The sequence below is a fragment of the Lactuca saligna genome, chromosome 6, assembly GCF_052625555.1.
Source record: "Lactuca saligna cultivar CGN05327 chromosome 6, ASM5262555v1, whole genome shotgun sequence".
Taxonomy (NCBI): Eukaryota; Viridiplantae; Streptophyta; class Magnoliopsida; order Asterales; family Asteraceae; genus Lactuca; species Lactuca saligna.
Window position 1 is genome coordinate 127,969,303 of NC_136422.1, and position 72,089 is coordinate 128,041,391.

Here is a 72,089-nt window from a genome sequence, read left to right on the forward strand (position 1 = left end):
TGAGGGCGAACACCACTGCCCCCAATTCCAAATCATGAGTGGGGTACCTAGTCTCGTGAGGCTTCAACTGCCTTGATGCATAAGCTATCACATGACCCTTCTGCATCAATACCGCTCCCAATCCTAGGATCGACGCATCACAGAATACCACAAAACCTTCCATGCCTTCCGGAAGGGCTAATACTGGAGCTTCACACAACCTTTGGCGAAGCGTCTCAAAGGAGGTCTGCTGCTCGGGACCCCATGCAAATGCCACGCCCTTCCGGGTCAATCTGGTGAGTGGAACCGCAATCTTGGAGAAATCCTTAATAAATCTCCGATAATACCCTGCCAACCCGAGAAAACTCCGTATCTCAGAAGGTGACCTCGGCACCTCCCACCTCATCACTGCGTCAACCTTGGCCGGATCGACCAATATCCTCTTCTGGTTAACGAGATGTCCGAGAAACTGGACCTCCCGTAACCAGAAATCGCACTTGGAGAACTTTGCGTAAAGCTTCTCCGCTCTCAAAACCCCAAGCACCTCCCTCAGATGCTCCTCGTGCTGCTCACTAGATCTCGAATATACCAGAATATCATCAATGAAAACAATCACCGACCGATCCAACATCGGCCGACATACCCTGTTCATGAGGTCCATGAACACAGCCGGGGCATTAGTGAGCCTGAAAGGCATCACCACAAACTCATAATGCCCATAACGTGTCCTGAATGCTGTCTTCTGGACGTCCTCGTCCCGCACTCTCACCTGATGATAGCCCGACCTCAAATCAATCTTGGAGAACCAAGATGCTCCCTGTAGCTGATCGAATAAATCGTCGATCCTCGGCAGCGGGTAACGGTTCTTGACCGTCAGCTTATTCAATTCCCGGTAATCAATACACATGCGATGCGAGCCATCCTTCTTCTTCACAAACAAGATGGGTGCTCCCCATGGCGAGCTACTCGGCCGAATAAACCCCTTCCCCAGCAACTCCTGAAGTTGCGAGGATAACTCCTGCATCTCTGGAGGCGCAAGGCGATACGGCACCTTAGCAATAGGTGCGGCCCCCGGAACCAAATCGATGCCAAACTCCACTTGCCTCGCGGGAGGCACTCCTGGTAACTCTTCGGGAAATACATCAGGAAACTCCCGCACCACCGGAACTTCCTCTACAGAGCTTGGTCTCTCGGAGATCACTCGCGTATCCATCACATACGCTACATAACCCTTACAGCCCCGCTGTAAACACTGCCTCGCCCTAGCAGCCGAACAAAAGGCTGATCCAGAACGTGTACCCTCGCCGTACACTGAAAGAACTCCCCCACTAGGATCTCGTATAGTTACCAGCTGTCGCTCGCAATCGATAACCGCACCGAATCGGCTCAACCAATCCATGCCCACTATAACACAAACATCACCCATCGCAATCGGAATCAGGTCGATCGGAAACTCGACCCCGAATATCTCCAATACACATCCCCGGAAGACCTCCGTAGCACAAATCACCCTATCGGCGGCTATGGAAACCCGCAGAGGCCGACTCAATACTCCACGACTAACACTGATATGCTGACTAAATGCCAGGGATACAAAAGATCGACTCGCACCCGAGTCAAATAACACTAAAGCAGGTACAGAATTCATAAGGAAGGTACCTAAGCATAGCATGATATAAGCATAATATCTCAACACCATAAACAATAATGAGAAGGAAACATACCAGCCACAACGTCGGGCGCGGCGCAGACCTCTTCCGCAGTCAGCTGGAAGGCTCTCCCCCGAGCCCTCGGTGCCTCGGCCTTCACGGGCCGACTCTCTGCAGCAGTAGCTCTGATGGCGGCGGGAGCAGACCCTTGAGATGCTCCGCGCAGCAGCGGACACTCCGCCTTCCGGTGTCCAGTCTGGTTGCAGTGGAAGCACACTGCAAATCCCTTGGGGCAGTCCTTAGCCATGTGCCCCTCCTTGCCACATTTGTAGCAAGACCCTGCCCGACAGGCGCCATCGTGACCCTTGCCGCACTTCCCACAAGTGCGGCCCTTCTGACTCCCGGGTCTGGGATCAGCGGGCTTGGCCCGCTTGGCTGCCGGCTGGGACTGTGCCGGTCGCCGATCCCTCCCCATAGACTCCGCCTCCTCCCTGGCCTGAGTCTCAAGCTCAATCTCCCTCTTCCGAGCATTTGCCTGAAGCTCGGCAAATGTCCGGTACGAGGAGTTCGCAGCGAACTCCCGAATATCCCGCCTCAAAATGTTCAGATAACGGCTCATACGTGCCTGCTCGGTGGACACGTGCTCTGGGCAAAACATCGCCCTCTCCTGGAACATCCTCGTAATCGCTGTAACCGACTCGGTACCCTGCTTGAGGGTCAGAAACTCCTGCGCCAGACGTTCCCTCTCCACCTGAGGAACATACTCATCCCGGAACATGGAAGTGAACCTCTCCCAGGTCACTGCCGAAAGCTCAGTCGGTGTGAAATGCGCAGACACAAACTTCCACCAGTCCTTCGCTCCCAAGCGAAGCTGGTTCAATGCGAACCGAACCTTCAAATGCTCAGGGGACGAGCAAGTGAAGAAGCATCCCTCCATATCAGATATCCACCTCATAGCTGCCACCGGGTCCTGCGTACCATCAAACTCTAGCGGCTTGGTGTTGCTGAACTCCCTGAACAACGTCGCATCACCTCCCTGGGGTCTCGCCGCAGCAATCGCTGCGGTAGCTGCTGCGACTGCAGCCTCGGAAAGAGCGGCATAGCGCTCGTCAAATGTCTCAATCAAAGCGGTCTTAATAGACCCGAGCATCTCCGGTATCTCGGCTCTGATGACCGCAGCCACCTCCTCATGAATGATCTGCCGAATGTCCTCATCACTAGACCCGGTATCCTCCGGCATGTGTCGTGTCCTCACCATGATCAACCTCTGAAACACAACATGCGATAATTAGAGTTTACTCGAATACTCTTACATTCAACAATCCACCCCTCCTTGATTCTTGGCATCCCCAGATTCTTAATTGAACTGCGTACCGCTCCGGTGCTTTTAGTAGTACGGGCCCAATACTACTGTCCACACCGTCTCAGTACACACTCCAAATCGTCCTCTTCGGATCCCAGTCCCCAAGTACTCGATTATACTTAAATCTCTCTGAACAGATCTCACACAAACCTTAGCTGCTACCTAACTACTCTCAGCGTCTCATAGCAGCTCACCATTCCCTAAGCTAAGGCATCACAAAACAGGCCGCTCTAGCCCTATCAGCAATACCTAGCCTATTCTAGCATGCATACACATCACCATAATAGTTATTACACAACAAAAGATATTTTGGGAATTCACCGTTCGGGCGCTGACTGATCGTACACACGTCTCTTCCTGGAAACCCTTTACTCTTAGAAAATTTTGGTTTTTTTTTTTTGAAAATATCTCTTCATTTCCTCAGTTTGAGTTCAAATACCCCTCGAAGGTGTACCCGAATCCCTCAAACCAAGGCTCTGATACCAATTTGTAACACTCAATTTTTCAAACAAAATTTTCGATTTTATAAAAACATAGTTCCATCAATATTCATAAAAACAACCCCTTTTAAATTGTTCAACAATACATTGCAAAATCCCAAGATCAAAATGTCAAGCTCCAAACGTGTGTGTACGGATCAAGCCGGCGCCTTCCCACGGTCGTCACTAGTACCTGAAACAATAACATCAACACTGTAAGCACAAGGCTTAGTGAGTTTCCCAAAATACTACATGTAACACATATTAGCCACTCGAGGCTATAACTCTGTGGGTCCGTGCACCCAACTCTGTGAACCCTCAGGTTCTAACTCTGTGAACCTTCCGGTTCTAGCTCTGTAAACATGCACAGCATCAAACACATAAAAGTAATGCAGTACAACACATAACATACATCGCATACAAATATTCTATCACATAACTCTGGTTACCTACTCAAGGTAAAGTATAGTGAGAAGACTCACCTCGTGTGTCTCGGTAAACCGTAACCCTGAAATTGCTAAACACTCGATCTGCCGAGCTGAAGTCCCCCCTATAGCACAATATATCTCTAATTAACACTTTCCCAACTAGGGTTAACCATACCATAACAGGACAATCTAGGTCAACGCTGGTCAACGGTCAACTTGACCGGACTCGGCGAGTGCACTATAGCGACTCGGCGAGTCTGAGCGAAATCACCAATTTCCCTGAAACTCTCTCTTGACACGTCGAGCATCCCTTCCCAACTCGACAAGCTCCACCTGGCACGAGTTGTGGGGCCACCACGACTCAACTCGCCGAGTCTCCAGAACGACTCGGCGAGTCCGGTTTGACTCGGTCCACCTGTCCATCCTGACTCCCCCTTGACCCACTGGGTTCACTCATCCCAACTCGGCGAGGCCACTCGCTGAGTGGTCGTGTAACATTCAAGCTACTCGCCGAGTCTGTTCTTCGGACTCGGCGAGTCCATGCCATGCACTAACTCAATCTTGCTCTAAAGGCCAGATCCAGTCCACTAATCCATAGATCCAGTCCCCCCATGCTTAATTAGCACGTAAAGTCCCAGTCTTGATGCATGAATAACCTCTACATGATCACAAATGATGATTTTGACTCTATTACTTCAACACAAGGCCAAGGACTCCATTTTTACCCATAAAGCTTGATGAGTGAGGCCCCCTGGACCTCTATGGATCCAGATCCATGGTCTCAACTCAAAGAGGGAACAAAAAGGGCACCAAATCACCCCATAAATGATCATATTTAACCCTAACTTGCATCAAGTTCACCAAACAGGAAATGGTCCGAAATATTACCTCTAAAGTGATGATCCAAGCTCCAAATCCACGAAATGGCAACCTCCTTTGCCTCCTTTTGCCTAGAGCCTCCTTCTTCTTGCTAAACAACACTCACAAGATCAAGATTTGCTCTCAATCCTTCACCAAACGCTCAAGAACTCTAGGGACACACTCTGGGGGGTTGGATGAGCGCAAATGACGGCCATAAGGCCCCTTAAATAGGCCACAAACCCGGGGATTTAGGGTTTCTTAACACAGCGCAGACTCGCCGAGTCCATGCCCTGGACTCGCCGAGTCCAAGCGCGCACCTTCGCTCAAACCCGCGTCCCTACTCGGCGAGTCTGAGCCCTGACTCGCCGAGTCCCTCTTACAAAACAACACAATTAAACTTACATTATACCTGGTAAAAATCCGGATGTTACAATTCTCCCCCACTAGAACTGGACTTCGCCCTCGAAGTCTCGCTCTAAAACAGCTCCGGATGCTGCTCCCGCATCATATCCTCCGGCTCCCAGGTCATCTCTGATCCCTTCCGATGTTGCCACTGAACCAGTACCAGAGGTACCTCCTTGTTCCTCAAAACCTTGATCTTCCGATCCCTAATAGCCACTGGTCTCTCCGCATAATTCAGGCTCGCATCAACCTGAATATCCTCAAGTGGAACCACTGCCGACTCATCGGCTATACATTTCCTCAACTGCGATACATGAAAAGTGTTGTGAATCTGCCCCAACTCTGCTGGCAACTCCAGTCGATAGGCTACCCGGCCTACCCTGGCAATCACACGAAACGGGCCTATAAACCGGGGCCCCAATTTGCCCCTCTTCCTGAACCGGATCACTCCTTTCCAAGGAGAGACCTTCAGGAGAACAAAGTCGCCGACCTGAAATTCCAGCTTGGACCGGCGTCTATCCGCGTAACTCTTCTGTCGGCTCTGAGCGGTCAATAACCTCTGCCTGACCAGCTGTATCTGCTCTGACGTCTGATTCACGATCTCTGTACTGCCCATTACCCTTTGCCCAACCTCTCCCCAACATATGGGAGTCCGACACCTCCTACCATATAACAGCTCAAAAGGTGGCATACCAATGCTCGAATGATAGCTGTTATTGTAGGAAAACTCCGCCAAAGGCAAATACGTGTCCCAACTACCCCCAAAGTCCAGAACACAAGCTCGAAGCATGTCCTCGAGCGTCTGTATCGTCCGCTCACTCTGACCGTCGGTCTGGGGGTGGTATGCGGTACTAAAATGCAGCTTAGTACCCAACTCCTCATGAAATTTCTTCCAAAAACGGGAAGTGAACCGCACATCGCGGTCTGAAACAATCGAGATCGGCACCCCATGCCGAGATACAACCTCCCTCACGTAAACCTCCGCCAACTTCTCCGCTGAAGAACTCTCACTGATGGCAAGAAAGTGAGCGCTCTTTGTCAACCTATCCACGATCACCCAAATTGCATCAACCCCTCTGGCAGTCCTCGGCAATTTGGTGATAAAGTCCATAGTGATCTGTTCCCACTTCCACTCGGGAACCTCCAATGGCTGCAACTTGCCATGCGGTCTCTGGTGTTCGGCCTTTACCCTTCGACAGGTCAAACACCTCTCGACAAACCATGCTACATCCCTCTTCATACAGGGCCACCAATACTCCTTCCTTAGGTCCAAATACATCTTCGTGGCCCCGGGGTGGATCGAAAATTTCGATCTATGAGCCTCCTCCATCAATGTAGCACGTGTACCGCCCACAAACGGTACCCAGATCCTACCCTGATAAGTCATAAGGCCTCGACCATCCGATACAAACTCAGAAACCAACCCAGCAACCCGCTCTCTCTTCTGCATCTCCGGACGCACGGCCTCGGCCTGAGCCCCACGAATGGCATCCAGAACTGGAGCTATCACGGTCAATCTCAAACATACATCTCGCAGGGGAGTGCTCTCCGCCCTGCGGCTCAACGCGTCGGCTACCACATTAGCCTTGCCCGGGTGGTACAAGATCTCACAATCATAGTCCTTGACCACATCTAACCATCTCCTCTGCCGCATATTTAGGTTAGGCTGATCCATCAAGTACTTCAAACTCTTATGGTCCGTGTAAATCGTACATCGAACCCCATACAAGTAGTGCCGCCAAATCTTGAGGGCGAACACCACTGCCCCCAATTCCAAATCATGAGTGGGGTACCTCGTCTCGTGAGGCTTCAACTGCCTTGATGCATAAGCTATCACATGACCCTTCTGCATCAATACAACTCCCAATCCTAGGATCGACGCATCACAGAATACCACAAAACCTTCCATGCCTTCCGGAAGGGCTAATACTGGAGCTTCACACAACCTTTGGCGAAGCGTCTCAAAGGAGGTCTGCTGCTCGGGACCCCATGCAAATGCCACGCCCTTCCGGGTCAATCTGGTGAGTGGAACCGCAATCTTGGAGAAATCCTTAATAAATCTCCGATAATACCCTGCCAACCCGAGAAAACTCCGTATCTCAGAAGGTGACCTCGGCACCTCCCACCTCATCACTGCGTCAACCTTGGCCGGATCGACCAATATCCCCTTCTGGTTAACGAGATGTCCGAGAAACTGGACCTCCCGTAACCAGAAATCGCACTTGGAGAACTTTGCGTAAAGCTTCTCCGCTCTCAAAACCCCAAGCACCTCCCTCAGATGCTCCTCGTGCTGCTCACTAGATCTCGAATATACCAGAATATCATCAATGAAAACAATCACCGACCGATCCAACATCGGCCGACATACCCTGTTCATGAGGTCCATGAACACAGCCGGGGCATTAGTGAGCCCGAAAGGCATCACCACAAACTCATAATGCCCATAACGTGTCCTGAATGCTGTCTTCTGGACGTCCTCGTCCCGCACTCTCACCTGATGATAGCCCGACCTCAAATCAATCTTGGAGAGCCAAGATGCTCCCTGTAGCTGATCGAATAAATCGTCGATCCTCGGCAGCGGGTAACGGTTCTTGACCGTCAGCTTATTCAATTCCCGGTAATCAATACACATGCGATGCGAGCCATCCTTCTTCTTCACAAACAAGATGGGTGCTCCCCATGGCGAGCTACTCGGCCGAATAAACCCCTTCCCCAGCAACTCCTGAAGTTGCGAGGATAACTCCTGCATCTCTGGAGGCGCAAGGCGATACGGCACCTTAGCAATAGGTGCGGCCCCCGGAACCAAATCGATGCCAAACTCCACTTGCCTCGCGGGAGGCACTCCTGGTAACTCTTCGGGAAATACATCAGGAAACTCCCGCACCACCGGAACTTCCTCTACAGAGCTTGGTCTCTCGGAGATCACTCGCGTATCCATCACATACGCTACATAACCCTTACAGCCCCGCTGTAAACACTGCCTCGCCCTAGGAGCCGAACAAAAGGCTGATCCAGAACGTGTACCCTCGCCGTACACTGAAAGAACTCCCCCACTAGGATCTCGTATAGTTACCAGCTGTCGCTCGCAATCGATAACCGCACCGAATCGGCTCAACCAATCCATGCCCACTATAACACAAACATCACCCATCGCAATCGGAATCAGGTCGATCGGAAACTCGACCCCGAATATCTCCAATACACATCCCCGGAAGACCTCCGTAGCACAAATCACCCTGTCGGCGGCTATGGAAACCCGCAGAGGCCGACTCAATACTCCACGACTAACACTGATATGCTGACTAAATGCCAGGGATACAAAAGATCGACTCGCACCCGAGTCAAATAACACTAAAGCAGGTACAGAATTCATAAGGAAGGTACCTAAGCATAGCATGATATAAGCATAATATCTCAACACCATAAACAATAATGAGAAGGAAACATACCAGCCACAACGTCGGGCGCGGCGCGGACCTCTTCCGCAGTCAGCTGGAAGGCTCTCCCCCGAGCCCTCGGTGCCTCGGCCTTCACGGGCCGACTCTCTGCAGCAGTAGCTTTGATGGCGGCGGGAGCAGACCCCTGAGATGCTCCGCGCAGCAGCGGACACTCCGCCTTCCGGTGTCCAATCTGGTTGTAGTGGAAGCACACTGCAAATCCCTTGGGGCAGTCCTTAGCCATGTGCCCCTCCTTGCCACATTTGTAGCAAGACCCTGCCCGACAGGCGCCATCGTGACCCTTGCCGCACTTCCCACAAGTGCGGCCCTTCTGACTCCCGGGTCTGGGATCAGCGGGCTTGGCCCGCTTGGCTGCCGGCTGGGACTGTGCCGGTCGCCGATCCCTCCCCATAGACTCCGCCTCCTCCCTGGCCTGAGTCTCAAGCTCAATCTCCCTCTTCCGAGCATTTGCCTGAAGCTCGGCAAATGTCCGGTACGAGGAGTTCGCAGCGAACTCCCGAATATCCCGCCTCAAAATGTTCAGATAACGGCTCATACGTGCCTGCTCGGTGGACACGTGCTCTGGGCAAAACATCGCCCTCTCCTGGAACATCCTCGTAATCGCTGTAACCGACTCGGTACCCTGCTTGAGGGTCAGAAACTCCTGCGCCAGACGTTCCCTCTCCACCTGAGGAACATACTCATCCTGGAACATGGAAGTGAACCTCTCCCAGGTCACTGCCGAAAGCTCAGTCGGTGTGAAATGCGCAGATACAAACTTCCACCAGTCCTTCGCTCCCAAGCGAAGCTGGTTCAATGCGAACCGAACCTTCAAATGCTCAGGGGACGAGCAAGTGAAGAAGCATCCCTCCATATCAGATATCCACCTCATAGCTGCCACCGGGTCCTGCGTACCATCAAACTCTGGCGGCTTGGTGTTGCTGAACTCCCTGAACAACGTCGCATCACCTCCCTGGGGTCTCGCCGCAGCAATCGCTGCGGTAGCTGCTGCGACCGCAGCCTCGGAAAGAGCGGCATAGCGCTCGTCAAATGTCTCAATCAAAGCGGTCTTAATAGACCCGAACATCTCCGGTATCTCGGCTCTGATGACCGCAGCCACCTCCTCATGAATGATCTGCCGAATGTCCTCATCACTAGACCCGGCATCCTCCGGCATGTGTCGTGTCCTCACCATGATCAACCTCTGAAACACAACATGCGATAATTAGAGTTTACTCGAATACTCTTACATTCAACAATCCACCCCTCCTTGATTCTTGGCATCCCCAGATTCTTAATTGAACTGCGTACCGCTCCGGTGCTTTTAGTAGTACGGGACCAATACTACTGTCCACACCGTCTCAGTACACACTCCAAATCGTCCTCTTCGGATCCCAGTCCCCAAGTACTCTATTATACTTAAATCTCTCTGAACAGATCTCACACAAACCCTAGCTGCTACCTAACTACTCTCAGCGTCTCATAGCAGCTCACCATTCCCTAAGCTAAGGCATCACAAAACAGGCCGCTCTAGCCCTATCAGCAATACCTAGCCTATTCTAGCATGCATACACATCACCATAATAGTTATTACACAACAAAAGATATTTTGGGAATTCACCGTTCGGGCGCTGACTGATCGTACACACGTCTCCTCTTGGAAACCCTTTACTCTTAGAAAATTTTGGTTTTTTTTTTGAAAATATCTCTTCATTTCCTCAGTTTGAGTTCAAATACCCCCCGAAGGTGTACCCGAATCCCTCAAACCAAGGCTCTGATACCAATTTGTAACACTCAATTTTTCAAACAAAATTTTCGATTTTATAAAAACATAGTTCCATCAATATTCATAAAAACAACCCCTTTTAAATTGTTCAACAATACATTGCAAAATCCCAAGATCAAAATGTCAAGCTCCAAACGTGTGTGTACGGATCAAGCCGGCGCCTTCCCACGGTCGTCACTAGTACCTGAAACAATAACATCAACACTGTAAGCACAAGGCTTAGTGAGTTTCTCAAAATACTACATGTAACACATATTAGCCACTCGAGGCTATAACTCTGTGGGTCCGTGCACCCAACTCTGTGAACCCTCAGGTTCTAACTCTGTGAACCTTCCGGTTCTAGCTCTGTAAACATGCACAGCATCAAACACATAAAAGTAATGCAGTACAACACATAACATACATCACATACAAATATTCTATCACATAACTCTGGTTACCTACTCAAGGTAAAGTATAGTAAGAAGACTCACCTCGTGTGTCTCGGTAAACCGTAACCCTGAAATTGCTAAACACTCGATCTGCCGAGCTGAAGTCCCCCCTATAGCACAATATATCTCTAATTAACACTTTCCCAACTAGGGTTAACCATACCATAACAGGACAATCTAGGTCAACGCTGGTCAACGGTCAACTTGACCGGACTCGGCGAGTGCACTATAGCGACTCGGCGAGTCTGAGCGAAATCACCAATTTCCCTGAAACTCTCTCTTGACACGTCGAGCATCCCTTCCCAACTCGACAAGCTCCACCTGGCACGAGTTGTGGGGCCACCACGACTCAACTCGCCGAGTCTCCAGAACGACTCGGCGAGTCCGGTTTGACTCGGTCCACCTGTCCATCCTGACTCCCCCTTGACCCACTGGGTTCACTCATCCCAACTCGGCGAGGCCACTCGCTGAGTGGTCGTGTAACATTCAAGCTACTCGCCGAGTCTGTTCTTCGGACTCGGCGAGTCCATGCCATGCACTAACTCAATCTTGCTCTAAAGGCCAGATCCAGTCCACTAATCCATAGATCCAGTCCCCCCATGCTTAATTAGCACGTAAAGTCCCAGTCTTGATGCATGAATAACCTCTACATGATCACAAATGATGATTTTGACTCTATTACTTCAACACAAGGCCAAGGACTCCATTTTTACCCATAAAGCTTGATGAGTGAGGCCCCCTGGACCTCTATGGATCCAGATCCATGGTCTCAACTCAAAGAGGGAACAAAAAGGGCACCAAATCACCCCATAAATGATCATATTTAACCCTAACTTGCATCAAGTTCACCAAACAGGAAATGGTCCGAAATATTACCTCTAAAGTGATGATCCAAGCTCCAAATCCACGAAATGGCAACCTCCTTTGCCTCCTTTTGCCTAGAGCCTCCTTCTTCTTGCTAAACAACACTCACAAGATCAAGATTTGCTCTCAATCCTTCACCAAACGCTCAAGAACTCTAGGGACACACTCTGGGGGGTTGGATGAGCGCAAATGACAGCCATAAGGCCCCTTAAATAGGCCACAAACCCGGGGATTTAGGGTTTCTTAACACAGCGCAGACTCGCCGAGTCCATGCCCTGGACTCGCCGAGTCCAAGCGCGCACCTTCGCTCAAACCCGCGTCCCTACTCGGCGAGTCTGAGCCCTGACTCGCCGAGTCCCTCTTACAAAACAACACAATTAAACTTACATTATACCTGGTAAAAATCCGGATGTTACAGGAAGACCATCAACAAAAAGGAAAAGGGATCAGATTGAGAGGGAAAACCAAGGAAAAAAGCATTCAATTACAAAAAGAGGTAGTGTGATGAAATGCAGCATATGTAGGGAAAGTGGGCATAATATAACAACCTGTCCTCAAAAACCAATTGGGGAATCATCAAATGCAAGTTCAAAGAAAAAGAAATCCAAGAAAGTTGGTATGTTTGATATATTTATTTGTATATAACTTGTATAACTTAACATATTGGGCATAACTTAACTTTTCAAGTAATACAAAACAGATAAAGTGAAGGTTGTATTGGCACATGAAGTTGATATTGACAGTGACAGTGAAGTTGAAATAGAACCTGAACGTGATGTTGACTCTTTTGATCTTGAATTTGAAGATGATGTGCAACCTGGAGTTGAAGATGGAGTAGAACCTGAAGTCCAAGATGGAGTGCAACATGAAGTTCAAGAGGAAGTGCAAGCTGAAGTTGAACCTGAAAATCATCCTGAAGTTCATGATGCTAACCAAGTTGAAGTTCACCTTGCAGTTCAAGCTGAAGTTGAACCTGAAGTGCAAGTTCAAGTTGAAGATGCTAACCAAATTGTAGTTCAAGATCAAGTGGAAATACCAGCTTTTCAAGTTGTAGTGGGAAAGAGGGCAAGGAAACCTTCAGAAAGAATTACAAAACTGAAGATAAGAAAGATGTGGGAGGGAAAACAGGGCAGTAGTGATGACAATCCGTATGAGTTGGATTAACTTTTGGCTTATTGTACTGTGGTTAATGTTTTTGGGATCTTTGACTGACATCTTTTAACTTTGGAATCTTTTGGCACATCTTTTGAAAACTAGTTGGAATAGCTTAACTTTTTGCACATCTTTTGGGTGTAATGAATGTTTAACTATGTTATGTAAAACTTTTGACACATCTTTTGAAGTCAATGTTCCCTGGAATGTCTATAATATATTACCATCTTTTGCACATCTTTCTAATACCATTAGTATTATTTATAATTTATTGCCAACTTTTAGAATATCAACTGTAATCATAATTCCTTTACAGTGTAATCATAATTCCATTACATTGTTTGAACAATTCAATTCCAATGATTCACAATAACATTACAAGTTTTGTACACTACCATTCCAATGTTTCAATTACCATCTTTTGCACATCTTTCTAATACCATTTGTATTATTTATAATTTATTACCATCTTTTAGAATATCAACTGTAATCACAGTTCCTTTACAATGTAATCACAATTCCATTACATTGTTTGAACAATTCAATTCCAGTGATTAACAATAACATTACAACTTTTGTACACTACCATTCCAATGATTCAATTCCAATGATTCAATTACAATGATTCAATTCCATAACAATGTTTATTACTATCTTTTATACTACCAAGTTTAATACCCATTCCATTACAATGTACTATTCCATTCCAATGATAGAATATAACCTTTTTCATTGAAAACATCACAAAAGCATACATAATTTAGTCATACTACATCATAATACATAATTTAAAAAAACATTTTGACATACAAGAGAAATAAGAAAATTAATGCAAGTCTATGGGTAAACAATTTCCAGTTGACTTTGTCAAGTTCTTGTTTATTCCTGTTCTTCTCTTCTTCAATCTTCATCCTACATATGTTGATTTCATTCTCCAAGGTACAAATTTTCAAGGTAAGATTGCAGCTTTCTTCTGCTTTCATCCTGTAATGCCCTCTTCCATCTTTCCTCCCTTCATCCTCAGCCAACCATTGCCAAAATTTACAGCTTGGACTTTTTCCATTCTTCAAGAAATTTATAAGAACATGTTAAATTGAAGGATGAAGAAGAAGTAAAAAATATGAATTACCAGTGAGTTTTGACAAACTCTGAATTTCCTTCCAGGATTGTCTGGGGTTCTTGATATCTTCACACGAGATGGCAAATCGCAATCACATGGATGATCCGGTTGTAATTCGTCTTGTCGTTTGGAAGAAAAGGATGAGGAAGAAGATGCCGTCGATCGATCTAGGGTTTTAATTAATAAGCTGTCGTATCTCACCCTCTTATAATGTAAGCACTTCTCAATGCCACATAGGTGATGAGTATTGTAGCGTACAAGCCACATCACCCAAAACTTACAATAGCCGGTAATGTTGGTTATTATTGAACGGCTGAAACAAGTTTGTTGGGTAAATGAGTACAAAAAAAACAATATTACCCATATGTGAACATTTGAAATACTTAATTACCTTACTAAGTCAAATCCCCTATTATATACATTATTAACATTACAGTTTAATTATATGATATGTTAGTTTTTTATTACAATTTCCGTGTACAATATAGAACAAAAAAAAAACGACATTTTAACATAAAATTTTGAAAAACATATTATGTTTCTAGGAAATCAACTGGAAATACGTAAGAAATACCGAAGGATTTCCTATACAATACAAAAGTTGTCACCAATCCCTTAGAAATACGTAGATATTTCCAAAGGATTTCTTAAGAGAAAATCACGCTTTTTTTGTCTTTTTGAAGTTTAGATGTTATTTTTTTCGTTTAATATTTTATACAACTTTATTACACGTTATATACTTTTATCATACAAAGTTACACAAATTATACACATACACAACCATGAAATAGTAAACAAATGTCTCGAGTAATAGGTTATGACGGTGTACACGCATGTATGTATGTATATATCGCGCATAACTTGGTGAAATAAAAGTAATTCATGCATAATGAGGTCGAAAAAAATATAGAATGAAAAAATATCGTTTGAACATCAAAAAATGAAAAACAAATTATGTTCCTTGGAAATATGTAGGAAATACCGTGGGATTTTTTCCTACACAATGCAAAATTTGTCACTAATCTATTGAAAATGCGTAGATACTTCCGAGGGATTTCTAAGGACCATAACACGTTTTTTTTCCAAGTTTCAAATGTTATTTTTTTCGTTTCATATTTTGTACAACTTTTCTATACATTAAAGACATTTATCTTACCAAGTTATACATATTATACACATACATACATAGAGATTTAGAATGGTAAACGAACGTTTTAAGTAATAGGTTCTGATGTCATATATATATATATATATATATATATATATATATATATATATATATATATATATATATATATATATATATATATTCTGTATAACTTGGTGAAATAACACTAATTCAAATGTTGTTTTTTTCGTTTCATATTTTGTATAACTTTGTTATACATTAAATACCTTTATCTTACCAAGTTATAAATATTATACACATATACATACATATAGATTTATAATGGTAAATGAATGTTTTGAGTAATAGGTTCTAATGATATGCATGCATGTGTGTATGTATATATCGTGTATAACTTGGTGAAATAAAACTAATTCATGTATAATGAAGTCAAACAAAATATAAAACAAAAAAACATCGTTTGAACATAAAAAAACAGATTATGTTCCCAGGAAATCTCTTAGAAATGTGTTGGAAATACCAAGAGATTTGCTACACAAAACAAAATTTGTAACTAATCCAGTGGAAACGTGTAAGTTATTTCCATGAGATTTCCTAGGACCAAAAGCCCTTATTTATTTTTTCGAGATTCAAACATTGTTTTTTCGTTTGATATTTTGTACAACTATGTTATACATTAAATACTTTTGTCTTAACAAGTTATACGTATTATACACATATACATACATACATACATACATACATATATACATATATATATATATATATATATATATATATATAATAGTAAACAAATATTTTGAGTAATGAGTTCTAATGGTACGCATGCATGTATGTATGTATGTATATCGTGTAAAACTTAGTGAAATAAAAGTAATTCATGTATAAGGAAGTTAAATAAAATATAGAAATAGCTTGAAAATGAATAGGAAATATTGAGATTACTCAAAAAAAAATTATTTTTTATTCTATATTTATATTTTTGTATATGAAAATATCGAGATTACTCAAAACATTCATTTTTTTGGGTTGGTCATCTGTAATGCATGGTACTTCTGAGGAAGTTCCGAGGAAGTCAATTCAAGATAGTGTTTTCGTATGCCCAAATTTAAATCTTTAGCCCACACTATGTTGGTTTATTGCCTTCTTTAATCACTTTTTTAAGCAGAAAAATGAAAAGATAAGAAACTTCCCTGGTTTCGTGTGTCACTACAAGAAAAAGACCCTTTTACGACGCGCAAACCACGACACTCATTGATTTATGTTACGTAATGGAGAGTGACATTAAAAGAGTGTCATCTCTTAAAAAAATTTATTGATTTAGGCCACGCATTATTGTGTGCCTTTAAATTAATGTCTTATGTAAAAAAAGAAAAAAAAAACAGAGGGCACTTGTGCGTCCTCTGTGAATGTCGTTTTATATTTTTTTAAGAAACGTGCGCCTCTCTTCCTAGAGGGAAAATGAAATCCCTAAAAATTTTAAACCCCACTTTCTTCTCCTACATTTCTTTTTGATCTATTCTCTGATATCTCCTCTCCTTCGTCTCCACCCCTCACCCCACCTCCACTACCTCCCACCCACACTGACTCTTCAGGCCTGCACGACGACGATGTACTGGCCTTCTCGACCAACACTTCATCCACCATCACCATTGGTAGCTCTCTCACCCCATCCTCACTGTTAAACCTTGCAAAATCCTTATATAATATTTCGACGACAATCACATTCCGATGAACCCTTAATAGGCGGCGTCTCCGGTGGAAATAAAAGGTGAAATTGAAAACTCCCTATAATTAAGAGAGAGAGAGAGAGAGAGAGAGAGAGAATAAATAAAAATGGGAATCGAAGTCGGGGAGTCCTCTGGTGCTGGACGTCTCGAGACGAGCAGTCGTAGAGAAGATGTCGGTCTAGCTACCACCCCAACCAGTACCTCCAACTATCTACGCCAGCGGTACCTGTTCAAGGTCGTATCAGAATACAACTTTCGCCCTAAATTCAAATGAGAGCAGCACAGAAGGATGACCAGTATACTTCTTTCGCCCTAAATTCAAAGTTAGGGCTATATTTATTATGTTGTATAGTAGTTGCACTTCGATTGGATCACATATAAACAAGTGGATCAGAATACAACTGCTAAATTGAATACGTTGATGTTCAATTCACTGAAGGCGATACCTGTTCAAGGTCGTATCTATCAAGAGAAAGAATCACCACAATTTATCGCTATTTTCCAACCGATGGTTCTTTTCAAGGTACGATCGTAAAACATTCATTTGATTTGTGAATCAAATCTCTTTTCTTCTGTTATGGAATTTGACGATGAGTCCACAGTAGCTGAAAATATGGATGTTAAAAGAAAATCAAACTAAGATTTAAGTCTTTGAGGTTTTTTATGAATCATAATGTGTTCATAGATATTCCAACAAGGCAGATGAGTCCACAATAGCTGAAAAGCAACCATATAAGGAAACCCCATTTCTGACCTTCTTCAGGGAACTGTAATAATGATGATTTAAACAGAATCTTTTCATCAAAACTTTTCACTTAAACTAATAGTTGAAGGAAGTAAAAAGATTATACGTACACAGTCTCTTGCACTACTGAACCATAGAGATTCTTCAATTGCAGATGTAAAAGATAGTAAGGTAAGTGTTGATGGTTTGTGTATGAAGAATCAAGCATCTACCAAAAGTATCTTGAAAAAATTCAATGATTTGGATCCCAATAATGAGATACTCATGAGTTTAATGAAAGAAATTAGAGCTGAAATGATGGCTTCAAAGTTGAGTGCTTCTGAGTCTGTGACTTCAATTAGAGCTGAAAGTATGATTTTATTTCTTACTGATACTTGGTTTCTTAATTAACTTGATGCAACTCTTATTAGCAGAGTAACATTAGGCTTTATAAACCCTAGTCTGGGATGCCTTGCTCACAAATATCATGTAGCAAAATTTAGCACTTGTGGGATATTTCTCATATCAGGTTATTACATGAAAGAAAGTCATGCTTTAAGTTATTCATCAATATGGAAAATATTTTATGTCTTTCTGGTTATTAAACCATTTAAACATTTTAATCTACTTATAATTTGTTATTTCCATATACAAGACTCACACTGCACAGTGAAGAAGTAGGTGCAGCTGTTGCAGCATGGCCAGTTGGACTTTATGGGCTTGTATGAACTAAAATTTATAAAATTTCCATCAAAGTTATAGGTTCATTCTATTCACTCTCCCTTTTTAAATAACTATAGGAAATTAGACTAATTTAAAATTTTTGAAATCATCAAAGGCTTATATTTTGTTGCTGACTACCCTTTTTTAAAATCATCCTGCATTTTAACCTTCAACCTCAATAGTTTGTAATAGGTCTGGTTTTATAAAAGGACCATGCAACATGTTTCATTCATTGATGTGCTATTATCTTATCTTTGCACATGTATCCAGCCAAGCTTTGTTATTTTCTCTATGTTCATTTCAACCTGTCACCAAGTTGAACTTCAACATCATATAAGAATAACTACCTTTTTCCATTTTTTATCTTTCTCCAAATCAGAAAACTGATTAAGAAACTAAGCTCACTAAAACAAGGATTGGAAATGAAGGTAAACTTTTTAACTCTATTGACATTTGGAATCCAACATTACCTCTTCAATGCTATAACAAAATGTTTGCCTCTTTTTCTTTTTAGCTACTAGATTAGATTCAGCACAAGTTTCACCAGAATAACAATGAGCACCTAATAAAGGAATTTGCTCCAAGTAAGTCTTGCATCTTCAACTCTCACATGTTTATGTTTTATAACCATATCATTATACTCATTCTTTATTAATGAACAGGGAACTCATGTGCGTTTCTTACGGATTTACAATACTATCCTAAATCACCGTACTGTTACTCCAAGGCTCAAAGCAATAATAAACAAAGAGAAGCATTTTCATAAATCATTTGCATGCATAGAGACTGCTACATCAGACTAAGAGTAACCATCTGGTGAAGTACTCTTCCATGGATTCTTGGCAATTGGTAATCTTGCTATTACTGAACCAGAAACACCAACATTTGCCACCTCTGTTGAGAATATTACATGGAAAGAAACTGAAGCAACTGAGAATGAACTGAACCTTATCAATGGTGAGTTAGAAAAGGTGCTAAGAACCGAAGGAAAGGAAGAAGAAGAAAAAGAAGAAGAAGAAGAAAATGAAGATGGAGCAGTTGTTTGTCCACTACAGACATATCTGTTAAGTTCGGTAATTGGATTGCCTGAAACAACAACGGGAAAGAAAGAACATCGAGCATCACTTGGAGAGCTCTTTTAGAGAACTAAAATGGAAGAAAAAGAAACTGCTGGACCTAAAAACAATGATGGAGAAAAGAGAAAGGAGAAATTTGTTGTCCATTTGATGAAAAAGATACTAAAAGGAAGAACCCTTTATCCTGGTTCGGCTGATAAAAAACCAAAACCAGGCAAGGTATGTACATTAATCTATTGTTTTAGTAAAAAGTGTTAAATGATTAGTTGAGTATATATCCTTGCATGTTTTTTTTTAATGTGGGTGGGGCTTTTTACGGCTCCAACGAATGTTCCATAGGAAAGTTCACCCTGAAACTGTTGCACCTAATTCTGACCATCTCACATTATTTCCTCTGGTGGATACTTCTGTTTATGGTAGTGGGTTTCAATAGGTGAGTCAAAAACTCAAAATGTGGTGCTTTTAGAATCTCTAGCTATTGTGGTTTCTTGATGGATTTATGGACCTTTGTAGGTTGAAAGTCAAGCACATAGGCGTGGTCAAACTAAAGTAGTCAATGTTTATATATTTTGTGCCAAGGTGAGATACATTACTTACTCGTCTATCCATATAGTTTTTGGTCCACTTATGATTAAGTGTTTTGAACTATCAATGACTGTTTTTTATTTTTATTTCAGAACACTCCAGATTAGTCTCACTGGAGAAAATTGAATAGAAGTCTGCATCGTACTTCATCTAGTATAGATGGGAAGTATGATTCATTGAAGGAGATCATGGTATGGTATATTTTCTTTATTATATCTTTTCTTTATCATCTAGTATACATTTTCTTTTATATAGAATAAATTTTTTGAGTTAATACACACTGTATATTCTCATAATTGCACTTTCTTGAGAAAAAGGGGGGAAAGTTGGATGAGTTGGATGACTTTGGGAGTTAATACACACTTTATATTGATGGTTGGCTAAATACATGTGAAGAAAAAATTGACACCTTATCTTCCTCTGTTTCAGAACAGAACTGATACTAGATGCAATCCGTGAAATTGAGGAAGAAGATAGAGAAGCTGTGATATTAGTTCTAGACTTTGACATCCAGGTAATCTATTTTCTATGAAAAAGACATGAATGCCCTTCTCATGTTCATGTTTGTCTGTTTTGTTTTGATAACATGTGATTGGGTTGCAGATGCTACCATGGGAAAATCTACCAATACTAAGAAACCAGGAGGTGTATCGCATGCCTTTTGTTTCAAGTATTTCTTAGACATTTGATAGATGTTGTGAATATCAAGAAAAGTCTGCATTCTTTCCTATGATTGATCCATTGGATGCATACTATTTGCTCAATCCAGGTGGCGACCTTCCTAGCACACAAGCTGCATTCTTTCCAACATTCTTTATATATGAACCAAAGGTTGCATCTAGGGTCATCGCCATGTGGAACATATGTGGATGATGTTGTATGTTTATGCTGACGGTTGATAAACACATTTTCGATCCCCATCTTATTTGTAACATCGGATATATAAGCAACAATAATTTACTGCAAAGCATGGGCCCCTTATCTAATTATTATTATTATTATTATTATTATTATTATTATTATACTATCAACAATTACTATTTTCTTAAGCATGTTCTTATTTTCTTTCTAAATGACAGGTCACCATGCTCCCGAAGAAACCTATAGATGGAGCTCATGAGATACAAAGTTACTGCCTTGGCCATACAGAGTGAGTGAGTTACTAGAAACGCCATAGTTGATTGCTCAATAAGTTTGACATGGTTTATAAACTTTGACATGATGTGTCTATTATTGTTAAAATTATACTCTTGTCGTTTAATTACTAGTGATGGTGGGCCACCTAGGTGGTTTTGCCCTGTTGTAAAAGATTCTCATGTTCATATGTATTTTCCTGGTAATTTGTGTTTGGTTATAAAATTACACAAATTACCATTTTACCCCTGCAAGATATGTTTATATTTACTTACTAATTGGATGTGATACTTTGTGTTGGGTTTTGACATTCTTTCTTATAAAATTTTGTTTTATAGAATCTTTAATAGGAGTATGTAAATGTTTGCTTAAAATTTTGGTGTCTTGGGACTTCCTGCGGATTATATTCAACATTTCAGCTTGTTACCAGGTAATTAATTAACTGTCTCTATCTACATGCTCTTTCACTTCACCATTGTATCTATTTTTCTTTAGTAAAAAAATATTAGGTAAAATCATGGTGTGTTGTTATGAAACAAATAGGCAGTACAGACATACGGATGAAAGTGGAAATCGCACAAGATACAGAGCTTGTGGAGCCGCTAGATGAAGCTTGTATATGGCGCCAAACAAGAGGCACCGCCACTGAAACTTTAGGAGCAGAGAAGGTTCAATTACAATTTACAAATCTACCCTTCTGTTTTCTTAAATATTTTATTAATCCAAAATTATCATATCTGTGAAACTTAACAGCAGTTGTTGGTCTTCCTCTTGGTGATCCATCAATGAAGTGGCCAACTTGCATCATGTAATAACATTCTAGGCGAAGATGTAGGTATATGTTTTTTTTAATGAATAATGTAATCATATGTATGAATATGAAATAAAGTTTGTTATTTAGTATGTGATAATCATGTATAGGGAGAAAACAATTTTTATTGATTTGTTTTATCTTTCCATGGATCGACTATTTGTATGACATTACATTTTATGCAATGGATTGTAGTTTTTGTATATTGTAATTTAGTTTTTTTCTTATGAGACATTAAATGCAAATTTAATTTTAAAATTAGTAAATCTATAAATAATATTTTTTTTAACATTTAAAATTACAATACGCAAAAATGTGTGTCATCTTCATTATGACACGGCCTTTCTTGACAGGGGCTTCCTTGATACGCATTGCATGTCATAAACATGCACGTCGTAAGGTTACGACACGCAAATGCGTTTCGTCTTCCTTTATGACAGGGCCTTCCTTGATACGCATTGCATGTCATAACCGAGCGTCATAAATGTGCGTCGTCTCTCTTTATGATAGGGCCTTCCTTGACGCGCATTTGCGCGTCGTCTGAGCGTTTTACGACGCGCAATGAGCGTCGTAAAAGGCTGTTTTTCTAGTAGTGTGTATGTGCAGGAAGTGAAGAGAGAACAAAAATAATGCCAACAACCACAACCAACGAGACTTCTCTTCTTTGTCTCCTTTTTCTTTTAAACTTACTTAACACAAAAGGAACATATATTAAAGCTAGACAACTACTTCTGACTTTTTCAACTACAACTTTAAACAAAACATTAAGATGGCAACAACCTTCATTAAAAGAAAAGAGTCAAACACTCAAACTAGAGTAGGAATGATGCAAAATTTCGACAGCCCAAGGGAGCACACGTGCTTGCAACTTGCTTCAATTCTTCTTTTCTTATATAATAAATATTATGGATTATTATAATATTCTCCCCCTTAATCCATAATTTTTATCTGCTTCACTCCCAGTAAGTTGCACATTTCTTCAAACTTCTTGCTTGCCATGGATTTTCTGAGAATATCTGCCTTCTGTTCCTTGCTACTCACATGCATGACTTTTATGTCCCCATTCTCAAGACATCCACGTATGAAATGAAACCTAGTGTCTATGTGTTTGCTTCTCCCATGAAACACTGGGTTCTTTATCAAATTTATGGCTGATTTGTTGTCAACATGCAGCACCGCAGGACTAATTTTCTTTCCTGTTAACTTGCTAAGCAACCGATGCATCCATATCCCTTGGCACGTTGCACTTGTCGCCGCCATGAATTCTACTTCGCAAGGAAAGAGCTACAGTCCTCTGTTTCTGCGACGCCATAGTAACCAGATTTTCATTAAGATAAAATGCCATTCCTGATGTGTTGCGTCTGTCATTTACGTCCCTTGCAAGATCACTATCAATATACCCGGTTACAATGTTTTCTCCATTCCCCCTGGTGTACTTTAAGCCATAATCAATGGTTCCTTTGATATACCTCAGAATATGTTTCACTGCTTGTAGATGCTTGACTGTGGGTCTCTCCATGAACCGACTTACAATCCCGACAACATAAGAAATGTCAGGTCGAGTGTGTGTGAGATATCTCAGACCTCTAATGATGCTTCTGTACTCCGTGGGATTTACCAAGTCTCCCTCTTCATCTTTTGTTAGCTATAACTTGGGTTCCATTGGGTATTTACATGATGTGCACTCAGCCATGCCTGCCTTCTTCGGGATATTTTTCGCATAAGCTATTTGCTTTAGAGTAATACCATCTTTTTTTTGACCCACTTCAATACCCAGGTAGTATGATAATGAGCCAAGGTCACTCATTTCAAACTCCTGTTGCATTTGTTCTTTGAAGAGCTTCACCTCATTACTACAATTTCCTGTAACAATCAGATCATCAACATACACCCCAACCATTAAGAGCTTACCATTCCTCTTCCTTGTGTAAACTACATACTCTCGTACGCATCTTGTAAATCCCAATTTTTCTAGATATCTGTCCAGACGAGAGTTCCAAGCTCTAGGAGCTTGACGAAGCCCATATAAAGCTTTCAACAGTTTTGTCACACCCCCGAACCAGACGGCGGAAACGTCCGGGGACTTGTGTGTGACTTCATCTTGAAATATCATTACAGTGAATATAATTGAAACATAATATCATCATCATCACACATGTAATATTACAACATTCATAGTTTACATCGAGTATTGTATTTGAATATTAAATACCAAAATAGTAAGAGTATGATGAAACAAAATATCACACAATATCCATTAGTTTGTTTCGTTCATCCTGCTTCAACGGTATCCTGAGAATATAAGTTATTTTGAAAACGGTCAACATAAAAATTTTGGTGAGTTCATAAGCATGTTTGTGAAAATGATTTGTATAACTTTGAAAACCACCAGAAAATCTGATATTTTCTGAAAACCGTTTAGTGTGTTTGTGTTAGATCTTGTATTAATGCATGTATGCTATTGTTTATTTGACTAAAAAGGTAAAGAGAATGTAAGTGCATGTAAAGAGAATGTTCCCAGACAACCCGACGTTGCCTAAAAAAAAGAAGATGTCTTCCGTAAACTTCATAACGTTAATTCCTCTAAGCGAGCCGTCATAACCATACTAAATAATGACAATTTCACCTGTCTTGGCGTCGTTGGACGCCGACGGAAAATAGAATAAGGTTTTCGTCACCCTATACTGAGTAAGTCTAATTGTAGCGAACAGCTGAGATGTGGGGTGTCAACCTCGTATAGATCTATACACAAATCCCCGTTCTCCGTCCAGGAGACTCTGGTTATAACTACAGGCTACGATCGTACACTTAATAGGTGCCAACTGATAAAAACTCGCTAGATCCTTAATCGAATTTACGCGAAGAAAAATGTATAAACTCATTCTAGGACCAATGATCCATGTAAGTGAATCACTAAGGCGTCGCTAAACATGTAAATCATTTCAAGACCCAAATGGAATGAGATTATATAACATGGGCCCGAAATATATATGAAAGGACAACTAAGGCCCATTTCACATATAAAGTATTTACAGGCCCAAATAGCACACAAATAGTATCCAAGATCCGTCGCACATGTTAATGGGTCAATGAGGCCCAATAAACATGTAAATAGTATACAGGACCTATCACACATAAAAATGGGTCACTAAGGCCCAATAACCTAGAACATGATCAAATTAAATCCATTTGTTGGTTTATCATTGGTTTTAGTTCAAATATTCACTAAAATAGCATAAAAAGAAGAACTCATATAAAACTCATTCTCAGGCCCAATAAACATGTAAGTGGACCCCTAAGGCTCACTATACGTGTCTATTATTTCCGGGCACAAAAGGAATGTGAATGTCTATCCTAGACCCAATATACATGTAAAAGGACACTAAGGCCCGCTAAACATGTACATTATTTCCAGGCCCAATAAGGATATGAATATCGTTTTTAACCCGTTTGTTATTATTTTGTTTATTTTAGCTTGATTATTTATTAAGTTGATATAAAAAGCCCACCTTTTTGTAAAAACGACGTTCGTGGCCCAATAAGCCAAAAAATTACAATTAAGACCTAATTTTTGTAAGAATAACACTTTAATCTCCAATTTTGTTAAAAACTTGTGTTGATGACTACTTTGTGATAAAAATAACATTTTAAACCCATTTTTGTCAAAAATATCATTTTTGGCTTGATTTTTGTGAAAATACACATTTTTCTGGTTTTTGGCTTTTTCGGCCTAGTTTTTAGAAAATTTGTAGAAAATTCATCGTAAGTCGAAATGTGGATCCGTAAATTCTGGAAGTTTTTAAATTTTGTATAGTTTGTTTACAATTTTTCTTATAATTTTTTATTGCCTCAAACTAGTGTGAAATTACTCATATTCATAGGTTGGTCCGAAATTATTTCAAATATGATAGGCAGTTTTGTAAAATTTGCCAAAAATTGTAGAAAAATCGTATAAAAACGTGCGAGTAGTCATTTTAAAGGTATAAACCTGAAATTTATCCATATAAAACAGTTTTGAAAAATACTTCCATTTGGAGGGTCAAAACAATCTGAGAATGGACCAAAACTTTTCTGTCAAGGGCTGTTTTGTGAGTTTAGTTTATAAATCTTTGAACACAACACTCATTTTGCTATATAAAGTATACAAATCCCAGATCTACATGTTTACATGTAATAATTGAGATAAAACATACTTTTCTCATGTTTCATATGAAGATCCTAGTGATACACTTCAAGTTTCTTTACATATGTGTAGATTAGTGAAGAAATCATACATAATCACCAAATGTTTCAAGGAAATCACACATAATCATGCATATACACATACATCTACACAAATCAACTTGTATTCTCCCCCAAAACAAGTAAAAACCAAAAACAAGGGGTATGAACTCACCTTTGCTTGGATGTTTCGGTTAAGAAGAAGAATGGAAGAAGATGATGTGATTTTTGGTCCTAGCAAGCTCCTTGGGAGATTTTTTTTGGCTTGAATGGGTTCTCAGATGCAAGATCACGAAATTCCATGAGTTAAGAGGAGATTTTTGAAGTAATAAGGAAACTAGACCATGGATCTAAGAAAAAACTTACCAAGGATGATGATTTTGGTGAAGAATCCTCTTGAAGCTACACTCAAAAACTCGAAATTTTGGAGGAAGAAGGAGGTGATCTAGAGAGGTTTTTGGAGGTGTTTGAAATGAGAATGGAGGTGGGTGGTGGGGGTTTTGGCCGAGATTAATAAGAGAAGAGAGAGAGAGAGACATGGTGAGGTGATGTTTGCATGGAAGACCACCATGCAAACATGAGGTGTCCAATGTACAAATTTCCTCATTTTCCCTTTATTCTTGTCTAATAAGCTTAATGGATAATGGGTAATGGGTCAAAAATTTGGGCTTAAGAGAGATGAGGATGAATTGATATGGCCCATTATTAGTCTTGTTCGAATTTACGAAGTTTAATAATATTTTTCGGCCCATTGGGCCCTTATTAAGGGTCTCGGCCCAATAAGGTCCATGAGAAAGGTGTGGGTCATTCTAGGCCCATTAAAGCCCAAAATACTATATCTTAATGAATGCGAGTTCAAATAGGGCCCAACTTAAGACTCTTAGCTTAAAAGAATTAAGTTAAGGGTTTATTGGCCCATTAGGTCCAATAAAGAATTCATAGTCCATAACAAACTTGAATTGGAATTTTTAGAGTTTCAAACTCTTTGTTGAACATGAGAGATGTATTTGAATGAGTATAAAGTATGATATTTGCTTAGAGTACCAATCGTTATACTGGTTGAATGATTTTATGAGAGTAGAATTTCCTAGCCAAAATGTTAGTTGTGACAAGCTTGTATACTTTTCTTGGTTCATTATTATTTACAAACCCTTCTAGTTGAGTTACATAAACTTCTTCTTCCAAATCACCATTTAGAAATGCAGATTTTACATCAAGGTGGTGCATAATCCAACCATTTTTACCTACAAGAGCAAGCAAAATACGTACTGTTTCAAGTCGTGCAACAGGCGCGAAGACTTCATCAAAATCTATCCCGGGTTTCTGAACATATCCCTTTGCTACCAGCCTCGCCTTGTGCTTCAAAACTTTTCCTTTTGGATCCTTTTTTAGTTTGTAAACCCACTTGAGACCAATGGGTTTCGACCTGGTGGGAGTTCGACAAGATTCCATGTTTTATTTCTTTCAATGGCTTCCAGGTCACTTCTCATTGCATTTACCCAATCAACATTTTCACTAGCCATGGAGTATGACAAAGGCTCCTCACTATCATGCATCAATAGAAGTTCGTCACACTCATCATAAATATCATCCAATAACCGATACCGCTTCAAGGCTCCTCCACCTATCAAGTCTGATTCAGTACTTGCAGAAGTACATGAAGTGGTTGAACTTGAGGGTGTAAGTGTAGAGGTTTGTGCACTTGTCTGTTGGGCTTGTTCTGGTGTAGGACTTTGCATCTAGATTTCATGTTCCTGGTTGCTCACATCTTCATAGCTATCTTCTGGAAAGTAGCCTTCAATTGTAAAAGTTTCTCTTGGTGTACCTTTTAATAAAGTTGACTTTTCCCATGACCAAGCTTTATCTTTTTCAAAACATACATCCCTACTGATGCATATTTTCCCTGTGTCTGGATCAAACAATCTATACGCTTTTGTTCTTGTCTTGCATCCTAGGTGTACCAAACGTTTGCTTCGATCATCAAGTTTCTTAAGATGACTTACTGTTGCTCTTGCATGAGAAATGCATCCAAACACTCTTAAGTGATCAACTTGTGGCTTTCTTCCAGTCCACATTTCATAAGGTTTTGTATCTTTTAAGGCTTTTGTGGTCACCCGATTAAGAACATAAATAGCATGATGTACAGCTTCTCCCCATAACGTTTCTGGTACATGCATGCTCTTGAGTATACTTCTTTCCATCTCTACAACAGTACGATTTCGTCTCTCCACCACTCCTTTTTGCTATGGAGAATATGGTGTCATGTAGTGTCAGTTTAGACCGGTTTCTTCACAATATGTGGTGAATTGTTTTAAGAGAAATTCACCACCACGATCTGTTCGGAAAGTCTTCAACTTCTCACCTGTTTCTATTTCAATAGATATCTGAAACTTCTTGAAAACACTGAAGGCTTCATCTTTAGTCTTCATCATATATACATACATTACTCGAGTAAAATCATCAACTAACAACATAAAATATCGGTTACCAGCAGGTGTGGGTGGTGAAATAGGACCACAAAGGTCTCCGTGTACTAGCTCAAACCTCTATTTTTCCTTAAAGCTTGCTTGTGACGGGTATGATTTTCGTGTCTGCTTTCCCACTAGACATCCCTTACACAAGCGTGTAGGGTAATCAATCTTTTGTAGTCCACAAACTAAGTTCTTGTCTGACATTTTGTTTAGGGCAGTAAAGTTAACATGACCCATTCGTGCATGCCAAAGCCAAGTTTGTTCACAAGTCTCTCCAAGCAGACATCTAGACCCAACTTCATTCAAAATGATTTTATAAAGATGATTTGGAGATTGTTTTACCTTCATGAGTAGTCTCCCTTTTACATCATGAACCCATAGAAACGATCCATGTATCAAGATCCGGTCACCATTCTCTGCTAGTTGACCCACACTTATGATATTATTACACAAGCTTGGGATATAGCACACGTCTTGCAGCTTTCGTTGCTCTCCATTCTTGCATTGGAAAATAATAGAACCATTCCCTTCTATACGCACCTTGGACCCATCTCCAAATTTTACATAACCTTGAGTTGTTTGGTTAAGATCATAAAACTTATCTTTCTGACCGGTCATGTGGTTACTGTTGGATTAGTGTCTAAGTCCATAACTATTTTGGTATGTACTTGACCCGATGGTGCATGGTCCTTTTGGGTTGCCTTCACCAAAGCAACTTGATAGGATGAATTATGGAGAGAAAGGATTAAATATGATTTATTAATATATTATGGGAATAATATATTAAAGGAGAAATCATATTGTTTAATTAATATTAGTCAATAATTAATTGGTAATTAGTTTTGTGACTAAAAGAGATTAATTAAACTTAAGGGACTGGAATTGTAATTATAAGATAATTGCAATTTGGGCCATGGATTGCCTTGTATTAAGGAGTGGACGAATTCTATGGGGAAGCCCATATGAAATCGTCCAAGGCCTTGAGGAAAGGGCTCCATGGGTTGCTTAGGGCTTAAGCATCCAATTTAGGGTTTCCTTGTTAGATAACCCTAAGACCCTTATGACCCAAAAACGTGGCTAATGATCTTTCTAGGGTTTCACACGTTTTTGGGCAGCCTCCAACCTCTCTCCTCTTCATCCTCTTGCTTATGGTGTTTGTGAACCATTAGAGGAGTGACACTTGTGACTCTAAGCCTTCCAAAGTCAATACAAGGAGATTTGGGATTGTTATTGCTACATAACAATCAAGGTAACATTATAAATCTATTCTCATGTTAATATGACTATTTGAATGCAAGAATTAGTGTTTATAGTCTTGGATAACTTGCATGTACAATAGAGAAACCTAGATCCAAGCATTAGGGTTTGTATGAGCACATAGGATGTTCTTAGGACCAAAACCCATGACTCGGCGAGTCACTCTTGGACTCGGCGAGTTCCAGAGGGTGACTCGGCAAGTCGGTGCGTCAGACAGAGGTAATTTTGGGATTTTTTGCTGTTTATCTTTGAGATACTTGCCTTTATCATATTAGATCAATATAAATCCGATTTTATGATGCTTGATGTAACTAAAAAACGTGTTTTGGCCTCACTGTTCGACGTGACTCGGCGAGTTCCAGAGGGTAACTCGGCGAGTCGGTGCGTCAGACAGAGGTAATTTCGGGATTTTTTGCTGTTTATCTTTGAGATACTTGCCTTTATCATATTAGATCAATATAAATCCGATTTTATGATATATATGACTATATTCTTGATCTAATTAAAGATAATTATCAATTAATAAAATATTTGTTTCCTTATGTGATAATTGATTGATTATTTTGATTAAATTGATAAATTGTTTTGCAAGAAATCATTAAATAAATCAGATATAGATAATTATGTGATTAAATGTTAATTTAGATTATTTGTTATTTGATCCTTGTTGTTATGAAAAGTTTCATATTTTCCCCTTTAGGTTTTATAGTTTAAATTTGAACCCAAAAATTTTGTTGTTTTGAAATTTAAATAGTTGAAAGCCTAATGTTTTGAAAAAAGTTTCAAAACTTGCCCTCAAGTTTTGGAATTTAAATTTTGATTAATAGTTTAATTGTGATGTATATTTAAATTCTAAACCCTAATGTTTTGAAATGTTTCAAAACTTTCCCTCAAGTTGTGGAATTTAAAAGTTGATTAAAAGTTTAATTAGGAATGTTAAATTCTAAAACCCTAGTAATGTTTTGAAAAAGTTCAAATCACACCCTTGTGGTTTATTAATTAATTAAGGTGTATAATTAAAAGAGGTTTAATAAATCCATAAAAGTTTTGGTTTACAATTTAATTGAATTAAAAGTATAATTGTTAAATTTGACCACCTAGTATTCTAAAAGTGTAAAATACACCCTATAGTATATATAACATTAAAAGTTTAACATTATATATATAATATATGTATGAGTAAAAGTCAGTCTTACCGTTAGTAGGCCTCATTCATGAAGCTGGTCTATAAGGGGTGTTTAAGGAAATTGCCTATAATATGGCGATTGAATGGGTATCCACTCTTACCCACCGCACTCTTGACTAGTGGAGGGTCGTTAGCTGAATGGGTAGGATAGGACAAAACCTTCCATTATAAGTATGATGAAGTACAAAAGTAACTAAATGTTTTTCAAATTCCCAATCTTAGTTACTTAGGCAAAAGTGAATTGATGCAATTCCATGAAATTACACTTTGTGCCCTTGCGAAGACGTTAGTGGAGTGTGTATGGTTTACCGTCACACTAAATGGTTCTAAGCAAAGGTAGCAAAGAATGACTCAATGTTTTTCATATTTCGGTGGAGCGTGTGTGGTTTACCGGCACATCGAATAGGTGACTGTAACATGTGAGGGCACCATGTAAGTTTGCATGGTTATTCACACCCGCTTTGTGATCCTCGGCATCCCAGTCACAAACAAGAGGGGCATATCGAGATTTAAACATGCCATTGAAATGTTCAATGAATCTCAAAGGATCTAGGAGTTTTCATAGATTTAAAAATTAAATTTATTTTTCGTTTTTCATGGTGGAAATTAGTGAATCGTCATTCACTTACCTTCAAATATTTTGCAACTAGATTACGGCATCCCTTTTCTAGGTTGTAGCGTATTGTGTTGGGTCCTAGCCTTAGTATCTCATTTGGGTGATTTACTAAGGACTCAATCAATCAACTAACTTGAATTCGTTTTCTCCCGTTTTGTAGATGTCAAAGTTCGACAACTATGGTCTTCCCAAATCCCGTGGAGCAAGCATTCCACATGAAGATGGTATTCCACGATTCGATTGAGGAACAAGAAATCATGCGTCACTTCCTCCACCTCCTCCAATTGTTCTCCCTAACCCACAAGATCGAAGAATTGAAAGGTTCAATATCACTAAGGCCCTATTGGAAATGCAACATGAAGATGGTAAATCCGTGTGTGCCCACGTTCTAGGAATGAAATCACACATTGATAGGTTGATAATGTTGGGTGTGTCATTCCCGAATGAGTTGGCTGTAAATTGGGTTTTGCAGTCATTTTCTGAATCATATAATGAGTTCAAAAGAAGGTATTATATGATGGATCATGACGATAACCTCATTGACCTAACTTACATGGTCATTGCTGCTGAATCAGAAATGATTTGGCGAAGCAATGGAGCGTATTTGTTGGGAGAGTTAACCGACCATGCTTCCGAGGACGTTCTAAGAGAAGCGACCTGTGTTTGCTGCCAAGAGAAAGGGCGTTGGATAGAAGTCTTCCCCAAGATCCTGAAAATTCCAAAGATGGGAGAGTCAAAGAGTATGACTGCGCTTCAGGTAAAATCCACTATCTAACTTCGTTAAGTTCCTATTCATTGATTCAAAATACATGATGTGATAAGATTGCATTTAAATGTTTTTGCAGGATCATTGAAAAGAAAGGAAGCTTGGTGAAAGAGCAAGATGAATCTAATCACAAGAAATGGATCTTGATCGCATGGACTTGAAGATTAGATTTTGAGCTTAGATAGTTATGATAGAGTTGTTAGAAATTTTCTTTTACATAGTTTTCAATGGATTTTGCATTGTAAGGACAAATGTTTTCCGCTGCTTTTATAAATAAAATAAATTTTCGTTTGACTTATTTATTTATTTGTTTATTTCCTTGCAATGAAATCGTTATGAAAATTGGTGTTTGCATATTTCTACAACAAATGGATATGATTTTTATTTATGGTGTTTATGGAAAAGTCGAGAATTTACCAAATAGGGAGAGTTTCTCATCGCCCAAATTTCAATTGGACAGAAATTTGGAATCACGCAACTTGGTTGCATGATGAATGAGAAATTTCATATTTGGAAATTAGACTAATTCGTTGACAAAGTGTCAAGTGAAGGACTAGGAGATCGAGTACACAAAGTTGTGTGATGGTCAAAGTCCACCATAATAGTAACAAGACATTCATCATGATTTACTAAAAGTTTAGTAAATATGATTATACTTATAAGATTAAGTGTAATTCGGAATTGATTAAAAAGGTTTAAATCAATAGCAAAACAAATAAGAAGAATCAAGTAGGCAGAAAGATAAAAGTTTCTCCATTCTAAGAAGAAGGGAGTGTAGCTTTTATGCTTTATGATAGGTCTTAATGATTAAGAACCATATCTTAATTGATCCTCTAAGTGAGTCTTAGCACAATTGTATGTCTAAGAAGAGGAATCAAGAATTGAAGAAATGGTTAAATCAAAAGGTCAATCGTACTTCGTTCCTATAACAAGTCTTAAAGTTAAGATTGTGACGTCGAGTGAAAAAGTATTAATAAGGTTTATAACATTCATCAAATGTGGAAAGTTGTGATGTCTTGGATAAGACAAAGACCAACTAGGACCAATTTATGAAGTTTTTTTTATAAAAGCTACACTAACTCTTGAATATTTGTTCTGTCAAGAAATGGTTCTTGACAAAGAGAATCTTATATGTCAAGGAGTCAGTGGGAGTCTTATTGGTCTTGAAAGGTTTCAAGAATAAATCAAATATACCTTATCGATTGTCACAACCCAAAACCACGAACGGCGGAAACGTTCAGGGGTGGAGGACATCATGTACAGTATCACAACAGTGTAATATAATAAACAAGCAACAACATCATCCATTGCATTATAAGTAAAGTTTTAATACATGTGTGTTCTTTCATTGTATTAAGACACCAAAATATACAATCAAAATGAAATATGAGACTTGTCTGCTCCGTCTTCTCAAAACCTGGCCTCCGTACCTGTCTACTGATGACTTGAGAATACAAGTTATTTTGAAAGCGACTATCAGCTTTAAAGCTGGTGAATTCATAAGTATATAAGTGTCATTGCCTTATTTGTGAAAATCTGTTATGAAGGCCATGTAAATCGTTAAATGAAAATGTTGATGTAAGTATGAAAAACCCTAGAAAATCCCTTATTTCCTATCAGTTTGAGATGTAGTCTTCAACCAAGACCCAAATGTTTTGTTTGTAAAATGATAGTTTTTCCTTTCTATTGACTAGTACTAAAAGTGCTTAGTCTAACTCATCATTTATGTGAATATATCACAAAATAAAGTAAACAGGAAAAAGCATAATCATGTAAGTGTTATCCCTGGGTGACCAGGATTAACACGACATCGCCGAAGCGAAAGGTATACCCGATGAACATCCGAAGATTGTCCACTCACCCTCTGTAGCGGCAGCAGGGTGGAGGGCGGGTTAATCCCATAACAGCGTTAACCTAATGATCATCCGAAGAGTTTCATCTCATCCTCTGTTGCAACAGGAGATGGAGGCATGGTTAGTTCCGTAACTAACTCCTAATATCATAAACAACCTTAGACATCTGTAGATGTTCATCACCCATTGTTGCTAACAGCTGAGTTCCGGAATGGTTAGTCCCGTATAGACATCCCATTGAACTGGGATAGGCAGGAAAATTTACACAGAAGGTACGAATAAATCTTCCTAATAACTCTAGGTACAAGTATCCACGTAAGTGAATACAGGATAATGTATCTAAGTAACAGTATTCATGTATGGTATTCATGTAAGCGTATTCATGTATCATGTAATCCTAGGTAATTGTACTCATGTATCATGTAAGGTACCGGTATAGACTCATGAATGAACTGACTCTTGTGTGATTCCTTGTAATAGGAATAATGTTTTGTTTCTTCTAACTATCCCTATGATAATTAACTAGAAAGTAATTGGTTGTTCAAGTAGATTTATACACGCTCGATACACCAGGGTGTGGGAAACTGAACGAAGGATGGAAACTATAACATCAATACATATATATAAGAACATATGTGTATAAGTGTAGTTTTGCTCAAGAAGGTAAAAATAATGGTTTTGCAAGATATCTAGGAGTTTTGAACAATAATTAAGGGTGACTTGATGTCATTTTAATAAACATTTCAAAACTAATACTTTTGTTATCAAGGTATTTTTGAGATAGAAAGCCATTTCATGTGTCACCTTTTGAAGTATGTGAAATCTACTGAGTGAAAACATAGTTATAAAATACATAAGATTGATTTAATAACATAATGTTTTCTACTTGTATTCCCCCCCCCCCCCCCATAAAACATTTAAAATCATTTAAAACATTGATTAGGGGTATGAACTCACCTGAAGTTGGTAATTGGGATGAAGTGATGGTATAGGATGGCTAGGTGTCAAGCGAGGACTCGTTCACACACTACGATCCTAATGAACATATAATCACACATATATGCATTCAATTAGTCTTAAATCACTAATTGATAAAGTTAAGACATCCTAGGCATAATAAACACATTATATAAGTGTTATAGGCCCTAAGGATTGCATCTAAGCTAATGTGGGACAAGGCACTTGTGTTTAGGGTTCCAAAGGACCCTATAATTGAGTTTACTCCTCATATACTAACACACATGGAGTTTACGGTTGTAAACTCTTGAGTTTACGACCGTAAACTCCCAAACATGTGTGTTTGGTGTGTTTTGAAGTCTCAAATGCTTTCTAGAATTATTCTAACTTGGTGGATAAGTCCTTAGAAGGGTTTAAGGTCTAGAAATACTCCAATTAGGAGTTTACGGCCCTAAGGCCAATCCCCTTAGAGTTTACGGCCGTAAACTCTAAGTATGGTGTGTTTTTGATGCTTTCAAGTCCCTTGCACTTGTGGTATAGGTTCTAGACTTTCATTCTAAGCATATGAAGGCATTAGGCACACCTTGGTGCCCCTTTTAGGAGTTTACGGCCCAGGAACCATGTCTTGGCCGTAAACTCACTTTGTTAAGTGATTTTGATGTGGTTTTGGTCCCTCAATTAAGTGGGTAACAACTTCTTGTAAAGGTCTAGGGCTTTAGGTGTCATAAAAACACCCTTTCGTCCATTTCATTGGAGTTTACGGCCTAAGATACACTTGGGCCATAAACTCTCCTTTGTTTGTGTTCTTTGATGTGTTCAATGCCCTAGATCTAATGGGAACAAGTCTAGGTAATTGTCTAAGGCTTTAGGAGCCTTAAAAGTACCATTTAGTGTTTGAATTTGGAGTTTACGGCCTATGATAATCTAGGGCCGTAAACTCCCAAACTTGGGTGGGTTTTGGTTGTTTTCTTGTTCCTAACTTGCATACATATGAGTCTAAGGCTTTAGCATAACACAAGGGTCGGTTTTGGCTTCGTTTCGGGAGTTTACCGCCCAAGAACACCTTGGGGAGTAAACTCCTAGATCTAATGATTTAGCCATCTAAATCATGTTACAAGCATCTAATAAGCATTCTAACACTACTAGAAAGAGGTACTCACGATTTGGGATAAAAACCCGAAGATCCGTGAGAGAGAAAATGGCTTTTCTCTAGTTGGAAATGTGAATAATGAATGAATTTAGTTCAGAATTCTATTTATAGTCCTGAGATATTTTGCCAAAAAATATTTTTATTCCTGAAATGAACTCTAATGTAATAGAGTGTTGGAATAACAGTGTTGCACAAAACCCTAGTGCACCCACTCTCCCGATATTTCCTGAAGTGAAAACCCTGATTTACTCAAACTTACGCGAAAAGTCCGAAAATCAACTGTGACTGCTATAACTTCTATTGAAGTGATATAGTTTGTACAAAATGGAAATTTCGGGTTGTCACATCGATCATCACAAGCACACGAGTTGAGGTTTACTACCTATCGTGTTGACATTATTTTGTTTCTGTGCTGTTTCCAATTGAGTTAATTATGCATGTGAGTTCTATGAGTTCTCATTTTGAATGCATAAAAGGCAAGGCACCTTGATCAATGAAAGGTACATTGATAGGAAAAAGGTGAGCCGCTTAACTACTTGGAAGACGTGGGGGGCAGCTGTGCTACCATAAGGCAAGAAATCAAGATTAAAAGAGTTCGGTCCATATAAGTTTGAATTTGTCGTAAACTTTGGTTTTGACAAATTCACATGGATAGGAACATATACACCATTAAAATCTAAGTGTCATAAGATTTCCTCCTTCATGAAAATGATTGTGAGGAAATGCTTTCACTAAGAAAGATTTTAAGAAGATACTGATTGTAAAGTTGCATTCTCGAATTCAATTATGGTTACGGTATCCCTTTCCATGATTTGAATTGTGAGGTTTAGCAATTAGTCTTAATTGTTTAGACACACATATGAACTATCTAAAGCAAAGGTGTATAAGCTTAAGAGGCCTTGATAAAAGATTATCAAAGCATTAAGTATTAGAAACATGGACTTAAGAAATTCAATAGGTATTGTTTTTCTGGAAGTTAAGATGTTTTGAATACATGTCGAAGCTAGTGGGAGCATAAATGTTATGTTTTATAATAATCATCATGATAGTGGGAGCATAAATGTTATGATTGTATGATTATTAAGGCAAGTATTGCAAGTTGGCAATATTAATTATAGAAAACAAGAGTTATACCTTGCAAAGTAGTAAGGGTTGTAAAGTTGTTTTGCTATAATTAAGGGAGAGAATATTATGCTTCGTTTCAAATCTAAAGGCTTAGGTTGAGAAATGTTAATAAATTTAGTCAAAGGTACATAGTGTGTTCTTAAAATTTCAATTATGATTACGGCATTCCTCTTCAGAATTCGAATTTTGAGAACATAGCAAATAAAACATTATGCATCGTGTCCCATACGCTTCGGGTATAGGATCAATTGCAAATGCTTTAATATTTTACCATTCTAAAATTTTCAAAATGTCTAGCGTGTTTAGAGGGAAAAGGGACTAGAATCGGTTTTGACTAAAATAATTAAACAACTATCAAAGGACAATCCAAAGTTCGACGAGGATTGGTTGCTTGTGAGTAGTTGGAAGCATGGTATTGAATGGACCATATCGACATTATTATGAATAGAAAAGATTCTATTAAGAATGAGTTGTCAAATGAAAAATATGGAAGCGTGTCTATATTGGGAATTGAATATTGAAAATCTATGTCTAGATTAGAAACTTTTATGCAAAAGGATGTTCAAAGGAATGTACTGTGAGTGAGAGACATCATATCTAAGGAATTGTCTTGTAACAATCTCCGATAGAGGACTTTGTAATATCATTGGCAATAGTCTTTGTGACTTTGGTGCAGTGACATTACGAAAGGATGATTACATAGAATGTTAGAATCTAGCATATTCTATAAGTAGCAAGAATTTGATATTCTTACACTTATGAAAAAGGATTAGGAGTTGTGAAATGAGAATGATTGGAAATGTGCTCAATTTGGTCTATTTCACAAAGTAAGAACCATATGTAAACATTGTGTGCATGATAGGAGCATGGGAAAAGTGTAATAATTCAAGTAAGAAGTTGATTACCCGAAACGACAAATAATGAGTAATCGATATGGTGATAAATAAAAGGAGTTTTATTTATGCTCAAGGGTTTGAGGCCATATGGGATTAGTATTATTCTTGTGTTTCACATTGCATGTTTTGACTTCTTGAATAATTTAATTGGTTTAAAACAGTCAAATTATTCGAACGGGCTACATTCGTTCATATGTTAGAAGTAGGTATGAATGAAGATTGTCGTGGATTGGTGTGTGGATTGTCAAAAAGAGTATTAGACATAAGCAAATGTTTGTTGCAACCTTCATGAGTGCTTATGAATATGAATTTGAGCATTGGATTAAACCCACGCTCACTTGGATCACTCCATGAATTGTATCACGAGTGATTGGTGAGATGATAATATCTTATATTCTTGAAACCGAGATGTGTGAGTTGTATCTTGCAAATCGGTTGCACATTGATAACATGTAAACGCACTAGTAACTTGGTGTTATGAAACATATTATTATGTGTGATTTGGTTAGTGAGTGCAAGCAAGCATTGTATCAAAGTTTATCCGTTCCTTTTATTCGAAGTAGAATAAAAGCGATATCTTTGGGCCCCTCGATGATTTAGTGATGACAAACGTAAATGCTCGGCCGGGCTAGGGCTAATTTGATTTGTTCAATTAGTCAGTCGTCATAAATCGGAAATCAAGAAATAGTACAAAGAGAATGATTAGAAATCATATCTCATACGATATCTAGAATGGAGGAATATATGATCCCTTATCTAAGGACACGCGTATCTGATAGGATCAGAGTTGACAGCGGCTTTGGAAAGCTACGATTGCAGATCAGGATCTGAAGTCATACGCAGAATAGTTTTTAGACTTATCCAAGTGGGAGACTGTTGGATTAGTGTCTAAGTTCATAACTATTTTGGTATGTACTTGACCCGATGGTGCATGGTCCTTTTGGGTTGCCTTCACCAAAGCAACTTGATAGGATGAATTATGGAGAGAAAGGATTAAATATGATTTATTAATATATTATGGGAATAATATATTAAAGGAGAAATCATATTGTTTAATTAATATTAGTCAATAATTAATTGGTAATTAGTTTTGTGACTAAAAGAGATTAATTAAACTTAAGGGACTGGAATTGTAATTATAAGATAATTGCAATTTGGGCCATGGCTTGCCTTGTATTAAGGAGTGGACGAATTCTATGGGGAAGCCCATATGAAATCGTCCAAGGCCTTGAGGAAAGGGCTCCATGGGTTGCTTAGGGCTTAAGCATCCAATTTAGGGTTTCCTTGTTAGATAACCCTAATAGCCTTACTATATATAAGACCCTTATGACCCAAAAACGTGGCTAATGATCTTTCTAGGGTTTCACACGTTTTTGGACAGCCTCCAACCTCTCTCCTCTTCATCCTCTTGCTTATGGTGTTTGTGAGCCATTAGAGGAGTGACACTTGTGACTCTAAGCCTTCCAAAGTCAATACAAGGAGATTTGGGATTGTTATTGCTACATAACAATCAAGGTAACATTATAAATCTATTCTCATGTGAATATGATTATTTGAATGCTAGAATTAGGGTTTATAGTCTTGGATAACTTGCATGTACAATAGAGAAACCTAGATCCAAACATTAGGGTTTGTATGAGCACATAGGATGTTCTTAGGACCAAAACCCATTAGTTACTTGCTCCATTGTCTAGATACCACACATTCGACTGAGTTGTTTCATCACTTGCTAACTTCAGTTTTGGTGTCACTTTTTCTTCATTCAGGAATAGATCCTCTATTGCTTCATTATTGTCAAAAGATGCAAATAATAATGTCGGTTCAGCATGATCTTGGGTCAAATTTGCTTCATGGTTCCTTTCACGTCTTGGGTTTCTACACTCTGAGGCATAATGCCTAAATTCTTGACAGTTATAACATTGGAGTTTGCTTTTGTCGTGACTGTTAGATGACCCTTGATTTCCTTCTCGTTGTTGTTTAGCTACGCCTCTTCCATGGCCTCTTCCACGACCCCTTCCATGGCCTCTACCACAGTTGCTACAGTTGTTCCATCTGCCACGACTTCTTCCACGACCTCGTTGATTGCTTGGACTGTTATGGTAGGATCTGTGAGAGGATTTTGAGTCTTCTTCACTTTGCTTCTTGTTTCTTTCAGACCACTCTTGGCGAGTCAATAGAAGATTCTTTTCTTCAACTTCACTATGCCCTCGGATTCTCTCCTCGTGAGCTTTCAACCTACCAACAACTTCTTCAATAGTCATCTTATCAAGATCCGCGAATTGCTCAATGGTTGATGCAATCTGCAAAAAATTTGATGGAACTACCCGTAGTAGCTTCTTCACTACATAAGATTCCTTAACTTTGTCACCTAGGGTCCGAATATTGCTTACAATATTGTTTATCTTCATAGCAAACTCATCCACTGTCTCCATCTCCTTCATACTTAGAACTTCAAATTCTTCTTTTAACTTCTGCATCCTTGCTGTCTTTACTCTATCAGCCCACATGTACATGATTTTTAGAGTATCCCATGCTTCCATTGTTGTTTGTTTTTCTACCAACAACAACAACATATCTTCTGGGATTCCTTGATAGATGGCTGCAAGTGTCATCTTATCTTTTCTAACTTCAACTACATCTTCTGGTTTACTGGGCTCTACGGCTTCCCAAACACCTTGTGCTTGCATGAACACTTTCATTTTAATAGCCCATGCAGCATAATTGTTTCTTGACAACATAGGATAGTGCAGTGTAATATGCCCATCCTTCTTGTTCCTTGACGAATCTCCCATGGATGCAGATCGGGGTTGATATTTTGGCATAAACTTGGAGCGCTCTGATACCAAATGTTGGTTTATTACCTTCTTTAATCACTTTTTTAAGTAGAAAAATGAAAATATAAGAAACTTCCTTGGTTTCGTGTGTATGTGTAGGAAGTGAAGAGAGAACAAAAACAATGCCAGCAACCAACGAGACTTCTGTTCTTTGTCTCCTTTTTCTTTTAAACATACTTAATACAAAAGGAACATACATTAAAGCTAGATAACTACTTCTGACTTTTTCAACTACAACTTTAAACAAAACATTAGGCTAAGGGGTATGGTCACACCCAGCCTACTCAAAAAATGACACCACATCAGCGCCACATCACCTGCACTACAAACCCACCACCAACCTACTATCTCTTGGAAATGACCACCACTCTACATCATTTTTTTCTTTTTCTTTTTCTATTTTTTTTTACATTAGAATAAATCAAAAAATAATTATTAAACAAAAATAAAAACATAAATATTAATTAAAAATATTTTACATTAATTTAAAAAACATAAATTTAAAATCTACATTACTTAAAAAATATAATAATTTAAAACATAAATTACAAAAAAATAATAATAAAAAATAAAAACATATAAAATATTACTCGTCGTCGTCATCCTCGTCGTCATCACCGTCGTCGTCATTCTCACTGTGTTGCTGGAATTGCATTTGCCGTATATGCTCAGTCAAATCATAACGTAAATTGTGATGTTTTTCACTATTTTGTATTTCCAAAAGTCGTGTGAAGTATGCAGGGCTGCCGACTTGTATTACTGCAGGTGAGTTAAGAATATCTTCCGGATTATACATACAAATAGCCCTACCCTCTTCTTCAATTATCATGTTATGTGAAATAACACAAGCAGTCAACACCTTCATCAATTTCGCCCTATCCCATGACCGTGTCGGATGTTTGATAATGTGCCACTTTCGTTTGAGGACCCCAAACGCCCGTTCCACATCCTTCCTTGCCGATTCTTGTGCTAACTTGAACAATTGTCGTTTTTCATCAGCCGGAAATGAAAATGACTTGACAAACGTAGTGTACTATGGATATATCCCATCACCAAGGTAATACCCATAATTATATTGATGTTTATTCACAACAAACGGCATGTTTGGTGCGTTACCCTGCAAAATATCATTAAATATTGGAGAGGCTCCAAGCACATTCAGGTCGTTGTTTGACCCCGCCATACCAAAGAATGCATGTCAAATCCATAGGTCATGTGTTGTAACGGCCTCTAGTATAATATTCGGGACGCCATGATCACCTCGTGTGAATTGACCTCGCCATGCATTGGGACAATTTGCTAACTCCCAATGTGTACAATCAATGCTGCCAAGCATTCCTGGTAAGCCATGTTTAGCTTCATGTGTGGCATATAATTGTTCGATATCATTTCTAGTTGGATGCCGCAAATATATGTCACCATAAAGCTCTATGACATACTCACAAAAAAGATAAGCACATTCTCGTCCAGTCCTCTCAGACATTTTCAGATACTCATCTGAAGCATCTGCTGCTATGCCGTATGCCAATTGTCTAAGGGATGATGTGCATTTTTGTAGGGTACTAAACCCACGTTTACCTCTTGCATCCCATCTCAATTGGAAAACTCATAATTGTTTTCCAAATCTCTAGCAATACGTAAAAATAAATTTCTACTAATACGAAACCAGTCTTCAAATTTTGATAGGTCATACAAACTATCAGGGGCAAAGTAATCACGTACCAAAAGCTCATGTGCCGCCATACGATCCTGAACTATCGAAATCCTATGCCTCTTCTCGGTATTTGTACTTTCGCCTCTTTGTTGCACCCTATTGCGTGCCGCAGACAACAACGTGTGCAACACCAAATCATCTTCATCAGAGCTATCATCATCGGATGAAGAAGAAGCAATCGAACCTGCAAAATTATTCATATCTATGTTTGAAAGTGTGATTAATAGAGGGAATAGAAATATGTTTGTGATGTGAATGGAAATGTGTTTGTTTATATGTTGTGTATGTATTTATATATGTGTATAAAGTGTTGTTTTAATTTTTTTTTTTAACTTGGTAACGGTCAAAAAGAGAGAAACGGTCAAAAAAAATTATCCACAAATTGAACCAAGCGTCTTCGTCCATGATTCCCACTACGCCACAAAGCACCTACGCGCGCCTGGGGCGGTGTTCACCCGTAGGTGGCCTTGCCACGTAAGCCCCACGCATAGGTTTGATTACTCGATACCATTTAGCCTTAAGATGGCAATAACCTTCATTAAAAGAAAAGAGTCAAACACTCAAACTAGAGTAGGAATGATGAAAAAATTTGACAGCCCAAGGGAGCACACGTGCTTGCAACTTGCTTCAATTTTTCTTTTCTTATATAATAAATACTAGTTTATAACTCGTGAGAACCATGGTTATAAAATTAATTAAATTTTCATATTAAAAAAATAAAATTATTAAACAATTATTTTAAATAAATAATTATTTAAGTGATATTTTTTAATTATATAAAATTATAATCATTGATTTAAATAAATACGTGAAGTTATATCGTCTTATAATCTGTATTAATTTTATTTTATTTTTCAGTGTAATGTTATTAATAATATATAATTTGAGTGAGAAAAATTTAAAATTGAAGAATCAATTATTAATTTAATATAATTAGAGTGAGAAATTTTAAATTTGAAATAAATAATCAATTATTAAATTAATGTAATTAGAGGGGAATTTAAAATTTAAATTTAAAATGGATAATTAATAAGTTGACAAGTGGCATGATAGATGATATATAACATTAATGACGAGTTCTAATTGTAGGACACTTGTCAATAGAAGATTAAACCTATTCTTTTATTAGAATAGGGAATATGGATTATTATAATACTCTAAAGATTTGATCCCAGTAATTATGGTGCCTTATTTGTGTTTCTTTGCTTCTCTTCGTCTCTTTCGTTTGCAGCCAAAAGTAGACGCCATACTATTTCTTTTTCTTTGGCTCACGGCTGAAGACACTACAAGGATCGTACACTATGCTGACGACAATTTTGAGCTCTGTCCAGACGACTTGTCGTCGGTAAAGCCTATAGAGACGACTGCAAGCTGTGAGAGGAAATGGTGAGGCGACTGCAAAATGAAAGCTGAAAGGGGGTTTTGTTATCAGGGAAACCCTATACCGACGACATGTCGTTGGTATAGGTCGACCAAAATGCCGTCGTATAGCTTTAGTTCATTAAAAAATGAAATAAAATTAAAAAAAAAAAAAAAAAAGATTTCACGCGGATCGGGGCCTCCTTTTTCCGACGACATGTCGTCGGTATTGCCTCGCAAAACGACATCGTTCCCATGTTCTGCAACACGGATTAAAAATAAAGGGAAATTAAATTTTAATCAACCTATACCGACAACAAGTCGTCGGAATAGGTCGCATAAAACGACATCGTTCCCATGTTCTGCGACACGGATTAAGAATAAAGGGAAATTAAATTTTTATCAACCTCTACCGACGACAAGTCGTCTGAATAGGTCGCATAAAACGACGTCGTCTCGGATTTCTGCTATAAGGAAATAAAATAAATGGAAAATATTTTTGTAGAACAATTTCCAGACGACAAGTCGTCTGTAAAGCTTTTCGATATACCGCCAATTTTTCATCTTTTCCCGTCGAGTCTGTACCGACGACATGTCATCGGTATAGCCCTTCTGGTCAAAGTTTAATGGTCAACATTTTTTTTCCTTTGTACCGACGACATGTCGTCGGTATAGGGTGACTTTTGCCGACGACATGTGTCGTCTAGATAGGTATCGTCTGCACAGGATGGAATTCTTGTAGTGAGTTTGATAAAATGCTAAGTAAAATGCCCAATTGAATGGTTATGAACTAACTTTTTTTTTTTTTTTTTTTGGAGATCATGGATAAATGTTCCTAAACTTTGGATTATATTTTTAATTATATTACTTTCCGTTATTAACTTTAGCATAGCCTATTTACTGTAGTCTCAACCTTGAACTAAAATAACACGCATGGAACTTTAGCTGATATCCAAAAACTTTTTCTTCTACCTAATACTACAGAAGATCAAACAAGGAATGGGAACTTTGGATGATAACATGTGGAAGATCCACATTGTTAAGATTCAAAACTTTTCAACGAAGTCATTGCATATTTTCATTAGAGGCTTTACATTTACAGGTACAAATACTTAGGAAATAGTTGTTTGTAAATACATGTTGTATGTTACTATAATAGATAAAAATGTTAATATATATTTTGTTTTACTGCTTTTGTGTTTACTAATGTATTTATGTTTGTTTTATCATTTTTTTAGGTTAAGGAGTTGGACCATAATCATCAAGAAATTACCCAACGACAATGTGAAACGGCCGAAAGACAATCAACCCAATTGACTAAAAGCTCCTTCGGATATTTTTGTAAATATTTGTATGTTTTTAGACATTTTTATTATGTTTTGTGGTTTAGACGATTGTTAAAACTTGTATTGTAATGTATGATTTTTAGATTTAGATTTATTGTTTTTGTATACGAATCTCAAATATAATTTAGTCATCTGTATTTATTTATTTATTGTCTTTTATTTTTATTTTGCATTATGGCCAATAAAATTTTCAATTTTTTTAAAGCTGAATATTTCCTAGGAATTTTCTGTCACCAAAATGGTCAAAAATGTATGGTTCTAAGAAATTTCTTGGATTTATATTTCCTAGGAAATCCCTCGGAAATGTATGGTCCTAGGAAATTTCTAGGAAATATATTTCCTAAGAAATCCCTTCGAAATATATATCCTAGGAAACCTCTCGGAAAAACATTTCCTAAAAAATTCCTTGCAAATACATTTCATAGGAAACTTTTAGGAAAAATATAGCCTTGGAAATACCTCAGGACTTCCGACAAAATATATCTCCTCGGAAGTTTCCTTGGAAATCCCTCACAAAAAGTTTCTTATTGAGGGTTTTTCCATATCAGGCACTCCTAGAAGTCATCTCATTCTGATTGTCTTAAACTTTCTGTTATCTCTTTAACTCCTTGGTCAATCTATATTGTTCCAAGGGTTACTTTCTAGCATCAAATAGTTTATTATTGTTGGGTATAAACCATTAAAGGCAATATACTTTGGTTACTCTTCCTTTGCATCTCGAAGAATTCGAAATCTACATCAGATGTCTTAAAGCAAATTAGTTTTATTAAAGGTTAGTAAATTTTATCAGAGGTCTTGAAGCAAATTAGTTTTATCAAAGGTCAGTAAATTTATCCCTCTATTAGTTATACATATCAATTAAGTTAAGATCCTTATAGATTTTAGAGTTTGTTTGCCTTGGATTAAAATTATGTGTTTCCGCTACCATGTTATTAATCTAGGAAGTATATATATCAGTTATGGGATATGCGAAAACCGAGATATAAAAAACTATCATGTTTTAGAGTTTGTTTGCCTTAGATTAAATACCATAATTTTGAAGGATATGTGAGCAAGGGAAAAAATCATGCATCAGTTCGATGTACATTTTCATAATTTATAGAAACTACATTTTTTTCATTATTGTCTCGTCTGTAAAAAAGAAAAAGATAAATGCAAAGAATCTTGGAAATGCAACGTCGATGCAATGTTGTGGAAACCGTTTCGAACCGGCCAATATGACCGAGACCGAAGATGAGAGTGGTTCAATAACAAACAAATTTATGTTAATTCTTGGACCTGATCAAACCGAGCATGTTCTTCAAGCACCAGGCTGAATCAAATTAGTATGACAGAAATTGTTTATTGGATTTGAATAATTTGATTTCTCTCGGCCCTTTAAAAATAACCAATTTTCAAAGCAAGTTGAACATCTCGATTGATCAGATTATCCGAAATGTACACAACTCGATGGTCAATGATGCACAACACTAGTGGGCACGTCTTCAACGCACACTGGACACTAATATAAGGCCGATATTCACAACTTGTAGACTGATATTTTTCAACTGTTATATTTATGGTTTTATAGTATAGTTCACTATTAGAATGATGATTGAACTTGAGAAATAACAACTACATAAATTTATAAAGACCAGATTAAACCAAAACCAGCCATCAAACCAGTTCAACAAAAAAAACGGTTTTTAAAAAGAACATAGAAGTTCTTGAATCTAACGGAGTTTTTAGGTACGTAATAAAAGAATCTTTTATAATTACTTGGAAAGTTGTCTATGATACACTCTTAGTACATGGGATGTATGGAAAGTGTCCCATCTAAAATTAAGCAACAAAGGAGCATATTCTTCAAGCACCAGGCTGAATCAAATTAGTATGACAGAAATTGTTTATTGGATTTGGATGATTTGATTTCTCTCATCCCTTTAAAAATAACCAATTTTCAAAGCAAGTTGAACATCTCGATTGATCAGATTATCCAAAATGTACACAACTCGATGGTCAGTGATGCACAACACTAATGGGCACGTCTTCGACGCACACTAGACACTAATATAAGGCCGATATTCACAACTTGTAGACCGATATTTTTCAACTGTTATATTTATGGTTTTATAGTATAGTTTACTATCAGAATGATGATTAAACTGGAGAAATAACAAATACATAAATTTATAAAGACCAGATTGAACCAAACCAGCGTAGATGTGTTTGGATTAAATAAAATGACTTTTGCCTAATTAATTTTTATATGTAAAGTCCCTATAAGTCACAAAAAATCATAAAATATAACTTTGTGAAACCTTTTATTTTTTTCTTTGCAAAAAATATTTCAAAAGAACTTTTTATCATCCAAACAACTTTTGATTTTTTTTAATTTTTTAAAAAAAAATAAAAATTAAAAAACCATTTAAAACAATCCCAAACACCCTCAGCAATTTCGAAATAAGTGTAGACATACCCCACCACACACCACTAGTGAAATAAGTGTAGATTTAGAGGCTTTTTAACCACAACCACCCCTCATCGGCAATTTCGAAAGCCACGTGAAGTCTCTTAACGTGGCTCCTTTAAGCATCCACTCTCCTTTGTCTTCACCAGTTCTCCCCAACACTATAAAACCCACCACCTCAAACCCTCATCCTCCACTTCAACCACCACCACCACCAGGACTACTACCACCTTCTCTCCTCCCTCGAAACTTCATCTATATTTTTCCGACATGGCTGCTTCTTCAATATTCATGGTAGCCCCCATCACAGTTTTCAAGAGAAATCCCACATTCTCCATCAGGTGCATGGCAAAGACACCACAAAGTGGTGAAACCGGGAGTTCCAAACAAGCAACCACACCAAATATGACCACTCCTCCTCCTCCACCGCCTGCACCGAAGGTCAGCTCGAAGTTCTCTGACGTATTGGCATTCAGCGGACCGGCACCGGAGAGGATAAACGGAAGGTTGGCGATGATCGGTTTTGTGTCGGCGATGGCGGTGGAAGTGAGCAGCGGTCAAGACGTGTTTGCCCAGATCGGCAATGGCGGAGTGGCGGTGTTTGTCGGCACTAGCGTGGTGTTGACGTTAGCGTCGTTGGTGCCGTTGTTTAAAGGAGTGAGTGTGCAGTCGAAGTCGAGTGGACTGATGACGTCAGATGCAGAGCTTTGGAATGGACGGGTTGCGATGTTGGGGCTGGTGGCTTTGGCTTTCACTGAATATGTTAAAGGCAGTGCTCTTGTCTAGATAATGTATTCCAAAATCCAAACTTTTCTATTACAGAATTAAATATAAAACAGGAAAATGTATATTCTTTTGAATATTTATTTGTATCATTGACCTAACATGGTTCAAATCATGAAAAACATATGTTTGATAATATAAAAGAACATAATACAGTATAAAACCAAAAACCATCAATAAATGATGTAAATTTAATTTTGTAACTATTTAATATGTTAACGATGAAACTGTTTATGAAACTGTTTAGAGATACAGACACTCGCAAAGGTTAATTATCTTCATTCTTGAAGATAACAGTCATCTTATTTATTTCACTTAAAAAAAAAAAAAAAAAAAAAAAAAAAAAAACGATTTTACGATTTTGATATTCAATGTGCCTGAGCCATCCAAGTAAATTGTTAAAAACCTCTAAATTCTTCTGTATAGCCACTCGCAAAGGTTATCTTCATTCTTGATTATACCTAATTTGATTTAATGATCTTCAGAATGCAAAATGCAAACAAACTGTTTAAAAAGATAGGTAAAAACAAATATAACGAGAAATTCGAAAAGTTAAATCACTACAACAATATCACCCGCTAAGACACTATTACCGGCGACAAATGATAGAGTTGCTGCTAAAATCCACTTCGCCGGTAATAGTGTCGCCGCTAAAGGGTTATCACTCGAATCCACGTTTTCCCTCTCCGTTACATCTAAGCCGGTTTGATCAAATATCCAATCCAACGGTTGGGTTCCTTATCCGCATTAACCTAATAACGGCGACATATGTGTTGCCGCTAAAAGTTAACAATGTCGCCACTAATAGTTAGCTAAAAGTTTAATCGGATATTATAACTTTTGATATTTAATTAATTATAATCGGATGTTTGTTATGTAATTAACGTCGACGATATTATTACCGGCAACCAAAATCTTTAATTAAAAAAAATGAAAATTGTTATTACCAGCAACACTATTATCGGTGACTGTGTTATTACCAGCGACATTGTTATTAACGGCGACACACACCATTAGCTGCAACAAATATCATTAGCGGCGACAATTTGCTCAATAGCAACAAAACAGTAGTGACGACTTATTACCGGCGACGCGTCGCCGCTATTACTATTACCGGCGACAACCCGACTTATTACCGGCGACTTTTGTCGCCGCTAATGATCGTTTTCCTTGTAGTAAATATAATATTATCACTACATAAGTAAGAGAATATGTAGCTCCTAAGGATTTACATCTCTATAGTATATTAAAAGATAGCGTCTATGAATTACAAAATGCTCGTAATGATAATTTTCAAAGAATGTTTAATTTTCTTCTTCTGATCGGACCATCAACAAAATTAGCACCATTGACGAAAAGCCAAAAATAAGTATAGGCATTATGCATGTTTAGGATAGGGTGCTAAATGAAAAGGTTACATGGATGCATTATAATTATAGAATTTATTTAAAATGTTTATAGTTATACTATTAGAGCAATGCAAATATATTAATAGGTTTTTACTATTTCGTTGACAAAATAATATTATTAAACATTATTAGAGATGATAACTTTTTTTTATTGATCATTCAATATATATATTAAATCAATATAATAGTATAAATATTTATCTTTAAGAATATTTTATTTTACCTGCATAATTTTATTTTAGTTGAAATAATAGTTATTTCTTTAATAAATAATTATTTCTACTAGATGTTACAAATGTTTATATATTATAACTACAATAAAGTTTAATATAAACTATATTTTAATAAAAAAATGATGTGTTTAAAAACAACTAATTAGATTAAGGGGTTATAAGAAACAATTTATATACATGTGGATCAACTAGTTAAACTTAAAATTAAAAATAAAAAATAAAAAAATAAAAAAATAAACTATGTTGAGGTTAACCATTGGAGATGTAACTTAATTAGAACTTCAAATTAATAGAATGATGAGTTCACAATAACTTTAAGTTATAACACAACTTAACCATTGGAGATGCTCTTAGATTTATTTTTTGGATGAATGATGATAAATTATTACCATATAATTATCATTAACTTTACCTTTTAAGTCATCATTACAATATAATTATTATTTGACCACTTTTATTATTAGTTCATTATAACACAATCAATAAATCATTATTAATTTGTAATTATATTTTTATTATTAACTTTATTCATATTGATAACTTTAAATTCATTTTTTATTAAGATAAAAAAAACAACAATAATATTGTTTTTATAATATAATCACATAAATAATACTATTAAAAATAAAATTTCAAATAAGTTTTCATTAACCTAATATCATTGATAGTATAAATAATATTATAAGAAAAATAAATTTCGAACAAATCTTCATCATTTTTTTCTTTAGTTTTAAATATTACATAACAAAAATATGAGACAAAAATAAATAACAATTAATCATCTTTAGTCCTAAAAGATATTTCCGTAGGTTTGAGTCACTTATAAATTTTTAGACGCGACTTATATATAGTTTGGAATTCGGTTGCGAACGGGTCTTTGTGGCAAATACATAATGTCGAAATAGGAGACATCGGACACTCTTCTTCTAACTGTATTATCATATAATGATTGATGTATACAAGTGCAAATGTAAGGACAATATGATTTTGAAACTATCAAGGACCTCTCCATAGAGGGAAAAGGGTTATAGTGTGACAACCCGAAATTTATTCCGTCACTGTAACCCATTTCCGTTTGTGAAATTTATTTTATTGAAATTTTCCGTTAACTTTTGGGTTAGGCAAGTCAGTTAAGATTTTTATTATGATTTCTTAAGTGTCGGAATGAAATAAAAAACACGTGAAACACCCTCGAATTCATTTGGAAAATTTTTAGTTACGACCATTTAATCAGGTACGACCATAAGCTCCGTTTAACATCGGTATTGGGTGGATCCCCACCTGGCCACAAACTCAAACCCTATTTAAGAGATTGAGTAGTCACCATTTGAAGCTTTTTCACACCCCTCATAGCTTTCTCTCTCTCTACTCTCTCTCTCTTTCTCTCTCTCTACAACTTGGGTTTTGATCGAAAAACACCCAATTCAAGCTCCAAAATCGTAAGTAATCCTTCCTAGCTTGTTGTTTAGCTTGGTATGCATGCAAATCCGTGTTTAAATCATCCAAAACCCTCAAAATCATGTGTTTACAGTTGAGGAACACCCTCAAAACTGCAAACACCCATAAGTGGGTTTTGAAGCCCCAAAACCCCTCCAAAACCCTTCTAATGCTTAGCTATGACTTAGGGACTTGCTTGAATAAGCTTAGAACACCAAAAACATGTTATTTAGGGGGTAAACATGAGTTTACGGCCCATGAACATTCATGTATCGTAAACACCTTTTTAAGGTGTTAAATTGCCCTTAAACACCTCATATGGCTTGGATTAATGTCTAGAACCTTGTACCCCTTCATGTGATGCACTAAATCATGAAAGAATGGGACAAGCATGAGTTTATGGCCGTAAATAAATATTTTTACGGCAGTAAACTCACCAAGTGTCCTTCTAGAGTCGTAAACCCCAATTCTAAGGCCATTTCAAGTCCCGATCACTTCCTAAGCCCTTGAATCAACCGTTGAAACTTGTATGCTTAACCTAGAACCACCAAAGCATGAAATGAAAGGACTAATATGAGTTTACAGCCGTAAACTCTATGTTTACAGCCGTGAACTCCCCCTAAGATCCATATGGAGCCCTAGTCACTTCCTATGCCCTAGATCTGAGTCTAGCTTACTTCCTTTGTGTAATATAAGACCTTTGAGCACCCAAAAACTCCCCACCCATGAGTTTACGGCCGTAAACTCATGAGGATATGGTATTTGGGCCGTAAACACCCCTAAGGGTTTACTCTTGAAGAGTAAACTCCTTATCAAGACCCTACACTCCTTAGATACAACCCGTATCACTTCTAACACTTGAGATAAGGTGTTTTCGCGCACCGGAGTGTATTATCTTACTTAATTAGTGGTTCAATGTCTAATTAGATACAATTATGTACCTCCTCATGTTAAATAGGATCCTCGCGTGTGTTCAGGCCCTAAATTGACACCTAGAGTCCTACCCGACACATCCTCGTCTGGTGAGTTCATACCCCTACACTTTTTCCGATTTTTTCATGTTTTCAGGGGGGGAATACAAGCAAATCATAAAGGTTTTCGTAACTTAAAATCTGATGTAATTATACGATTTTCTGACAAACTTTAGATACTTTATCCCTTTTGTAATATGTGGAGCATAAGGGACGTTTTCTGAATATAATTACATAGTTTTCAAAACAGCATGGGAACTTTTCAAACCATTCAAATTATTATAGGAATAATTTGGGATCTTTATTACTTGTTTTACGGATTCAGACTTCATGCAAAGTCAATATATATAAACTATGTCTGATTTAGTTTATCCATGTTTAATCTAAAGTATCATGTTAAATAATTACTTTGTATTTAATTATTTATACTCTACTTTGTTCCAAACGATTTCGAAACTCGATAACGACCAATTATCCTGTGAATTAGTTAATACAAGATTGTGAGATTCATCTTCGTCATACCCCTCGGGGCATCATTAAATCCACTCCGGTAGTATAACCAAAGTCTCCTGGAGTGAGAGCGTGAAATTTGTGGATAGATCTATTCGGAACTGACAATCCCACACCTAAACTGCTAGCTACAGTTAGGCGGGCACGCTTGGGGTGACAAATTTTGGTAATCACGCGACGCCTGAAGAAACATCAAGGAGGTCATCAGTCATATTAGTATGGTTATACGACTCACAATACATATTAAACAAACTAACTTAGTTCACGGATTTCTTTCTTTCTTTCTCCTATAGTTTTATTTATGTAATAAAACTACCTACTTTCGTACTGGAGGGTAATCCAGGGATCATACTTATGGTTTTCTTATCTTACCGGTGATAACCAGGGTTTTTCTTATCTTATGGAAATCGACAAACTTCGTTTATTAGAAAATATGAGATTTTCGTGGGAAACAACTTTTCATAAAACCAGAGGAAACACATTCTTTTACCAGAAACAAACTGCTCATGAACTCACCAGCTTTATGCTGATATTTCTAAAACTGCTTGTATTCTCAGGTTCACGTTAGACAGGTATCCCGCTTTCTTTTGGAGAAGATGGAGCGTATAGAAGTTTCGTCTTTACTTTTGTTATACTTATGCATATATAAAACATGTATTACTTTGCTTTCAAACAAACGTAAATATTCCTATGCAATGTAATGGTTGTGTTTATTATGCTTACTATGTACATTGGTTGTGATATTTTACATGACGTCCTCCGCCCCGGAACGTTTCCACCATCGGTTTCGGGGTGTGACATATAGAGCCTACTGTGGTAAAAATTAGACGATCAGAACAAACCTATTGGTTATTAGGATACATGTCTCAGGCGTAAACATATAGTGTTCTAGTGGTGTTGTCCTTTCTCTCATGATGAAAAACAATGAATCAAGTACTCAATCACATCCAACGAAAACTCAAGAATAGTCTTCATATGAAGTCAATAACTCATCATATAATTGTCGACGAATGAAAAGTCACTCATCTTCATCATACCTGAGATAAACGACTACGGATCGAACATCACAATTTCCATCACCTAATACATTTTGTATACACTTGATGCACAGATATCAATAATATTCATAATTTTAAACTTATTTTATTAAGACAAAAAAAAAACAATAATGTTTTTATAATATAATAATATAAATAGTATTATAAAAATAATTTTTCAAATAAAATTTCCAAATTTTTTTATGGGTTGTGCTGTAAGTACCCCTTAACAGATTTTACCCCCCCTCCCCTAACGTCAATCTAATCAACCTTTTACATTTGATTTGACATCATTTTTTTTCTTTTTCTTTTTTTGTTTTTTTTTTCTTTTTGTTTTTTGTTGTTTTTTCTTTTAATAATAATAATAATAATAATAATAATAATAATAATAATAACAATAATAATAAGAATAATAATAATAATAATAATACTACTGATAATAATAATAATAATAATAATAATAATAATAATAATAATAATATTATTAGTATTATTATTATAATAAATTTCGATAACCATATAAAATTCGGACAACATTATAAATTCGGACAACATTATAAAATTTGAATTTAACGACTATATAAAATGAAACAAAAGTAAAGTTTGTTTTCAATCCGCATAACGCACCATGCAAATGTAAATAACGAACTAATTAATATATTCGTGGTAAATAAAGAAAAACTTTGCTTTTGTTCCGTTTTATATAGTCGTTTGAATTTTATTATGTCGTCCAAGTTTATAATGTCGCACGAATTTTAAAATTTCATCCGAATTTATAATGTCATACGATTTTAAAAACTGATATATAAAATATAAAAAAAAGAATTAAAAACCGATTTTATATAGTCGTTCGAATTTATAATGTCTTCCGATATATTAAATGTTGTTCGAAATTTATTATAATAATAATAATAATAATAATAATAATTATTATTATTATTATTATTATTATTATTATATTAAAATATATAATAAAAAATAATTAAAAATCGATGTCGTGTGAATTATAAAATTTTGTTCAAAATTTATAAAAATAATAATAATAATAATAATAATAATAATAATAATAATAATAATAATAACAACAACAAAAAAACAAAATAGGAAAAAAAAACAAAACAAAACAACAAATGACAAAAAATCAAATCAAAGGGATAGAATTGAAAAAATAAGAGGCACTTATAGGAAACCCTTTTTTTATCTTTGTTTTTAGTGGTAAACTCACAAAATTATTTTTTTTTCTCTATTACCATAAACCTAATTTTTATAAAACTATTTATTTATTGCTGTTTTTTGTTATAATATGCTATTAATTTTTTTTAAAACGTACCTTTTTACATTTAAGAGTGCAGTTTTTTTTAATAAAACGTGCAATTTTGTTCTAAAAAGTGCAGTTTTTTTAAATTTGTAGTTTTTTTTATTAATTACAACTTTTTTTTTACATGATGCAGTTTTTTTTTATAAAGAGGGTAGTTTTTTTTTTATAAAAAGTGCAGTTTCACATAAAATACACAGTTTTTTTTTTTAAAAGTTCAGTTTATTTGATTAAAAATTATAGTTTTTTAATAAAAAGTATACTTATTTATCGATTTATAATTCTATAAAATATTAAAAATAAAAAATATTAGCTCATCAATAACAAAAAATGTTAGACTTTAATTTATTACCCTGAGCTAAAAAAATAATAAAACAGAATTACATATAGTGATATTGTTAACTAAAATTGAAATAAGTAATATTAATAATAGTAATAATATCTCCTATCTAATAAACAAAACCATATCTCCACGTGAAACTTCAAAACATCAGAATTCTGCAAAAGTTAAATACCTATTATACCCCTACTTGGTTTCACATTGAATACAATTCGATATCAAATCCATATAACGCCCTATTTTGCTTCAATTTTGTTTCCAATTTTATCGGTGATAACAGCTGTAGCCATTAAATCAAATTCTGCAAATACCTGATTAATAGAATGTTATTATGGAATCTGATTTCTTATATAAGGTATGATATCAATCAATCGATTACATTTAATTAAAATTATTATGTCAATTATTATATTATGTCGATTATATAATCTGCTCAATATATACTTGAAATATATGATATCAACGTTCCTTTACAGCATCATGTTTCCAAGGTATTGCATCATCGACAATTCAGTTTTTTGATCTTCAATCACACAGTACAATCCTTTTGGTAAGTTTCTTCTTTTCAATGTGTATATGTATTTGTTTTCTCCAACTAAATTGTATTTTGTAAGTCCCTGTTTCCCACTCATGGACAGAACACGACGAATTTGAGTTAGCGTATTGATCTTTGACTGGAATGAATACAATTAAAACGATAATTGTTGTCCCTTCCTAACGTTCTAGCATGTTACTGCTGCTATTTATGTTGTTTAACATATGATTGTTCTGTCTGTATATGTTTACGGTGGTTGATCGGTCATTGCTTCTTAAATTTTGAACTTGATTACTGATCTGGATTTACCCCTGCCATTATTGTCGTATGTTACTGTTGCTATTATGTTGTTTAACCTATGATTGTTCTATCTGTAAATGTTTATGGTGGTTTATCGGTCATTGTTTCTTAAATTTTGAACTTGATTAATGATCTGGTTACTTCAAAAAAATATTTGAAGTTTTCTGTAATACATATTTTTTGAAGATTATAAAGTGATTTTAAGCAAATAAGAAAACTTACAAATGGATTTTCTGGGTTGAATCTTGATATGCCTTTTTATGCCCCTCTATTTAGACATAAAGAAGTCATGTCGAGATAAGACCATGAAATTACCAATCAAATAAAATGTCAAAATTAATTTATTTTATACGGACTTACAAAAGGCTACAATACTTTGGTTATCCCAAATTATGATTTGTTAAACTGTTGGTTGAATCATTGTAAACTGTTTGTATTTTATGTGTTTTAATAATTGAAAATTGTTTATTTTAATAGTCCAGGGACATAATGATAATTTTCTGTAAAGGGGTATATAGTTTGTGTTTTTATGTGTCTTTCAGTGTTGTTTTCTTTGTTTGAATGTTTGAATATACTTTATTGCATTATTGATTTTGTTCTTAGACTTTATTGCATAATGGTAATTTTCTTCCAGTGTTCTAATACTTTACCATGATTTTGCTGCCATTTTTAGGGATAAATGCAAGAAATAGCAATAAACTTCTCTTTATCATGAATTATAGCATTCTCCTTTCACATGCTTCTGTTACGACATTGGATTTTTAGTTTCTTTTTAATTTAAAATTTATATTTTTAAGGCATTGTAATTTGAACGATAAACCAATTGTATTGAACAAGTGTCGATTCATTGTGTAAGACATAAGCAAAACGAAAATAAAACTTCTAAACTCAGCTTTACTTGGAAGCCTTTAAAGAACATAAACATAAATAGATTCACGTGACACAGAACTTCAGCCGGATAACACCAAAAATATAACTAAATCTAAAATCCACATTTCACATGGTTTGTAGCCTCTTAAGAAATGTCACAATAAAACTAATACCCCCGCCCATTTGTTTACACCTTGTGCACTCAAATTACATATGAAGGAGGTACCAATGCAAACAAGCAAGAAGCTTATTTTCAAAATTATTTATTATACTAATGCTCTAGCAACCTACTTACATAATCTTTCATGATTAAACTGTTGGTTGAATCATTGTAAACTGTTTGTATTTTATGTGTTTTAATAATTGAAAATGCTCCATACATTTTTCGACTTAGCGGTCAAAATTATCATAGTATCGATAGCCTTTTACCGGAACACGGATTTAAACCAAAATTCTCTAAGTTGTACATATACGATACTTATAATGAGATCGCAAATAGACGAACGTGTTTTGGGTACACTTTTCACAATTATCACATTAATAGATATATTATTCATTAGCTTTAATTTCTTTATTTATCTTATGTTTATATGTTCATCTTACTTGCAGTGGAGCAAATCAACGATCTATATCAAATTCTTTTGTTCTTGATAATGTTATTATACAAGATTTGAAGTTGATGTTAGATTCAAATGATGTCTTGGTTCAGTCTTATAGAATGGCTAGAGATTGTTTTCATGAAAACCCTCATGTTGATATCAAATTGAGAATTATTGGAAGAAGGGACCAAGATGGAAGGACATACAACTTATCATCTGCTTCTGAGGTTGCCGCTTTAATTGTTTGAGATATTGGTGATTTAATTGATAATAGAGATATTGTTGTTCAAACTTCAACTGGCTCTCTAAGGCGTATTAGTGAATTACATCCATCATACCTTCCTCTTCAGTATCCACTACTGTTTCCATATGGTGATGATGGTTACAGGGTTAACATACCACATCGAGGTATTACACCTTCAAGCAACAGCAAGCAGCCCAACTATACAATGAGAGAATTTTTTTCCTTATAGAATACAAGATAGGGATCAATATTTTTCACTAATTCTTAATTCAAAAAGGTTGTTCCAACAGTTTTTGATCGATGCTTATACTATGATCGAAAGTGAAAGATTACATTTCATAAGGAGCAAACAACAAATTCTTAGATGCGAGTCTTATGAGAATTTACGTAATCAACAGACCTCGAGAATAAAGATATATCCAACGTCGGACAACCTGTTATCTTACCTTCTTCATTCACTGGCGGTGCACATTATATGATGCAAAACAACTTTGACGCCATGTCCTTATGTAAATGGTTTGGATATCCTGATTTCTTCATAACCTTTACATGTAATCTAAAATGGCCTGAAGTTAAAAAGTTTCTTCATAACACTTCACTGCATCCAGACGATAGACCTGATATCTTATGTAGGTTATTGAAAATAAAGCTTGATGCTTTTATTAAAAACATACGAGAAAATAAAATTCCCGGCATCGTTCAAGCAGGTATTCAAAGTTGTTGTTTAATTCAAATTTTTTTATAATGATTTTTTTGTTTCTTAACATTTTTTATTATTTGCAAATATACTTCATCCAATACAAATCATATATTATTTGTCAAATTAATTTGCAGTGGTCTATACAATTGAATTTCAAAACAGATCATTGCCACATAGTCATATATGGCTATTTATGCATGTTGAATCTAAGTGGCCTACTGTTGAATATATTGATCCGATTATTTCTTGCTGAGATTCCAAATATCAATGAAGATCCAGAGTTGTATTCACTTGTAAGTGAATTCATTATACATGGTCCTTGTGGAGCAGAAAATATGAATTGTCCATGCATGCTTAACAAGCAATGGTCCTTGGAAACCTAATGATAGGTTGTGGAAGCCAAGGAAAATTGGACGTTCATTAGGAAGGATTCACTCCGTTTCACCTAAACTTGGCGAAGTCTACTTCTTACAGATTCTTTTAAATAAAGTGAAAGGTCCAAAATCATTTGAAGAAATTCGTATTGTAAATGGTGAAGAATTTCATGCTTTTCGCGATGCATGTTACGCTTTGGGCCTTTTAGATGACGATAAAGAATACGTTGATGCAATTAAGGAAGCAAGTCATTCAGGTTCCTGATGAATGTATGCATGTTTAGTTATACTTGTTGTATTCGTGATACTTGTATGTGCTTGGTAGGGAGGTGAGTGTGGTCGGGATCCCATATCTCATCACTAGCTGAGTGTGGACGGGGTTCCATATCTCATCATTAGCAGAGTAAGGGCGGAGACCATGATAGGCGAAGCCTTAGGACTGGAACATATAGTATTGTGTATGATTCATTATGTTCGACCAATAGGACCGGTACCAGAGATGAGACCAGCTCAATAACGAATGTTTATGTTAATTCCTAGACCAGTTCAAATCGGACATATTCTACCAACACTAGGTTGAATCGGTATGATATATATGGTTTATTGGACTTTGATAATTTAATTTCATTGGGCCCGTTAAAAACAAAAAATTTCAAACAAATTAAACATCTCAATTAATCAAATTATCTAGAATGTACATAACTCGAAGTTTGATGACGCACAACACTATTGGGCACGTCTTTGACACACACTAGACAACGGTATGAACAGCGTGTAGACCAATACTTATCAATTGTTATGTCTATGGTTTTATAATATAAGTTCACTATAGAATGATTTACGTTTATGGATGTCAGATTTTTGGTTTTGTATATATATATATATATATATATATATATATATATATATATATATATATATATATATATATATGTATATATATATATATAAGAAATAATAAATAATTATAAATTTATAAAAACTGGATTGAATCGGTTAAATTGAACTAGTCATAAAACGGGTTCAACTAAAAAAACCTATTTTTTAAAAGAACTTGGAAGGGGTGTTTTTAGGTAATAAAACAATCTTTTATAATGACTTGGAAAGTGGCGTATATTATGAGACCAATTAGATACCCCTTAGAATGTTTTCTAAACCATTTGTAACATTATAGTATTATCACTAATTTTTATATTCTAGTCCATGGGATGCATGTATTTTGTCCCATCTAACAACAAAGGAGCTTATGTAAAATCCTTAATTTGTCGACATACCCCACCACACACGATTAGTGAAATAAGTGTCGATGTAGAGGCTTTTTAACCACAATCACCCCTCATCGGCAATTTCGAAAGCCACGTGAAGTCTCTTAACGTGGCCCTTTAAGCATCCACTCTCCTTTGTCGTTCTCCCCAACACTATAAAACCCACCACCTCAAACCCTCATCCTCCACTTCAACCACCACCACCACCAGTATTACTACCACCTTCTCTCCTCCCTCAAAACTTCATATATCTTTTTCCGACATGGCTGCTTCTTCAATATTCATGGTAGCCCCCATCACAGTTTTCAAGAGAAATCCCACATTCTCCATCAGGTGCATGGCAAAGACACCACAAAGTGGTGAAACCGGGAGTTCCAAACAAGCAACCACACCAAATATGACCATTCCTCCTCCTCCACCGCCTGCACCGAAGGTCAGCTCGAAGTTCTCTGACGTATTGGCATTCAGCGGACCGGCACCGGAGAGGATAAACGGAAGGTTGGCGATGATCGGGTTTGTGTCGGCGATGGCGGTAGAAGTGAGCAGCGGTCAAGACGTGTTTGCCCAGATCGGCAATGGCGGAGTGGCGGTGTTTGTCGGCACTAGCGTGGTGTTGACGTTAGCGTCGTTGGTGCCGTTGTTTAAAGGAGTGAGTGTGCAGTCGAAGTCGAGTGGACTGATGACGTCAGATGCAGAGCTTTGGAATGGACGGGTTGCGATGTTGGGGCTGGTGGCTTTGGCTTTCACTGAATATGTTAAAGGCAGTGCTCTTGTCTAGATAATGTATTCCAAAATGGCAAAATCCAAACTTTTCTATTACAGAAATAAATATAAAACAGGAAAATGTATATTCTTTTGAATATTTATTTGTATCATTGACCTAACATGGTTCAAATCATGAAAAACATATGTTTGACCTAACATGGTTCAAATCATGAAAAACATATGTTTGATAATATAAAAGAACATAATACAGTATAAAACCAAAAACCATCAATACATGATGTAAATTTAGTTTTGTAACTATTTAATATGTTAACGATGAAACTGTTTAGAGATATAGACACTCGCAAAGGTTAATTATCTTCATTCTTGAAGATAACAGTCATCTTATTTATTTCACTTAAAAAAAAAAAAAAACGATTTTACGATTTTGATATTCAATGTGCCTGAGCCATCCAAGTAAATTGTTAAAAACCTCTAAATTCATCTGTATAGCCACTCGCAAAGGTTATCTTCATTCTTGATTATACCTAATTTGATTTAATGATCTTCAGAATGCAAACAAACTGTTTAAAAAGATAGGTAAAAACAAATATAACGAGAAATTTGAAAAGTTAAATCACTACAACAATATCACCCGCTAAGATACTATTACCGGCGACAAATGATAGAGTCGCTGCTAAAATCCACTTCGCCGATAATAGTGTCGCCGCTAAAGGGTTATCACTCGAATCCACGTTTTACCTCTCCGTTACATCTAAGCCGGTTTGATCAAATATCCAATCCAACGGTTGGGGTTCCTTATCCGCATTAACCTAATAACGGCGACATATGTGCTGCCGCTATAAGTTAACAATGTCGCCACTGATAGTTAGCTAAAAGTTTAATCGGATATTATAACTTTTGATATTTAATTAATTATAATCGGATGTTTGTTATGTAATTAGCGTTGACACTATTATTTTTGATATTTAATCGAATTTTGTTATGTAATTACCGACGTTATTATTACCGGCAATCAAAATCTTTAATTAAAAAAAATGAAAATTGTTATTACCGGCAACACTATTATCGGTGACTGTGTTATTACCAGCGACATTGTTATTAACGGCGACACACACCATTAGCGGCAACAAATATCATTAGCGGCGACAATTTACTCAATAGCGACAAAACAGTAGTGACGACTTATTACCGGCGACGCGTCGTCGCTATTACTATTACCGGCGACAACCCGACTTATTACCGGCGACTTTTGTCGTTGCTAATGATCGTTTTCCTTGTAGTAAATATAATATTATCACTACATAAGTAAGAGAATATGTAGCTCCTAAGGATTTACATCTCTATAGTATATTAAAAGATAGCGTCTATGAATTACAAAATGCTCGTAATGATAATTTTCAAAGAATGTTTAATTTTCTTCTTCTGATCGGACCATCAACAAAATTAGCACCATTGACGAAAAGCCAAAAATAAGTATAGGCATTATGCATGTTTAGGATAGGGTGCTAAAACAAAAGGTTACATGGATGCATTATAATTATAGAATTTATTTAAATTGTTTATACTTATACTATTAGAGCAATGCAAATGTATTAATAGGTTTTTACTATTTCATTGACAAAATAATATTATTAAACATTATTAGAGATGATAACTTTTTTTTATTGATCATTCAATATATATTAAATGATCAATAGTATAAATGTTTATCTTTAAGAATATTTTATTTTACCTGCATAATTTTATTTTAATTGAAATAATATTTATTTCTTTAATAAATAATTATTTCTATTAGATGTTACAAATGTTTATATATTATAACTAAAATAAAGTTTAATGTAAACTATATTTTAATAAAAATATGATAGTGTTTAAAAACAACTAATTAGATTAAGGGGTTATAAGAAACAATTTATATACATGTGGATCAACTAGTTAAACTTAAAATTAAAAATTAAAAAAAATAAAAATAATAAAAAAAAAATTAAAAAAAAAAACTATGTTAAGATTAACCATTGGAGATGTAACTTAATTAGAACTTAAAAGAATGATGAGTTCACAATAACTTTAGGGTAAATTACACGGATCGTCCCTGTGGTTAGGGGTAATTTGCACGTTTGGTCCCTAACAACTTTTTTTAACTCGGATCATCCCGATTGTTTCTTTTTTGTTACGCGCTTAGTCCCTGATCGACTTAAAAAGACAATTATACCCTTTTGATTTTGTTTTTATTTTACTTTTTGTTATTTTTCATTTTTTTATAAAAGATAATACAACATTGGGCCCACCACTACCCTTATCTCTTTCTTCGTTACCCTCTTACCCCACTGGGAAATCGTTGACCGCCTCCCCACACATCCCTTCCTTCTAATACGTCCACCTAACGCCTAAAACACACAAATCATCCATCAATTTTCTCAACCATTCTAAACACACATTTCCCCCATCGATTTCCTTGACGTTCATGGGGTAAACGATGGCTAGTAATCCTCGTCTAGGTTTCATCAAAGTTGACAGGCGGGTTGTAGTGATGGAAGTCTGCTTACGATAGAAGTGAGGAAGGAGAAAGAGGCATCTTCGGTTTGATAAATATGGGTTCTTCAAAGCTAAAATAGAGAAAGGTAAAAGAAGGCGAAGGGTACTAATACAAATCCATATTGCAGTGGAAGATGGATTTAGGTTTTGAGATTGATTTAAGATTTTCAAAACACAAGAAACAATTTCAGCCCTAACGTTTGAATTCAATCCAGACAAAAAAAAAAGATTTCATCAGAAGATTTCTAGCATACAAGATGGTTTTAGATGCCGATTGACTTGCATTAGGTTTGTAGAGGTTTGATTTCCATTATTTACATCTGAGTTTGATTTAAAAGGTGTTACTAGTGGGATGAGATGAATACGTTGGTGGAACGAATAGTAGGTGGAGGTGGCACCAGAATCGATAGCAGGTGAGTTTTGATTTGGTCTTGTTTTCCCTCTTTTTTTTCTCACAATCAATAGACACCTTTGTCTCTTCTTGAATCGATAACAGGTCTCCTCCCCTTTCTTCTTATTTTTTCTCAGGTAAACATTGTTTCTTTGGTGAAGAGAGGGTTTGATTGGTTGGTGTTTGCCGGAGATTTAATGAAGTCGTCGGAGTTAGAATGAATGAATCGGAGATGGGAGAATGGTCGAGGGAAGAAGAAGGTTGAAGGGGAAGGAGGGAGGGGCCCACCTGTATTTTTTATTTAAATAAGATAATAAATAAATAAATAAATAAAAATTTAATTAATAAAGAAATGGATAAGGGTAAATTAGTCTTTTTAGAACGGACAGGGACTAAGCGTGTAATAAAAATATAAAACAGGGACGATCCGAGTTAAAAAAAGTTGTTAGGGACCAACCATGCAGATTACCCTAAACCACAGGGACCATCCGTGTAATTTACCCATAACTTTAAGTTATAACACAACTTAACCATTGGAGATGCTCTTAGATTTATTTTTTGGATGAATGATGATAAATTATTACCATATAATTATCATTAACTTTACCTTTTAAGTCATCATTACAATATAATTATTATTTGACCACTTTTATTATTAGTTCATTATAACACAATCAATAAATCATTATTAATTTGTAATTATATTTTTATTATTAACTTTATTCATATTGATAACTTTAAATTCATTTTTTATTAAGATAAAAAAAAAACAACAATAATATTGTTTTTATAATATAATCACATAAATAATACTATTAAAAATAAAATTTCAAATAAGTTTTCATTAACCTAATATCATTGATAGTATAAATAATATTATAAGAAAAATAAATTTCGAACAAATCTTCATCATTTTTTTTCTTTAGTTTTAAATATTACATAACAAAAATCTGAGACAAAAATAAATAACAATTAATCATCTTTAGTCCTAAAAGATATTTCCGTAGGTTTCAGTCACTTATAAAATTTTAGACGCAACTTATATATAGTTTGTCATTCGGTTGCGAACGGGTCTTTGTGGCAAATACATAATGTCGAAATAGGAGACATGGGACACTCTTCTTCTAACTGTATTATCATATAATGATTGATGTATACAAGTGCAAATGTAAGGACAATATAATTTTGAAACTATCAAGGACCTCTCCATAGAGGGAAAAGGTTATAGTGTGACAACCCGAAATTTATTCCGTCACTGTAACCCATTTCCGTTTGAGAAATTTATTTTATTGAAATTTTCCGTTAACTTTTGGGTCAGGCAAGTCAGTTAAGATTTTTATTATGATTTCTTAAGTGTCGGAATGAAATAAAAAACACGTGAAACACCCTCGAATTCATTTGGAAAATTTTTAGTTACGACCATTTAATCGGGTACGACCATAAGCTCCGTTTAACATCGGTATTGGGTGGATCCCCACTTGGCCACAAACTCAAACCCTATTTAAGAGATTGAGTAGTCACCATTTGAAGCTTTTTCACACCCCTCATAGCTTTCTCTCTCTCTACTCTCTCTCTCTTTCTCTCTCTCTCTACAACTTGGGTTTTGATCGAAAAACACCCAATTCAAGCTCCAAAATCGTAAGTAATCCTTCCTAGCTTGTTGTTTAGCTTGGTATGCATGCAAATCCGTGTTTAAATCATCCAAAACCCTCAAAATCATGTGTTTACAGTTGAGGAACACCCTCAAAACTGCAAACACCCATAAGTGGGTTTTGAAGCCCCAAAACCCCTCCAAAACCCTTCTAATGCTTAGCTATGACTTAGGGACTTGCTTGAATAAGCTTAGAACACCAAAAACATGTTATTTAGGGGGTAAACATGAGTTTACGGCCCATGAACATTCATGGATCGTAAACACCTTTTTAAGGTGTTAAAATGCCCTTAAACACCTCATATGGCTTGGATTAATGTCTAGAACCTTGTACCCCTTCATGTGATGCACTAAATCATGAAAGAATGGGACAAGCATGAGTTTATGGCCGTAAATAAATATTTTTACGGCAGTAAACTCACCAAGTGTCCTTCTAGAGTCGTAAACCCCAATTCCAAGGCCATTTCAAGTCCCGATCACTTCCTAAGCCCTTGAATCAACCGTTGAAACTTGTATGCTTAACCTAGAACCACCAAAGCATGAAATGAAAGGACTAATATGAGTTTACAGCCGTAAACTCTATGTTTACAGCCGTAAACTCCCCCTAAGATCCATATGGAGCCCTAGTCACTTCCTATGCCCTAGATTTGAGTCTAGCTTACTTCCCTTGTGTAATATAAGACCTTTGAGCACCCAAAAACTCCCCACCCATGAGTTTACGGCCGTAAACTCATGGGGATATGGTATTTGGGCCGTAAACACCCCTAAGGGTTTACTCTTGAAGAGTAAATTCCTTATCAAGACCCTACACTCCTTAGATACAACCCGTATCACTTCCAACACTTGAGATAAGGTGTTTTCGCGCACCGGAGTGTATTATCTTACTTAATTAGTGGTTCAATGTCTAATTAGATACAATTATGTACCTCCTCATGTTAAATAAGATCCTCGCGTGTGTTCAGGCCCTAAATTGACACCTAGAGTCCTACCCGACACATCCTCGTCTGGTGAGTTCATACCCCTACACTTTTTCCGATTTTTTCATGTTTTCAGGGGGGGAATACAAGCAAATCATAAAGGTTTTCGTAACTTAAAATCTGATGTAATCATACGATTTTCTGACAAACTTTAGATACTTTATCCCTTTTGTAATATGTGGAGCATAAGGGACGTTTTCTGAATATAATTACATAGTTTTCAAAACAGCATGGGAACTTTTCAAACCATTCAAATTATTATGGGAATAATTTGGGATCTTTATTACTTGTTTTACAGATTCAGATTTCATGCAAAGTCAATATATATAAACTATGTCTGATTTAGTTTATCCATGTTTAATCTAAAGTATCATGTTAAATAATTACTTTGTATTTAATTATTTATACTCTACTTTGTTCCAAACGATTTTGAAACTCGATAACGACCAATTATCCCGTGAATTAGTTAATACAAGATTGTGAGATTCATCTTCGTCATACCCCTCGGGGCATCATTAAATCCACTCCGGTAGTATAACCAGAGTCTCCTGGAGTGAGAGCGTGAAATTTATGGATAGATCTATTCGGGACTGACAATCCCACACCTAAACTGCTAGCTACAGTTAGGCGGGCACGCCTGGGGTGACAATATTGGTAATCACGCGACGCCTAAAGAAACGTCAAGGAGGTCATTAGTCATATTAGTATGGTTATACGACTCACAATACGTATTAAACAAACTAACTTAGTTCACGGATTTCTTTCTTTCTTTCTCCTATAGTTTTATTTATGTAATAAAACTACCTACTTTCGTACTGGAGGGTAATCCAGGGATCATACTTATGGTTTTCTTATCTTACCGGTGATAACCAGGGTTTTTCCTATCTTATGGAAATCGACAAACTTCGTTTATTAGAAAATATGAGATTTTCGTGGGAAACAACTTTTCATAAAACCAAAGGAAACACATTCTTTTACCAGAAACAAACTGCTCATGAACTTACCAGCTTTATGCTGATATTTCTAAAACTGCTTGTATTCTCAGGTTCACGTTAGACAGGTATCCCGCTTTCTTTTGGAGAAGATGGAGCGTATAGAAGTTTCGTCTTTACTTTTGTTATACTTATGCATATATAAAACATGTATTACTTTGCTTTCAAACAAACGTAAATATTCCTATGTAATGTAATGGTTGTGTTTATTATGCTTACTATGTACATTGGTTGTGATATTTTACATGACGTCCTCCGCCCCGGAACGTTTCCACCATCGGTTTCGGGGTGTGACATATAGAGCCTACTGTGGTAAAAATTAGACGATCAGAACAAACCTATTGGTTATTAGGATACATGTCTCAGGCGTAAACATATAGTGTTCTAGTGGTGTTGTCCTTTCTCTCATGATGAAAAACAATGAATCAAGTACTCAATCACATCCAACGAAAACTCAAGAATAGTCTTCATATGAAGTCAATAACTCATCATATAATTGTTGACGAATGGAAAGTCACTCATCTTCATCATACCCGAGATAAACGACTACTGATCGAACATCACAATTTCCATCACCTAATACATTTTGTATACACTTGATGCACAGATATCAATAATATTCATAATTTTAAACTTATTTTATTAAGACAAAAAAAAAAACAATAATGTTTTTATAATATAATAATATAAATAGTATTATAAAAATAAATTTTCAAATAAATTTTCCAAATTTTTTTATGGGTTATGCTGTAAGTACCCCCTTAACAGATTTTACCCCCCTCCCCTAACGTCAATCTAATCAACCTTTTACATTTGATTTGACATCATTTTTTTTTCTTTTTCTTTTTTTGTTTTTTTTTTCTTTTTGTTTTTTGTTGTTTTTTCTTTTATTAATAATAATAATAATAATAATAATAATAATAATAATAATAATAATACTGATAATAATAATAATAATAATAATAATAATAATAATATTATTATTATTATTATTATTATAATAAATTTCGATAACCATATAAAATTCGGACAACATTATAAATTCGGACGACATTATAAAATTTGAATTTAACGACTATATAAAATGAAACAAAAGTAAAGTTAGTTTTCAATCCGCATAACGCACCATGCAAATGTAAATAACGAACTAATTAATATATCCGTGGTAAATAAAGAAAAACTTTGCTTTTGTTCCGTTTTATATAGTCGTTTGAATTTTATTATGTCGTCCAAGTTTATAATGTCGTACGAATTTTAAAATTTCATCCGAATTTATAATGTCATCCGATTTTAAAAACTGATATATATAAAATATAAAAAAAAGAATTAAAAACCGATTTTATATAGTCGTTCGAATTTATAATGTCTTCCGATATATTAAATGTTGTTCGAAATTTATTATTATAATAATAATTATAATAATAATAATAATTATTATTATTATTACTATTATTATTATTATTATTATTATTATTATTATTATATTAAAATATATAATAAAAAATAATTAAAAATCGATGTCGTCTGAATTATAAAATTTTGTTCAAAATTTATAATAATAATAATAATAAAAATAATAATAATAATAATAACAACAACAAAAAAAAAACAAAATAGGAAAAAAAAACAAAACAAAACAACAAATGACAAAAAATCAAATCAAAGGGATAGAATTGAAAAAATAAGGGGTACTTATAGGAAACCCTTTTTTTATCTTTGTTTTTAGTGGTAAACTCACAAAAAAAAAATTTCTCTATTATCATAAACCTAATTTTTATAAAACTATTTATTTATTGTTGTTTTTTTGTTATAATATGCTATTAATTTTTTTTTAAAACGTACTTTTTACATTTAAGAGTGCAGTTTTTTTTAATAAAACGGGCAATTTTGTTCTAAATAGTGCAGTTTTTTTTTAAATTTGTAGTTTTTTTATAAATTACAACTTTTTTTTACATGATGCAGTTTTTTTATAAAAAGGGTAGTTTTTTTTTATAAAAAGTGCAGTATCACATAAAATACACAGTTTTTTTTTTTTTAAAGTTCAGTTTATTTGATTAAAAATTATAGTTTTTTAATAAAAAGTATACTTATTTATCGATTTATAATTCTATAAAGTATTAAAAATAAAAAATATTAGCTCATCAATAACAAAAAATGTTAGACTTTAATTTATTACCTTGAGCTAAAAAAACAATAAAACAAAATTACATATAGTGATATTGTTAACCAAAATTGAAATAAGTAATATTAATAATAGTAATAATATCTCCTATCTAATAAACAAAACCATATCTCCACATGTCCCTTCAAAACATCAGAATTCTGCAAAAGTTAAATACCTATTATACCCCTACTTGGTTTCACATTGAATACAATTCGATATCAAATCCATATAACGCCCTATTTTGTTTCAATTTTGTTTCCAATTTTATCGGTGATAACAGCTGTAGCCATTAAGTCAAATTCTGCAGATACCTGATTAATAGAATGTTACTATGGAATCTGATTTCTTATATAAGGTATGATATCAATCAATCGATTACATTTAATTAAAATTATTATGTCAATTATTATATTATGTCGATTATATAATCTGCTCAATATATACTTGAAATATATGATATCAACGTTCCTTTACAGCATCATGTTTCCAAGGTTTTGCATCATCGACAATTCAGTTTTTTTGATCTTCAATCACACAGTACAATCCTTTTGGTAAGTTTCTTCTTTTCAATGTGTATATGTATTTGTTTTCTCCAACTAAATTGTATTTTGTAAGTCCCTGTTTCCTACTCATTGACAGAACACGACGAATTTGAGTTAGCGTATTGATCTTTGACTTGAATGAATACAATTAAAACGATAATTGTTGTCCCTTCCTAATGTTCTAGCATGTTACTGCTGCTATTTATGTTGTTTAACATATGATTGTTCTATCTGTATATGTTTACGGTGGTTGATCGGTCATTGCTTCTTAAATTTTGAACTTGATTACTGATCTGGATTTACCCCTGCCATTGTTGTCGCATGTTACTGTTGCTATTTATGTTGTTTAACCTATGATTGTTCTATCTGTAAATGTTTATGGTGGTTTATCGGTCATTGTTTCTTAAATTTTGAACTTGATTAGTGATCTGGTTACTTCAAAAAAATATTTGAAGTTTTCTGTAATACATATTTTTTGAAGATTATAAAGTGATTTTAAGCAAATAAGAAAACTTACAAATGGATTTTCTGGGTTGAATCTTGATATGCCTTTTTATGCCCCTCTATTTAGACATAAAGAAGTCATGTCGAGATAAGACCATGAAATTACCAATCAAATAAAATGTCAAAATTAATTTATTTTATACGGACTTATAAAAGGCTACAATACTTTGGTTATCCCAAATTATGATTTGTTAAACTGTTGGTTGAATCATTGTAAACTGCTTGTATTTTATGTGTTTTAATAATTGAAAATTGTTTATTTTAATAGTCCAGGGACATAATGATAATTTTCTGTAAAGGGGTATATAGTTTGTGTTTTTATGTGTCTTTCAGTGTTGTTTTCTTTGTTTGAATGTTTGAATATACTTTATTGCATTATTGATTTTGTTCTTAGACTTTATTGCATAATGGTAATTTTCTTCCAGTGTTCTAATACTTTACCATGATTTTGCTGCCATTTTTAGGGATAAATGCAAGAAATAGCAATAAACTTCTCTTTATCGTAATTATAGCATTCTCCTTTCACATGCTTCTGTTACGACATTGGATTTTTAGTTTCTTTTTAATTTAAAATTTATATTTTTAAGGCATTGTAATTTGAACGATAAACCAATTGTAT

General features: G+C 36.1%; 2 protein-coding genes, 2 long non-coding RNA genes and 2 pseudogenes across 5 annotated transcripts; 5 read left to right on the forward strand and 1 right to left on the reverse strand.

The window, feature by feature from the left end:
* Positions 1–16,916: 16,916 nt before the first annotated feature.
* Positions 16,917–19,825, forward strand: LOC145002882 (uncharacterized; annotated as a pseudogene).
* Positions 19,826–20,014: 189 nt separating this feature from the next.
* Positions 20,015–20,887, forward strand: LOC144999828 (uncharacterized). The gene is made up of 3 exons (XR_013661012.1): positions 20,015–20,109; positions 20,348–20,432; positions 20,522–20,887. It is a non-coding gene; the product is annotated as an uncharacterized LOC144999828 (long non-coding RNA).
* A 70-nt stretch (positions 20,888–20,957) lies between these two features.
* LOC144999919 (uncharacterized) lies at positions 20,958–21,969 on the forward strand. Of its 2 annotated transcripts, none has more exons than XR_013661046.1 (4): positions 20,958–21,068; positions 21,391–21,482; positions 21,596–21,720; positions 21,806–21,969. It is a non-coding gene; the product is annotated as an uncharacterized LOC144999919 (long non-coding RNA). The 2 variants fall into 2 exon arrangements; XR_013661047.1 differs by having other exon boundaries at positions 21,809–21,969.
* An 18,062-nt stretch (positions 21,970–40,031) lies between these two features.
* On the reverse strand, positions 40,032–41,153 carry LOC145002883 (uncharacterized). Its single transcript, XM_078962067.1, has one exon. The coding sequence runs from the start codon at positions 41,151–41,153 to the stop codon at positions 40,032–40,034; it is 1,122 nt and encodes a 373-aa protein (XP_078818193.1).
* Positions 41,154–48,142: 6,989 nt separating this feature from the next.
* On the forward strand, positions 48,143–48,947 carry LOC145000689 (early light-induced protein 1, chloroplastic pseudogene; annotated as a pseudogene).
* Positions 48,948–61,165: 12,218 nt separating this feature from the next.
* LOC145003174 (early light-induced protein 1, chloroplastic-like) lies at positions 61,166–61,818 on the forward strand. Its single transcript, XM_078962307.1, has one exon. The coding sequence runs from the start codon at positions 61,248–61,250 to the stop codon at positions 61,761–61,763; it is 516 nt and encodes a 171-aa protein (XP_078818433.1). The 5' UTR covers positions 61,166–61,247; the 3' UTR covers positions 61,764–61,818.
* Positions 61,819–72,089: the final 10,271 nt, after the last annotated feature.

Bases quoted from the DNA above. Each gene is read 5' to 3' on its own strand.
- LOC145002883 (XM_078962067.1), bottom strand. From the start codon at position 41,153: ATGGGAGATTCGTCAAGGAACAAGAAGGATGGGCATATTACACTGCAC.
- LOC145003174 (XM_078962307.1), top strand. From the start codon at position 61,248: ATGGCTGCTTCTTCAATATTCATGGTAGCCCCCATCACAGTTTTCAAG.